The sequence below is a fragment of the Vanessa atalanta genome, chromosome 7 (assembly GCF_905147765.1).
Source record: "Vanessa atalanta chromosome 7, ilVanAtal1.2, whole genome shotgun sequence".
Lineage (NCBI taxonomy): Eukaryota > Metazoa > Arthropoda > Insecta > Lepidoptera > Nymphalidae > Vanessa > Vanessa atalanta.
Genome location: NC_061877.1, coordinates 328,636 through 400,724, shown reverse-complemented (window position 1 = coordinate 400,724; position 72,089 = coordinate 328,636). Strand labels below are relative to the sequence as shown.

Sequence of the window (72,089 nt, the reverse complement as noted above, 5' to 3'; positions counted from 1 at the left end):
TACTAAAGGTTCTTCCACCTTTATATTTAACATTTTTTTTTAAATCGTAACGAGTTGTTACTTTACCGTAAAAATATTCGAAGGCATATTTTTTCTTCAAGATGTAATGTGTGTAGGTAGTTCCGTCCCATTGTTAAGCCTTTTGCGTTACACGAGTTCCCCACTGACACAATTTCTTTGTAAGCCTACACTTTGAAGAAGTGGCGAGCCACAAATGTGAGATCCACTATTCATAGACGCATACAAAGAGAAACGCCATTATACTGATGCATCGGCTTCGTTATAGTAATGTGATTAATATACTCTATTATATTAAGCCATTGATTTAGCCCTGGGTCTGTTACTTGTGTGAGAACAAAAAAAAAGTATATAAATGTTTCAAATGGAATGTCCTCTTCGACTAAGAGTAAACTTGTAATAAAACAAGGTGGGCTAATAGCCCAAGGGATATGTAATTTTTCAAGTTTGTTACGAGAGGAGCGTCCATCAGTTGGTAACATGATTTTCACCAAAAATAAATGCCTAGAACTTCTGTTATCATTACAAAGTATAAAACAAAGTCGCTTACCGCTGTCTGTCCCTATGTATGCTTAGATCTTTAAAATTACACAACGGATTTTAATGGGGTTTTTTTAAATAAATAAATTGATTCCAGAGGAAGGTTTATATGTATAATACATGTTCAATATAGTAGAGAAACATTAATAATTTTAGAGGTTTCCAAAGTGATGTCGTAAATAAACCCATTTTTTTGCGCATACATTGCAAATGCTGGCAACCCTACGAGATAGATGAAAATAATGTACTACATTATTGTACACCTTAAAAAGGTCTTCAAAAAAGTCCGCGATTGTATATGTCTCTCTTAGGGATAACCCACAATAACTATTTTTTATCCTTTACTTTTTACGAGAAATAATGGCTTATTTACGAAGTGATTTTAAGCAATACAGCATTAATCCTTATCCAATTAAGTACCTTAAAAACATTGTGCATTTAATATAGATCAATATGGCTACAGTATGTAATTTATATAAATAATTTCGAAGATATTACAGATTTAAAACGCAGGGACATAGTATTTTTATCGGTTTGTATTTTCTAACGTTTGAAAAACTGTGAACGCTAATCGCTAGTTTTTAATAAATTAAATCTATATATTATAATCAAAATACCATTCATAATGAGATACTTCAAAACTATCTCTTCGATTGACATGAAATTTAGCATAGTTACTCATAGACGTAGTCACACTTAGAAAGTATGTGTTTGGAAATTTCAACTTTGTATGGATTTTACCCAAACGAAGACGGGTCAGATATGAACTCCGCATGCAATTTGACTAACACGCGATGCATTCTTATCATATTCTCATTGGTTTCATCAAAAGTTCTATTCAAACTTTTACCAAAGACCTCGGCTGGTATTTTATTTTCATTGTTAGGTAGCAAATTAAAATCTTTGAGAAGTCACGTTCTCTCGTTGAGGTGAAAACACACTAAACATATAGACAAAGCCTCAGGGATTTATAGCACAGGTAACAAAGCCAAGAAACAGCTATTTCACGTTCGGTTTCGATGAATATTTATTTTGTTATAAATTGGTTTATTTCCTTTTCGCTCAATAAATACTGAAAACAAGATTAAATTATGATAAGTACAATTTGATATATTATATACGAACTAGCTACCCCCGATACACCAGAGCAAACCTGGTAGGATAATGGCTTACATTATATAATATTGACTTGGTGGTAGGGCTTTGTATTAGTCTGTCTTGGTAGTTTGGTATCACCCACTCATCAGATATTCTACCGCTAAACAGCAGTTCCCAGTATTGTTGTGTTCAGGTTTGAAAGGTGAGTGAGCCAGTGTAACTACAGGCACAAGGTACATAACATCTTAGTTCCCAAGGTTGGTGGTACATTGGCGATGTAAGGAATGGTTAATATTTAATTACAGCGCCATTGATTATGGGCGTTGGTGACCACTTACCATCAGGTGACTCATTTGCTCGTCCGCCAACCTCCTAGAATAACCGCCTAGAAATCGAATCCTCGGAAGGTTTAGATAAAGGGCAAAGATAGAAATTAATTAATTCAGATTTAGTTATTAAGATACACTTGTCTAAGAACGTCCTAACCTTCGAGAAATCCCAACATTCCTTCGTAAATACACAACGCACACTTGCTAGTGTTTTTTTTTAATATAACTTAGCTGGGCGGACGGACACCTGATGATAACGACGGTCGGTCACCAACGCCATGAGTATTCTTAGAAAGCTAAGACGTTATGTCCCATGTGCCTGCAGTTATGACGGCCGGTAGAATATATATCAAGTAATTGTGAATGTGTGTGTGTTGTTGTAAGTAAGAACCTCATGAGTGTTGAAAACATATATAAAGTGACGTAGCTAGTTGATTGCTATCAGTTGTGCTAATAAGGTAGTCGTGTCACGTAAACCTTTGAGGAGATCTCTGGCAGTTGTTCAGTACCGTTGTTTGTATTTTGATGCAGTTTATTTAATATAATTATTAACACGAACTCGCTCTGCTGCAATGGGAACAGTATTTTATTCAAGTAAATTTTGTATTATAATATTACGTTTGCTAGCCAAATCGTTTTTGTGTCGTGTGAAATAAATATCCATTGAAACGTGTAAGGGATCTTCTGTTCCCGGATTCTCTCGAAGTATCAGGACTACAAAATATTCCTTATATCGCCAATGCGCTACTTTGGGAACTAAGATGTTACGTTCTATACGCGTGGAGTTATACTAGCTCACTCACAGTTCCAAACAGAACATAATTGTTCTCAGTATTGTTGATGGCAGTAGAAATTGTGATCGGTGAACTTCACCCAGGCGAGCTTACACGAAGCCCTACCATAAAAAATCTGTGTCATTTGAACTTTATTAACTTTCCCTAAAAATATATTGTTATCGCTTGATTTAAGACAGTCCTTTAGTGCTACGAATTTCGTAATGTTTTTTTTTTATTTAACTTCGAAGGTTCTTAAGAGCCCGTGATGAAGCAATTAATCTTTGTATCTTTGAAAGACATTCTAAGCTTCATTTATACGCTGTCCTCTCGGTTTATTTTGTGTAATGTGTCTCCGTGGAACTTTCTAGCGAAATTTATGACTTGTACTACATACAGCTTACTCTTGAGAACTCCTTAAGTACAAATATTAATATATTAAACATTCCCGAGCAATTATTTCTAGAAGAAAATGTTTATAAAGATATTGTATGAAATAAATTCTAATTTTAGAAATGATTTTATTAAAATTATTCACATCTTAACAATTAATTCGCTTTATTCTCTCAACTCTTTAAACAACGCCAATTATAGAGCTTTTTCTACTGGAACGGCATTGCGAACCAAACGGCCAAAACGTGCAAAATCAATACGGGGACGACTCGAATTTTACCTCATTCTACATTTACTACAGCTGCGTGGTTCAAAAACGTCATGCATCTGGTCCGGATCACGCATTTGTATGCAGTAATTATGTATGCCTTTCTAGGCATGGTTTTAAATTGTGAACATCGAATGTTTCTGGGTGTGACGCAATATTAAAAGATGTGACATAACTAAAGTCTGTGAATTATATGTTTAAAATTATAATAGTTAAAATTATATGTTCGAAGGTGGGCGCGGAAGTATCTACTGATTTTTTGCTGTTATGCAATGTTATTATTCGTTCTGCAATTTTTTTTTACCTTTATTAATATACTTTAGCAGGTAAATTAGTGTGGACTTTTCTCAGGGTAAGAAAGCCGTTTGCACAGAGCATATGGATTATGCACACTCTGTGCAATCCTAAACCGATGGGTCTGCAAATCTGACGCGACCGGAAAGAGTTCAGGTGCAGGACTAACGGCGTTAAGTGCTTTCCGCAGCATGTGAATGTAAACACTGCCTTCCAAACTCCGAGCTGCTGCCACTGAAAGATAAAAGCTCGGAGATTGAATTCTAGACCTAAAATAGGGAATCTTTTGTTGCAATATAATGCTCCCCATGTATCAAATAAATACAATGAAGAAGTTGAAAATAACATAAAACTAAGTCGAGCAGTAAAATGTATTTTAATAAAAATATATTGCGCGACAGAGTAGAATAGAATATATATACTCCGCGGTCGAGGGATATTGACGACTTGAAAACTCATAAATTATACTGGCCATTTTGTATACAACGAATCATATTACGGCCACAGTTAAGTCTCACGAATTTGGCCATAAATATGCAACGGACGTCCGTTCGTATTAACGGCGACCACGTATAAGGTGGACAGCTTAAAAATACGTTAATACGTCATCATTTACTTTTCCCGCTTACGTTTGTTTTTTTTTTGTTTTGTGTCGCTTTTAGAATAATAAACAATATGTATTGTTTGTGTGAAATCAAAAGAATGTTACAAATTGTAATAAAATATTTGGTAAGATATATACTTTTTGAGGAATACCTGTTCAATAATTTGCCAAATAGTTTGAAAGAAATGGAAAACATCATTATATTTAAAAATAAACCAAAACTATATATCAACGATCAAATGTGATACCCGTGATTGTGCTGACATTGACATTGGAGCTGTAAGAAGAAATAATCATTTCTTATACAGCCAATGCATCCCCAACCTTAGGAGCTAAGATGTTATGTCCCTTGAGCCTTTAGTTACACCGGTTCACCCTTCTAACCGGAACACGACAATACTATGCACTACTATGGACTTGCACAAAGCCCTGTCACCAAATACTAGGTGAGGTGATTAATTGTTCTCTTTAAAAAAAAATTGGCATTATATTTATACTCTTATAACATTTTTAATATCTTTTCGAGATTAACTTATACTTAGATGTTGATTTTTTGACCGTCTACCATGGCATTTATAAATGTTTCATGAAGAAAGTTTTAATACTATTCACTTTATTGTATCCTCGTATAAATGTTTACACCGATCACCACGAGAAATAGTATCATTTGAGCACAGAGAATATATATAGTAGTAGTAATATCAGCCTGGTGTTTCATTTTATACTTATACGACTAGTTCCGACCGTTAAAATAAAGTTGTTTTAATTTCAGTGAATTAATTAAAATGCGAACATTTGACTGCTTTCAATTGGCATGGCCTGCGCGTGAAAGATAAGCCAAGGCGCGGAGCCGCGAGCGGCGGGTGTCGGTGGATGGCGGCGAGTCGGCGTTGTCGGCCAATACTAATGAATCAAGTTAGCTCGCCTGGCGCGCGGCCGACAACTTCAACTTTTAATTGATCTGCCATTATTCGTTTGCGGTGTTGCCCGATTGCGAAGCCCTTCCAATTTCAATTCATCTTTGAAATAAGTGATCAAATTAAAATTGCTTAAGTTTAATTATCTAAGTTCCGCGTCCCGCGCTTCCCGCTAACAACGTTTTATTGTATTAATCTATTGCTTAATGAAATATTTTTCACAGCGCCGTACTTAACGCGTGCACATTTAACGATGTTCTGTATGTTTATATTCATTCCGTTTCAAGTCTCTTTTTTTATTGTTAAGTTTAAAGGAGAATAAGACTGTCTAGCTTACGAGCTGCGAGAGCGAGAGATCCAGAGGTTCTTTTTTGGACAATAAAATGCCTCTAGTTTAGTGCCGAGTACGTCTTAGGGCTCATTCCGGTGCCATAGGGAATACAAGAATATAGGACAATAAGAATAAAAAAAGCAATAAAACTGCATAAGCGAATACTACGACTAATGGGGTGCTGGGTCTGGGCCCCGAGTAAATGTAGAAAGACGGTACGGACTTAGTTATCGTAACGATAAATTCTCAGTGCCAGTCCGGCATTGTACGTTATGTAGTGTTAACATACTCATGTCTCCTAGAGAACATAAGGCCGTTAGTCCAGATCATGTCTGTCTTCAATCTTGTTGTACCGTCCCAACGCTTTTCGGTGCTGAGATAAAAGAGCAACCTTTTATGCTTGCGCTCACATTATTCTGTGCACTAAAATAGTTGGATTGGATTCGCAGCCATAGCCTAAATCTACCAAGTAGACTTAATCATCAAAAAATTTTAGTTTTACTAATAGATTTACTAATAGTAGAATTCTAGGTAACATTGCGCGATAAACGATAATTCTTTAAATTTATAAAGTGTTTGCTAAAGTAAGAAAACGTTAAGATCGACAGTTCCCTTTCTTACCGTTCGACTTAAATATGCAACCTCAGCGACACATGAAAGAGGGCGGAAATGGTAAAGTTACTGGGAGCGCTTTTCTCAAAACTTGCGAATGAAAACTTAGCTCTTAACTTTAAAAGCGGTCCTCTTAGCCTCAGTCGTATGATAAAGATAACTTACGTTAACCTATTAATTATAGCTAACATACTATATATCAAACTTATTGGGTATTCAATTAATTTATTAATATTAAGTATTTTTCTAGGAAAAAATATATTTTATTATTTACAGCTGTAATTATATTCAATTTTATTTTTAAATATTTTATTTTATTCGTGATAATTTTAGTTGTATAGAAATTTACCAAATAATAATAATTATTAGATATGAATTTATTTGATTACGGAAATATTTTTCTCGGGTTTATTAAAAAGTGTTACATTGTTTAATAAAATCCGGATAACGTACATGGTACACACATGAGAAACAAATTAAACGCGAGCTACAGACCTCACAAAATGACATTAAATTGGTAACCCTCGCTGCGGCCTGAACAGTCGATTAAAGAGATCCCTTATGAAGATAATTATCCTTTAAAATACAATCGCTGATCTAAACGCAAAAGATCGTATGTAAAAATTGTAGCACAAGCAAAAATTGCCCTAATTTGTATGAGAATATTTTTTATAATAAAATTTGAAAAATCTGATAAAAAGATAAGGAAATCATATATATTTATTATTAATAATCTTCATAACTTTACTTATTTACGGTTACATCAAAGTACCTAATATTTATAAATCTGCATCAGCTACTCGTAATTATTTCCGTGACAGTCGTTGATATAAGCATTGTCATCTTACAAAAATATCACCTATGAAAGTGAATTGCACGATTTTCACTTATGACTTTTTGCACCCGCATGATTTTACTTTTGTATCCTCGTCACTCTCTGTACGATCGTATCACCAATACGATGTAACTGTGTAATACTTTTTTTTATTATTTAATAAAAAGTATTTTAACATATACAAATAGTCTAAGCATGTAATGAAATGTACTAAGCATAATGAAATGGCTAATTGTCCTGGAAGAAATTGCGAGTTTAAACCCGGTCAACCATGTTGTGTTTATATTGCATCTTGTATTCGGCGGTGAAAGAAAACGTGTCGAAACGTGCCGAAACGTATGTGTCGGATATAGTTCTGTCCTATGTTTATACACCACATACCATATACCATAACGGTGCTCCAATTCAGGTTGGATTGGAGCTGCGTTGTAGTATAAGTTCCAAGCGCCATCGTCGTGAGGTGACAAAGCCTTTGTACATTAGGGTGGCATTCACAGGCTAAGCTAGGTATACGGCTATTTTCCATTTTTCTTTACAAATAAAAAAATATTTTATATTTTGCGATTCCATAAATTAATTAAGCCAAGCTGATTTCCCTTTCTTCTATCCCGTTGTCTGTTTTTAATTTAAATAACCACATTTAATTAAAAATATATTTCTAAAGAATTTGTTTGAAAAATTAAAGGATACAAAATATCTAAAAATCTAAATATTTAACTTGGTAACGACGGATTGCTTTTTATTTACGGAAGTGTTACAAATGAATTTTAATTTCAATGTTTATTCTTTAAATATTTCAAGACATGAAGTGTAACAAGAATTACTTAAATATTTTATTCTTCGCTAGTATAATGGATCACTGTGGTACCCACCCAGAATGCAAAACCCTGACATCGGTAAGAGGGGTAATCTTTTAACAATAATTATATTAGACCCAAATTTCGAATTTTCATACTACATTCGAAAACTAATTACAAACCAATTAAGACATCCAAGCTATTATTTGCAGAGACTAATACATAACTTGACGGTTCTATATTAGTAAAATACAACATAATAATTGGAATTGATTCTTTTATCCTAAATAATAATTCGGCAACAAATTAAAATATCACGGCTCCATCTCTTTGCGATTTATTAAGTGTAATGTGTCGCCGGGGAGCTGTTGTGTCGAGTTTTATGGCTTCTATTATAGCAAAAGGTATTTTAGAACGCTAATCAGGATATATTCCATCAATCTCTTTCCAATTCATTGATAACATACGGTTACAAATATGGATTTATTTATGAACAAAATCTACATATACTAAATAATCTTCCGCTTATAGAATAGGGACTCTCATGTTGATAAAAATATTTATAATTATATTATATTTATAGGAACATAATTGTTCGGGTAAATGCTAAATATTTAAGATATACAGATTTTTAACAATTTTAAAAAGAGGAGATGGGTCTAGAACATGTTACCCTATTCTATGAACGGAAGACGTTTTTGCTGAGTGTCATTCAGGCTGCTGATTGAACGGCACCGTTTATTAAATGGCTAGCCAATTAATTGGATGGCTAATTTAACCAATTGGCTGCGACATATTCATCAGCTGATATTGTAGCAGTAGAATAAGCTTGAAGCATTCTGACCGAGAGTTGATGACGGCTTACCCAGCAGTGGGACTTTACAGGTCCTTTGTTTACTACTTGTAACTATATCCCATTAGTACTGAATCATCTAAATCAAATATAACAGGTATATTTTAACTGTACCAAAAATATTTTTTCAAATATCAAAGCTATAACAATGCCCGAAGTAAGTAATCTTACTCACACAATTGATTATAACGAAGTCAAAGCGCTAAAGAGGCGGTTTTCGAGAGTGATAGCTAAGCACTATTGTTATGAAAGGGTATTTCAGTGTTTTAGGTACAGGGACAGGGAGGTTCGATATCGAGGGAGCAATTTCGAAGTTCCCAATTTACCACTACATTGGATCGCAGCAGGTTCTCATAAATACGAGATGAGGTCTCCGACAGAGTACATTGGCGTTTTGCCTAATATTATTCACATAAGAAAACAAATTTTTGACTACAAATGGAATATTAGCTAAATTTTTCGTGTACTTTCTTGCCATTGATATTTGTGCGACATATCAGCAAATGGTCGCGTGTAAAACGAGAGAAGTAAAGTTCACAGAACATATTTCTTCAGTTCCTTATTTAGGTATAAATAATGTACTTTAAGTGCCTAATAAATACTGTTAACGCAGCTCTCTACCAATAGATGATATTGAATGATTAATACGTGTATTCTTTTTTTAAAGATGGTAAGTGGTCATTGCCAGTCATAGATTAAATAGATATAAATGTTAAGTGGCCCTCACACCGACAAAGTGCCAACATTGGAAACGAATGTGTCATGTACATTGTGGCTGTAATTAAATGGGTTCTCTTTGGGAGAATAAGTGAGTGGTACCTATTGCACAAAGGCCTTTCTGAACCGCGATAGTAAAATATTTGCTGGGTGGGTTGAGATAATTTTGTATTGTTTGATTAAATTTACAGTAGTGTTAAATGACTTCCTTTGTTTCAATTATTTAATGATTCACCTTAGGTTACTTTAACACATATTTTTATACACTTTTATTGAACTTCACTTGTCAGTATAAAGGTATATCAGAGCCCTAGAACCCTGATTTTGATTGAACTGAAATAATTTATTTTCTTCAAAATTGCTACCGATTAAAAGCTTATTTATGAAAAGTTTTTTTTGAAACTCAAATTAAAACATGAAATATTTCACAGCCAGATGTTTCTTGCATTTTTAAATCAATACCATATGTTTACACTTACGATCTTTTACACGGTATATATAATTTTGACGTCATTTTTACAACAATATGAATTAATATAAATCAAACATGACATTCAACATACTAGGTTTATTCCATTAATCAATAATTCCGCTTGAAATTTCAACGAATTACATTATCAGAGCGACACATGACTGGGTTTCATAATTTGAATCTATTGCGCTGGAAAATATAAATGATAGAGAATTCTAGGTTCGTAGTTCAAATGAAGGTTTCATGTGTACTCTGTAACTTATTATCATATTAAAACAGCGTTTTTGTTGGTTACGTTGTGCAGGTACTTTTCAACGTATAATGACATAATTACACGACAAGCAACACAGAAGTTTAAGTTTAAGTAGAAGATATTTGATATACTTTAGTTTATATGAAAAATGAGTGCAGAAAATCAAAATCTATAATTACTCATAGTTTGTACCTGGAACTAGGGCTCCCGGACACCCAAGTATGGTGGCTAAGATGGCTGGCTGTCGTGAAGCAGGTCATGAGAGCCAATGGACTAAGACAGGACGACGCTAAAGACAAAAGTGGATTAGGCTTATATAAAATTTACAACAATAGTATGTATGTTCACAGTAACATTGATCTCTTTGATAAAATCAGTGACAATCATGGTATGAAGAAGTATGGTATATAGAAGTAACGATAAGCTTATAACGCCAAGTTTCCGACTTCGCAAAGTCAATAAAACCTTCTTGGGACAAGGTATCCGTTTCTATAAAAAAAATCCGCAGATATTTTTAACTTTGCCGTTTCATAAATTCAAATAATTTGTAAAAAATATATTGGTATAGAAGGCTTATTATTTGATACAAAATTATATAGATGATAAAAAAGCGCGGAGTTAATACTTGTTGATTTCCAGGAAAAATATATTAAATACATATATAATTGTTTTTAACTAACATGACTGTATTTTTAATTTTTAGAGGTTGAAAAAGAGTAACTATTGAGTTTCTTGCCGATCTTCTCGGTAGAATCGGTGAACCGGTGGTAGCTTCATAATCATATAGTTTGTTAAATGACGATTCAAAAGTGCTTGTAAAAGCCTACTTGAATAAAGTATATTTTAATTTTTTGTTTAGCCGGACGGCAGACCTTTGCAATTATAGTCGGAATTAGTAAACACCAGGCAGAAGAAGAAGTTACTCAAAGTTTATGTTCATAATGCCAGGTTAGCAGATAGTTAATCTTATAAGTTAGTATATATTTACTCTACGATTTGTATCTTTGAAACGTTGTATTGACTTATTGAGTAATACTACATGAAAGACAACATATTATTGATAGATACGATCAAATAGAATATCTCAACCCGACCGATCCTACGACAGCTAAAAACTATTCAAGGTCAAAGGTATCGGTTTTTTCTATTTTTCTCGTATAGTCAATCATCCGCAAATTCAACATTTACCTACCTACAGATATATTTGACATAGCAAACTCATAATATAATCATATTTTATTATATTATCTACTTAATACGTAATACGAATTATGAGTTAGAAAATACATTTTTTTTTGAAAATTATATTAAATACTCCTATCAAAAAACTATCTCCATTCCAAATTTTATTTAAATCTGGTTCAGCATTTAAAGCGTGAAGGTTATAATATAGTCTAGATTGATTAAATAACACTGAATATAAAAATTAAATAAAATTAAAAAAAAAAGTGGTCTTCCCGTTAAGCCACATAATCTTAAATTGACATTTGAAATTGGTAAACCATTCCCTCCGCTTTGAGTTGAGAAAGTTGCCACAAAACTGGTTTCCAGTGGCAGCGAGAGACGTCACAGGCGACTGTAAGATCAATCTATTATTCATGAATAAATCTATTTGAATGAATCTCTCGCGAGTAGTGTCACCACCCGGCCAGATCTTTTCAGACTCTGTCCGACTTTATCATTTAATTATTACAAATATTTTTGAAGAAAAGTATTATTATTGTATTTAATTACTGAAAGTATTCTATTAAATATTTAAGTTTTCGCAAACTGCATAACTAGGCGAAATAGTTGAAGTAGTCTTATATCAACATGACACTAATATTTTTTTTTTATTAACTAAATAAATACAAAATGAACTAATGTAAACTAATTTGTTGATTAGATTATTAATGTTATATTTTGCACTTGCCACTTCGCTCTCGGTAGTAATATAAATCACTTAAAAAAATTGTTGCTAAAATATCCGTCTTTTTTCGGGACTCTCCTATTTCGATATGGTAACTCTACTCACGAGGAATAAGCTAACCAATTTATAGTCTTAGTAATTTCCATATTACTTTTCCGTATATTGACAAATAAACAACTATTACATAGTATCAGGAATTTATATATATTAATATACATACCGGCAAGTAAGCACATTACACACGGAAAATATTTTATTTGTATTTATTTTCGAGAGGTGAATTTGGAAAATCGATACCTTTGCGTATGAAACAAGATGAAAGGGAATTTAGTGAAATATTTTCTGGAAGTAATTTATTTTGTATTTAGTAATTCTATATGTTGCACGATAAACTAACTACGCAAATAAATCTCCTCTTAAGACGAGGATGTGGGGTCTTTTACACTACGATATTTTAGATTAGATTATTGAATGTGAATTTCCTCACAATATTGCACCTTTCCTGCTGATGGTTATCTTGGCATACATATAACCATATATATATATATTGCACATATATACATACGCTTTTATTTGTTTATGGCGGTATACAATTTTCTTATTGACTAAATATTAGCAGATCTTCACTGGGGTTGGAGCTCGCTGTTCTTTTAGAATGACGTGGCCCACACTGACATCGTTTTTTTTCTAATTTTCAGTATGTTTTACTATGACGTCACTGTAATCCAGCGGACCCTGTTCCACGTTGGATTATAGACAGCACAGCTTCGGCTACCTTCATACATTTGTAAGCTGTGCACTAAGATATTCGTCGCTGTAACACCCTCCGCCAAGCTGATTAATTTGCGTTTTCGTCATCACCATCGCCGTGCAGTAGTTTTAATTGGTAGCAAAAGCTACCAATTAAAACCACAACTGTGACTGAAAATGTCTCCTTTTACTAAGTCTTTTCTTCTCCCTTTACGTGTCTCTTTCTTGTGTTTTTTGTGGTTTGAATTTTTGAGTAGGTCATATTTTAGGTGAATTATTATTAGTTGGTATAACACAACAATATAGCAGTGTATTTTGAATTAATTCTGAAACGACCTCGTTTAAATTTCTCAAAGCCAGTTGTCTGAATAAATGGACAAGTTGGAAATTAATTTGTAGTTCTAACTGGCCGATCAAAGGAAGTAACCGCTTTGTTCAGAGCCTATAACAAAGATATTTCACTGTGTTGGTTTGTTGACGTTTATTGTTGTTCCGCGCCAATGGTTCACGGCGCGACGACGTCCAATCGGTTAATACATTGTTAATATTGAGTTGGACGGTGTTTCATTATGTGAAGAAAATAAATGCCAGTTGTACCTATATTAAAATGTAATTTTATCTACTAAAGTCGTAATGCTTGTAAATGTTGGAATATTGCCTCCTAAACTTTTAAGAGAAGGAGCTAAGTATATAAGCGTGCTGATTCAATGCCAGTGGATACACATGTGAGATGTTGATACGTTCATTCGACGCTAAGAAAACGAACATTACAATCATTGAATTTAGTAAATTAGTAGTATTCTGTGCATTATGTGCCATTTATATCCATTTTTCTAATACGTTAAAATTGCTGAAAACTGAATATATATTTTTTTATATTTTGGTTTTTATTTATATGAATACTACCAAATAATACAGTATTCCGAACAATGAATACAAATGTTTATCTAATATTATTTATATCTGGAATATATAACAAAATGCGAGCCTTATGAAACTTTTGCGACCATCGAAGGATATGTGATCTTCCTCGCGTTATATTAAGTCGATGATAGTTGACGCGGCCTATGTAAATGTTATGACGGCCTATAAGTAAACTTTGCCCGGAATTACGTTCCACGATAGATATTCCATTTTGAGCGAACGGGTTGGATTATTCCTTAATGTATAATGTATTAAGTGCGAGTTTTATCAAATCACCACTTCAAGTTAATAAAGACTGATCCGACACGTTTTAGTTTTGATTTGTCTTGAGGCAGTTCATTTGGCTATAAGTGTAACGATATCGCTTTGTTTGCTCAAAAACTAGACTTCAAATACGTCATCTACACTTGGAGTGAAATCGCAAATAAGCAAACATTGTGTCAATGACACGTATGCAATAGCCCAATGCTACTAATGGTCTCTCTCTCTCTCTCTCTCTCTCTCCTGTGCATTTATTATTCCCCTCTGATGGTGAGGTCTGCTTTCCTAGTCTATTGCTTCCACTTCGGTCTATTTGACGTATCGTTTTCAGTAACATTGCAGGAACTAAGATATTTTCTGACCACGTCTGTCCATCTGGTTTTAGGGTGCCCTCTGGGTCCTGACCCTGTAACGTTAAGATTGGTCACAAATTTCCTATGTCCTCTGGAGATCTTCTTCTGATCTGCCCAAACCAGCGCAGCCTTCTTTCTTGGAGATTGTCGGCAATGTCACGTACTCCCAGACTTCCGCGAACGTACTCGTTGCGAATTTTACCATGTGTGTGTACCATGTCCAGTGCGGAGTGACTGGTCACTCCGCACTGGACATGGCGATGAGGCAAGGCCCACGTTTCGCTACCATAGGTGAAGACTGGTCTGATAATGGTTTTATATAAAAGTCCTTTAGGTTTAACTGGCAGTCTTTGGTCGCAGGTTACACCGGTTACTTCTCGCCACTTTAGCCAAGCTGCCGCAATTCGATGTTGAATATTTGAGTCCAATTTTCCGGTATTATGCAACATAATACCCCGATATTTATATTCGATGACAATAGAGCTATTTAGTGAATCTGGGTCGTTGCACACCATGTATTGGTTTTCGAGACACTCAACATTATACCGCCTCTTTGTAACTAATGGTCTTTATTTTTTGATATGTAATTAAAAACCGACAATAACTTATTACACAATTACTATAACCGACCGTTCACTTACCAGTTTTACAAAATAGCGAACAGTACAACAAAAAAAGGGAATACGCCTCCATATATTAATATTATTTCATTCATTATTATCATTCAGTAGTTCCATATATTGTCCACACGAAATTCAGTAGAATTAGCATTTAATATATGTACATATGCCGCAATTGAAAAATACCTGACGACATCTACTCGTCATGAATCGATAATATTTTACCTTGCGTTCCTTTCTACCGACTCACATATTATTTACCGACTAAAATCGTGATTTTCAGTATTTAGTTTTTATGTACGTATTATTTTAAACTTTCTTTCTTTTCATTTATTTTGATCTTCATGTTTTGCTAATATTGTTTTATGTTTATTCGATCGTTTAAAATTATTATTTTTATTCGTTGTTTATTTATCTTACATTATCGCAGCCCGATACAGCTACAAAGTGTAGGTACCATTAAAATCAGCGTTGGGTTTTGGAACCCAATTTAGAAGCTGATCATAATAGCAGTTATTGTTTATATTTTTTATTTTCATTTCAACCTTTTTTTATTCTTATAAAGTGACAAGATCAAGAGATTACTCCGAAGAATTACGACACATAAATTTTTAAGGTATGATTTATTTCAGACAACCTATTGTATCCGGTAACCAACACGCACTGTAGCAGCGTGGTGCACGCCATGTGTTAATCCTCAAACATTTTTCATTAAGAGGAGAGGAAACCTGTAACATGTTACATTTGGTTCTAATTTTACGTTGCGGAATTCGTAGTAGATTACAGATGAGTTTTATTGCATCGTTTGCGTGGGAGAGATAGTTCAATATCAGCGACCGCGGATCGGTTATGTCGAGTTATATCGGCACTAATGAATCAAGTTCGCTCGCCTGGCGTGCCGACAACTTCAACTTTTAATTGGTCTGCTATTATTACGTTTGCGGTGTTGATAGTAGCCCTTTTAATTAAATCTCATTCCAATGTTGTTTTGAATAAAAAAAATATTATTTTGAATATTTGTTTCCTTTTCACAGCGTTACTGAAAAAAAAAAATGCTAACTGAGGATAGCCGATACGTTTTAAATTCTATCTTTTCTATATTTTAGTGAAGTTGCAGTTCAGTTAACATTAAACTATTTTTGTGTCCTTTACTCTCTTAGGATTCCGTTCTCTTTATGTGGTTTCTGTCTGTCCTTAATGAACGACAGCAGCGTATTATTCTGAGCAGACTAACCTCTTTGCTGGTGTGCCACAAGAGAGTTTAGGAGAAGAGTGGTATCAAAACTTTTTTGTAGTAATCTTGAGTGTAGCGAGTGCAATATTTAATAGAAAACGAGTATATATACAAAATATGAAATACGAATCAACCAATAAGAATACAATAAAATAAACATCCAGTTAAATCATGTACATTACAAAAGCTCAGTTGATAGGCGCCTGAAATGAGGTAGGTTGTCTCGGTCTCGCGCCTTTCTCCCTCGCTCGATTATCCGCTACATTTTGTAATTAGAGTAATTATAGCTCGCCGTCTCGTTCATTACGTCCAAGCGCCGCGCGGAGACAAGAAGTGTGTAATAGTATGTCCTAAGTGTTGTGATTCTTTGGAAGTGAAGATATATTGTGAAGAACAGAATCCCTCGAAGATAAACAGTTCTTTTCACAGCTTTAATCATGTTTCAAATGACAGCGGTTGCTGCTTCTTGTTTCAAATAACACATTTTTTATTAGAACTATTCTATTTTGTGTTTTATGTTTCAAATTACGTCATATATTGCGGCATGTGCTTATTGTTGCTAACGGAGTTACGACTTAGTGCTACAGGAACAATGCTTTACTTCTTCTCCTAAGTATCTTCACCAAAGGAAGGTGAAGTTAACAAAAACCGTTAGTTTTTGTTAACCTCACCAGGTTACAATAATGCAAGTCTGCAGTAAAAAATACCGAACATCAAGAGGTTTCTGCGATATAGAGAATTGATTCCTGGAGAACAATCTACGGAAACTAAGAATGATCTTTCAGCAAAACAAGATGGGGCAGGAAATTTGATAAGAAGGCTTTCATGCCAGGAAATTTGATAAGGTGGTTTAATGCGTGTTATCATCAAGCAAATATTCGTTATAAAATCATGTCACTTATTCAAGCACAAGCAGTGTGTTTGAAAAAATAAATGCCTTAGTTAATGAAGCGTTGTCTTTTTTTAGTATTTAGAATAATCTAAATGTTCATAAAAACCGTTGTCAAATTCATATCCCCTTTCTCCTTACTTGATATTTATTGCATGCTTGATAAAATAATGTTTTTAATTAATAATGTAATTCATAATGCAGTAATTCGCTATTTCGTTTGCCTAAAAGTACTTCGACTGATTGAGATGGCAAGAACTTTTAACTAAGTAATAATATTTCATACTTTATCATAAATGCAGTAACTCTGACGTTTTACAGCCAAACTACTGAAGCGATTTTGCTAAAATTTGGTATAAAGCAAGCTAGATATCCAAGGAAGGATATTTTGCCTTCCTATCTTTACCCGACGATCGCCCCTAAAACGCGAGGGAAGCCGCAGGTAACACCTAGTATTTTATTTATTACAGAATTGAATAATGAAACTACTTTCGATTGATTTAATTGATTGATATTTGAACTTTAAATCTATTTCCCTAAAGTACAATTTGGCGTTTTTATTTCCACACTTAATATATTACCGTTTTAAATAAGACTCGGTATACTTTTAATTTGACAAACGAATGTACCGTTCGTAATGTGAAGATTGCAAAGTTGTCAGAGAGTTCGTAAATTACACTTCAAACTTGCAAATGAAAAGTTAAGCCCTGACACACGTTGAACTTCTGATCCTTTTCAAATAAATTGTTACTCAAATATCAATATTAATATGCGAAATTAGGAATTTATATTTCTTTCGCATGAAACCTGGTTTGAAATGGTCTTATGTAAGAGAAAGATGAAGACAAATTCCGTTCAGAGTATAATTTAGATCATATTTTCAAACGTCCCAGAGTGCAGGAGATGGATTTTTCTCTTAATCACCATTTAAAAATTGAATTAAAAGCTAATTTTTAAGTACGTAAAATGCCAGTGGTGCCTCATGCCTTTTGAATCGGTATTTTTGAAATTTAACTTACTTGTTCTGTCCACAGAGTAATCACAGTAAAAATATTTTTTGTAAAAAGCATATTGAGCTAGACTGTATTTAGCAACATTCGGTAATCCACCTTTGTGGGGCTTAAAGCGGCCGTAGCGCGACTGGCAAAAATATTCAGCGTAGCATCGACGCCGGTGGTTAATTACTCCTGAATATTTATTACTCTTTTGAATAAATCGCTTACGGCGGATAAGCCCCTAATTTGTATTTCATACTTTTCTCTATTTTCAGCATATCGATGGATACGCCGTAGATATTTCTATAATAAATTTCGTTTGGTATTTTGTTATAAATTCAGGGATTGAAAAGGATAGTCCAATTAAAACAGACATTTTCTTTTTCCATTTTCTGTAATTAAAAATTCTCATCGTTCCCGTACGATAGACGTTTTATATTCAGGACAATAGTGTAGAATGATAAATGAAATAGCGTTTAAATACCGAGAAATTTCAGCAGTGAATGCGTCTGAATTAGCTCTGCCTGCGCGTGGGAGATAAGATATGTCTCGTCACATTGTCGAAAAACAATGTCCTTCTGCAATTGCTATGAACTGCCGACTTCCTGTTTTAATTTGCCAAGTAAATTTGTCTTGTATTTATTTATTTATTTAAAATCGAACATACCATTCTTACTAATGTCATTGTCGGCTTGTTCTTCTGTCACGCTGTAATTGAGAAAAGAAGTGACGTAATTAAGATCTAATTACTCGGAAATATACGCGGTTCCTTCGAAAATGTATAGTTCCAGAAGAATTTATAATCCTGAATGTATTTTAATCACACTTTGAAGCATCAATAGTGCAATAGTCCGTGTAGAGAGGTTAAAGTAGCAGGATCGATCCTGAATTCGTGGTATATTATCGTCCCCACTCCTTACACAACGCTTTAAACTTAAATGGAGGAACAAATATCAGTAATTGCTACTATTCTCTATAAAAAAACTCCTTGTTGGATTTTTGCGTAGTAATATTAAGAAGGTAATAATAATAAGCTCTATTAGGCTCTTCAGGCTTATACAGTAACCGGATTTTGATGAAACAAAGTGTAGTAGGTACAGAAATAATTACAGTGTACAAAGATTTATATGATAACATTCAAAACTTCTGTAAAAAGGCAGAGGAATTTTTGGACATTAATTTCCCATTTTGAGGCGAGGCCTATAAACAGCATTAAAATATATAATGGCACACGCTGTTCCATTACAGATTGGCGGTTATAGATACGGCGTTTTCCGACACATGTTTTCTGACGAAGTGTTCCTTTACGAGTATGCTTTTTTATTGTTGGAGCCGTATCTACTAATTTTATAATGTTACATATAATTTGCCCCGCTAACTACTTATTATAAGGAACTAGTCAATCTAATATCACTAAGAGATAAAACAAAAATCAGAATTACCTATCACGATTTAGGCTGCAAAGCCAGCGATATTCGCTATCAAAACAATTAAAACTTTGACATTCAGTTTTTTAACTTTCACTTTTTCTATTTACATTTCTATTAAACTTTGTTTTCCGTTTGGAGGGGATGGACCAGTCTAAAGATTTATATCAACGCGATACCGTTTTATTTGTGTGAGGGAAAATTCAATTTCGTTTATACCTGTAAGTGCCTTACGCCATCCCTCGCGATTTCCTTTTAAACCATTTGAGGATTTTATTACTTTTAACGAATATATAACATGATAGTTATCTAGTCCCAAAAATAATTCGTTTTACTTACATTCATTCAAAGTACTAAGTAAGGTAGTAAGCCTGTAAATCTCCAACTGATGGACCGAGGTCTTCTTTCCTTTTAAGGTAAAGGTTTGGAGATTATTCCACCACACTGATTAAGTGCGGTTGGATACACATGTGGGAAAATTTCATCTAACACATTCCGGTTTTTTCACTACGTTTTCCTTCACGAACATGACATGAATTAAGAACACTGATTAAGCCCATGAAAAATTAGCAATGTTTGCTCGGTATAACAATCTGTAGTTAGTAAAATATTTAATAAGAATTTTAAAAATAGCAAGCTTTAAAATATGATCTTAGAAGCACTTATACATCTTCATATTACAATAACGTAAAGCCCTCATCGGTTCAGAACATCGATTTTACCGAGAAGAACCAACAACAAAGTTAGTTACTCCCGTTGTGTACTGAATACTGAAGATACTGTATTTATTATTAACAACATTATTGACCTCAAGAAGGTGACCCAACTAGATTTTGGCGTACTTTAGGACATACTACGTCCAGCTGTGCACTGGGAATGGCTGACGATGTTGAATTTTTTTATTTCCTTCTTTAAAATCAATGAATAATATATATCGAGTAATAATGATAAAATAAATACTAATAAAAAAAGTTTTGTACTTTGTGTATTATGTACATTTCGTATAAGTATAAAAACAAGAGAACAGCCATACAGTTTATGGGCTTGGGCAAACGGTGTGGTGGAATGCGCTCAGCAGTGGGACGGTCAAAATTTTAAAAACAAAAGAAGATTGTTATTTTACGCAGTCTGTACTAACATAACGACATACATTTGTTTAAGTATTTTGCTCAGTAAGTGTAATTAAACGTCTCTGCATTAGGTATTCACTTTAATGTAATGTTCATAGTCATAATTTAAGCCGTCCGGTGTTGAACACGACAGATGTTTTAATTAAAATACGGTCGTATGTATATTAAAACATTTTCTCGGAGAATAATTATACAGCTAGACATCGCTATCACGGCCAGAAAATTGAGCAAAAACGAGTAAAAAGAATTTTCACAAATCCAGTTAGCGCGAGATTTTTCAAACTTTTAAAGCGAAATTCCTTGAAAGTTCGATATTTACGGTTGCATAATAATCGTAGACCGGTTGTCGCAAGAAGTCATTATAACTTTAACGTCATGAGAACCTCCTCGGATATAACGGATGAAGTAGGAAACGAATTAAAAAGAAACAAGCAATTTTTCATTTTTACTCTAAGATATATTTTATACATAGTTACTTAATTTTTAAACATAAAATATAAGCGAAATACAACTGACTATCTCAACACGAGATCTACGAAACTAACGGTTTGATTGACTTGAAATTAAGGATAGTTAATCTTATTCCTGTCGCAACTTAAATGCTCACTAAGAAAGGTTTTTGGGAAATTTGTGGGAGGGGTAACTTTATATGTAATTTACCCGTACAAAGTCGTGGTGGACAACTAAAAGTACACTATATAGAATTAGTGGGGATATTAATATATGATTTTTAAATTTATAAATTCGTTATCCATTTTATCCGGATGTTTAAATGGTAGGTACGCTACAAATAAAAACTTTACAATTTCCAATGAAATTGAAACGGGATCACCTTGAAGCGATACTGAATCCGACCAAAATGAACCAACAAAATACGTTCAAAAGCAAAAAAATATATTCTAGAACATAAAAATAAACAAGAATTGAAAATATATTCTTTCAAAAAACGCTATTAACGCTTTAACATAACAGTATTTGTATAAAAATAAATATTTTTTAGAAGCTTCATTTTTTTTAACTTTTAGGGAATTACAATTTTACCCGTACCTACGAAATAAAAAAAAACCGTATACAACAATGTCACTAAGCACAAACCCGTTTCAGCCGAATATACAGATCTATAAATGTATTTAAAGGCCGGCAACGAAACTGTAACTTCCCCGGTGTTTCAGATGTCCATGGGCGGTGGTAATCACTTTCCATCAGGTGAGCCTCCTGCTCGTTTGCCACCTATAACATAAAAAAAAAATATATTGCCGTTATCATTATAATAAATGTAGGTGGATGATAAATTTAGGTACTATATTTGTTTTTTTTTTTTTGTTTTAATTTAAATTGAAATATATGTATACCAATTTATATAAATGTACGAATGTGTGTTTCGGTCAATAATATAACATAAAATGAATGTTTAATGAAGGATTAAAACGGAATTGGCGATGGAAATTAGGTACTTAATATAATCATTACCATTCGAAGAGCCGAAGTTACCCAGTGGTTAGAATCTTGAATCTTCACCGAAGATTGCTGGTGCACATCCAAGTTAATTTCATATGCTTCATATTATTTATTAAAAGTTATATCTTACTACCTCCTAGCGAAACAAGACTGGAGTCAAATAAGTCTACTAAGCTGCATTGAAGCCGTGTTGGCCTTAGCCCAGCAGTGGGACATTTACAAGATACTTTTTTAATTGTCATTAAAGTCCTTCCGAAAAAGCTATAATCATTGAATTTCTTGTTACTCAGTAAGCTATAAGAGACTCTTTGTGCAATCCGAAGACGGCTAACGATGAGTTTTCGAGCGCTTATATTAATCACTTAGTCGGACAAGTTAACGTCCCACTGAGATATCGTTAATTTAACACTTAAAACGTTTTTATTCGAGTGGATAATTGCGAGAGGGCGGCTGTAATGGGCCACGTTCGAGCTCAGTAGAGATTGATGACGCGCTGTGTTGAAACATTAAAATAGCTGACTGAACATTTGAATAAGAGAATCTTCGTTGCGGGATTACGAGATAAAAACCATCGTTTGTATATTTCGGCCGCGACTTGTGAATACATTAGGGGGTCTGTTTATATTCTACTTTGAATAGTCGTCAGATTATTCCAATTTTATAATAATAGCACGTTTATTTCATGCTAAGCCCATTCATCAGTGTTACCATCAATAAAATAAGTTTAATCACTAATGTTACATTTTCATTATTAGTGTATCCAATGTCGCAGCTCTGGAGTCCCGCCTAACCAGAAATACTCGGAATACGGAATACAAACAATAATATTTAAGTTATTTTATACTCAATGTGTATTTTACGGCTCAACTTTGTTTAGTCTATGCTAGTGGTAGTGATATGGCGGGGGCGTCCTGAAAATTATTTTAAGCAACTTGTTGATAATTATTCAAAGACAATATTTCATATTTTATCATTTTCCAGCAACACAAAGTACGTTTGTTGCCTTAGGGACCAATAGAAGATAGAAATAATAAAAGCATCGCTTTAAACTTTGGTTTTCAAAATCAACCCCTAAAGGAAACAAAAAATTAAAATATGAAAATATTATTGTTCTTTCCGCTGTTATGAAAAAGGGTTAGACGGTAAAAACTACGGTTAGGTACTTAAGAAAATAATTAAATATTGCTATTACAATACAAGGTTTATTTTATGTTTTTATTGCCAAAAGTATATTCAGAGCAACACTGGTTGTTGTTGCGACCCCTCGCGTTTGTTTATAAAGCCAGGAAACAAAAAAAAACCTTAAGTGTTTAGAAGGGGAAGGTTAGGAGGGCGCTAATCTGATTCCGAGTGAAAGATTTAGTGCACCCCTCAAATTAATCTTAGCGATGAGGATGAGCTTTTATGCATTCGTTTCTTACATTAGGGATGAAGAGCTGACATACACTTCACTTTAAACATACATTTGCATATAGCATTGTCAGCATCTTGTTAATATTGCATATAATCGCCACATAAGGTGTAATGTATATACTATAAGAAAATCTGAGGTTTAATACAAATTTAACGCGTCGTTCGGGTTTTAATTCTGTTTTCCATTTGCGTTCCGTCCACACGTTAATTTCTGTGGTGTTAATGTACGCCGGAAAGGCGGCAAACAAGAGTTCGATGTTGAATTTATACGCCTTTTGAAGATTGGACAAACGTCACGTTGACGGCGCTTATTTTTATATTCTGCAAGCGAATTCTTAATTTGCAATTTATTAATTGGCAAATATAAAAAATTATTCGTGGATTTTTATTAGAAACTTTGTTTCAGTTAAAAAATATATGTATACGAAAATTTATAAATTAATCAAACTATATTGACAAGTAATAAAACTTTAGTAATTTGAATCGTGTTGCGAATGAATTATCTTTTCGTAAAACGTACTTTCATTAGAATATTAGAAGAAAAAGTTCGGATACTTTTTTTATTATTTCAAAAATATCTTAACAAACGATTCGCAAACAATTCGTGGCAGATAACATATCTCAGGACGCACAATAATAATAAACCGTACAAACATCGGTACACTCAAACAATACGCGCACTGAATTGAGAACTTCTTTTTAGTCGGTTAAAAAAGGTATTTGTATTCTGTCTCCAGTCGCGTCGGGGATAGTGCACAATATTTGCAATATCGGATGCACGAACATACGCCCCTCGCAATGAAAGGAAAATACCGGGAAATGCACCATAAGAGTATATTGCCAGCGCCTGGATGAATATTGAAATTCCTACTTACAGGCGTAATATGCAACGGCTCGTGTATATTGTTTGAATAATCTATAATAATGTTTGGGTCACTGCGCGACGGCAGGCGAGTGTAGCGAGTGTAGCGAGTGTAGCGAGTGTAGTACCTAAGTGTGCTGGTGCCTTTTTGAGCAGTCTTCGAAAGCTTTGGGTTTATAAATACGCACTGGTCTGATAAAGTGTTTAACTTACCTCGTAAGCAGATTCGGCTTAAAATAAGTTTTGGTAATGTCTAGTGGTTGGGATTGTTTTATGATTAAAATACATGACTATAATTTTCTGGTCATCTTCATTTATACTTCATAGATATTACGATATTAGGTTGACGTGAGAATTAAGATAAAAGTAATAACAGTTTTAATACTTATTCCTCATGTTTTATCGTAATCCCTTTTTTTTAAAGTCACAAGGTAAAAATGTTCTGATATGTCGCACATAACTTGTAAGCCCCGAGGCCGAGGCGCGCCTAGACTGGAAAATGATTAAAAACTCACGGTACTCTCGCTTTGTTGGCGATATTTCACTGCAATCGAGTGTAAGAGTAAACAAAAACCGTACATTTTAAACGTATGGGCTCGAATAGAAGGCATAATAAATATTTTATCAGAACAATTTCTTTATACAATTATAATTCACACAAACACACACACACACACACACACACACACAGACAGAGTAATGACGGGAGGGGAACAAATAACGGGCTCGTGCCAACCTACCACCAAGGCACCTGTACTCTGAAAAGGAAATAGGTCGCGCCGTGTGACTGCCGCCGTGAAGTGAGCTGGGGGGGGGACTTCTTGTGGTAATACAGACTAGAGACAGCTCCCTTTCGGAAATGTCAATAGTAATAGTAAGTATTCATTTTTTTATTTCATTTTTATTTATTCCTTTCTTCTAGAGACTTAGGGAGTACTAGTAAAAGTTTTATGAGAGGATCTTCATTGTCCAATTTTTATATTAATTTTAATAATTATGTAATTGACTTTGGTATGAGTATTAGTTTTTAATTTCATTAGTCGAATTAAATATATAAGAATAATTTCGTGCTCAATCAATTTTTTGTACAGAGTTAATTCATCAAAAATATTTTCGATATCGTTAACTGTGTACTCGGAGGCTACCACTAGGATAAGTATTAAATTATAGCGACACTAGCACGAGTGACATTTAACATTTCGCGTGAACAATTGGACGTAGACTGCCAGTCCTCACTCGAACGTACCTCGCGACCTTCTCGCCCGAACCGCCGAATCGTCATAAAAAAACAACCTCATTTTTGAGATTTCGGAAATTCGGCGTAAATAGCCGACCCTGCCTCACCACCGCTGTCCACCAATATAATATAACAAGCAAATTTAATTTCTCTCTCGTCGGTCGTCTGTACCGACAGCAGTGGCGTAGCTAGGTGGGTAAGGGCCCCGGTGCATAGAAAAAGAATCGGGCCCTCGCCCCCTCTTTAACGTATATTGGCATTCAAAACTATAGATAGGAATAAGAATAGGATACAGGATACAGTGAGTTGAACATATCGTTAGTAAATTAAATCCATACTTCATCTCTATTCAAAGCTCTTTTCATAGCTTAGGTTAGAGGGCCCTCAGAGCTCAGGGGCCCTGGTGCACTGCACCACCTGGCCCCACGATAGCTACGCCACCGACCGACAGACGAATGAGTACCGGCGCCCGCGTCGCGTCCGCCTGGAAGCCGTCGGGCCGGGTGAGAAATGAAACGACCTCGGGCGCGTCGAGCATTTATTTCGAGTCAGTTCGTGAGATGATAACTCCGAGCGAGGCCGCGCCGCCCGGAATAAGTTTCACTCGGAGTCGTCGCTAAAGACGCGCCGCCCGCGCCGCCGCGCCGCGCCGCCCGCTGCGGGCGAGATGTTTCTTTTTAATTAAAACGAAACAAATTGGTTTTAAGTTTGAGCCAATTCTACTTGCTGAACAAATATGACTACAGATACCCGGCAGAGCTCCTCGGTCGATTTTGATAAAATTTCGGTGTGGCAGTGATTTTTAAATCAAAGTTAAAAGTGGCAACGCTTTGCATGAAACCATCGTGAGAAAACCTTAATGTTTAACGAAATTCGAGCACATCTGTGTGGTGGCTCGTCCCGCCGACCCGCATCGGGGCGACGTGGTGAAACGAGCTCCAAAGCTTCTTTCCGAAGGAGAAGTGAGCTGAGATGAGCGGTTAGTGTCCGATTTAAAGGCAGCTGACGTTACCGCCGTCCGATTCGCGTGCCGGCAGGTCGGCCGGCCGGTCGGCCAGCGGCTCCTCGGTGTCCGGCAAGTCGTCGCGCTGCAGCGTCTTCTTTGCGAACGATAGAATATCCTCTTCGCTGTCGTCTTCGTCGATTTTCTGCATTTTCCGATTATTTTCATCGTCGGAACTTAAGCTGCGATTACGTTTACGATTATTTGAAATATTGCTTTTCGGGTGGCTGCTTTTTTGAGAGCTCACATCACGCATCTTCCGGAGAGTATCGAATAAGTCATCATCGTCACTAGATTCATCTTTGGCATTATTCTCTTGTGTCGCTCTAGCGTTATTCTCAGTGCTGTTGGTATCGTTCGTACTATCTACAAGGAGTTCTTTGTTGACGGCCTTCATGACTATCTCTCGCCTTTTCCGTATAGTTTCATAGTGTATCCTGCTCGGGATCCTCCAATATGATTCCTGAAATACACATTGTGACTAAAGTTTGATTACCCGAAACGGATACCTTTACCTCTAATAGGTGGACTCGCGAGGTACAGGTGTTAAATCGATTTATATTAAAGTTCCTCTTAACATATTTATACAAACATGTATGACTTAAGGCCCTGTCAGTTTAAGTCCCGTGTAAGATATCTCTTAATACTTCTCTGCTTCAGAAAGCAGGTGTCAGATTGTCGTCCCACCGGAATATGTAAGGGAATAGAGAAACCACCCGTGTTTGCGGACACACACTGAGCAATCTTCTGTGCAGTTAGATCTGAGATATAAATGCGTTATTAATATATGTCAGGGGGATCACCATCATCGCCAGCTGAAAAATCAACTCCCTGAATACAAGCACGTTACCTGTTCGTCACTGGGCGGTGCAACCCCAATGCTCTTCAATACTTTCACGAACAGCGCATTGTCCATCGCTTCGACGGATTCGCTTGAAATAGGCACGAGCGGAGTTCCCTCTGACTCGGGGTCGAAGCCTTCCGCTTCCTGATCGAGAGCTACTTCTTCTAAATTCTCTGCTAGCCATTTGAGTGCTTCTGACAAACCTGACATGCGAGATTTTAAATATTACTTATTATAAAACTTGAAACGATGATCCATTTATATTTGTGGTACGACATTGTTTGTTACCGGTATTTCCTTGTAGGAAATTATTAATCAGATATTCTACAAATGTAATAATGTCTTCTGACCAGCGTTCATTTCTTTTATACGAAAGTGTTTTGTTATACATGTGGCTCAGTGCCCCTTTGGGCTCATAGTACTGACGAACATCAATGCTGTATATTGCTGTGTTCCTGTTGTGTATTGTGTGTTTAAAAGGGAATGTGAACTAGTGTAATTACATGTCCAAGAAACTGAATATTTTTACAAGTTGACGGTCAGTAAACATTTACGGTGTTAATAGCTCGCAGAGCTTGTCTATGGATGGTGATCGCTTACTTAGGTGACCTATTTGACCTCATTCTCATTTAAAAGTGATAACATTTATTAAATAAAAAAGCTTCGTAAACAAGTGACATCATTTTAAAAATATTAATATGAAGAAAATAACAGTCATTTCTAAGGACCGGTGTAACTGGGACGAGTTCAGTAGACTCAGCCATTTATAGAGTACAGCTGGATCTTTCCTCTATAGAAATTATTATTATAGCCAAGGAAGTAAATTCTGAAAGCTCGGACACCGGGGATTATGAGATGTTTTTAAACGAAGCTAATTTGATGGACTCTAAAAAATATCAAGATAATTGAATATTTGAATGAGAAATAAATAATTATTAATCATTTATATCTCGAGAAATGTTTGTGACGTCACATGCACTAGAGAACTATCGGCGTGCCATTGACTTGAATGGAATGAAGTTACAGATTTCCTATAAAACTTACAGGATATATCTTTCGACTAATAACTTTACTTGGTGGTAGGGCTTTGTGCAAGCCCGTCTGGGTAGGTACCACCCACTCATCAGATATTCTACCGCCAAATAACAGAACACTGTATTGTTGTGTTCCGGTTAGAAGGGCGTGTGAGCCAGTGTAATCACAGGCACAAGGGACATAACATCTTAGTTCCCAAGGTTGGTGGCGCATAGGTGATGTTAGGAATGGTTAATATTTCTTACAGCGCCTTTGTCTATGGGCGGTGGTGACCACTTACCATCAGGTGGCCCATATGCTCGTCCGCCAACCAATGCCATAAAAAAAAAACCTAATTCCAAATAATAAGTATATGAACTTTATCTGAAGCCAGTTTTCAATTAACAATAGTTTTCCCATTGTTAGTTACCATTTAGCATTTCAATACTCACCACTCTCGACAGCCTGGATCAACAGTTTTGCAATTTCACTTGCACTTAATTCGAGCCTCTCGGCCTTCTTGGCTTTGCTGTTTTCTTTCTTCTTCGAAGGTTTCTTACGCTTAACGTTAATAGTACGCAATGGTGGTCGCGCTTCATTTTCGTCATCAGAACTTGAATGTTCAGATTCGGATGAACTATCTAAAAATGTGTTAAGTCTGTTTTAATTTAATTGATATGAGGCTAACATTTGTCTAATTAGATATTTTATATTAGTTTATCTGTAGCTCGTTTGGGATCAGTTTTTCCCTCGTTGTATATCTTACTGGGCGTTGATATGGGTCATGTCTAAGAATCAGTCTGTAGTCCAGTCCAAGAAGCATTTAAATAGAATTTTGGTTAATTCCTCTAAAATACTAATGCTTAATTATATAATTAAATTTAAGCTGGGGTTGAATTGATGAATATAGTAAACAACAAAATGAAAGGTATAGTATCTAACCAACATGGAGACTGAAGTCGAAGCACCAATTTCATTTTTCGATTTTTTCTAATACGGGAATTAATAACTATTCACAAACATATATTGACACACATCTTAAAGGCGATGACAACACACACAAAGGAAAAATAAACAAGTAATTGGAAAGTTATACAAGATAATAAATAGACAAATTGAAAACAAGTCCTCGTAGCGCAAGTTTATAAATGAAAATATGTTGGACATAAAAGGAAAGTACAACAATACAAAAGTCGGACAGCGGATAAAGTTCAATTGCTTAGGAACTCACCGTTCGATTTATCGCCATCGTCTCCCGAACTCTTAGTTTTCCTTTGGCGCCTCTTACGGCACTGGTTCTTGTCTTGTATAATACCCAATTCTAGCATTCTCTCCACAAAGCTACGCTTCGATCGCTTGCGGGGCATTCGGGCGGTTATTAGCCCCATTGGATCTACGGAACCGAGACAACTGTCCATTATCTATATCAAAATTTATTCTAAATGGAAGTACATCAGACATTATAATTTTTAACCAAATCAGTTTCAGCACGAGCATATGTTTTGTTCCCCAGATAACGTATTTGTAAATTTCACGTTGACCGGTCGAGTTACGACCAACGAACTCTCTTTCGCAAAAATAATTAATTAAGGATCTATGATTATTAATGTAAGTAGGTACATATTTAAATTTTGAACTAGATTGTATCGTGTTTTAAGTTAAATTTAAGCAAAATTGAATATATAAATTATAAATTAATTTGAAGTCTGCCTCATCTTTGATTACGTAGAAACATTATAAAATATATTTCTAAAAGCCTTCAAAGCTCACTATTTAATATAAAGAAAGAATAAAATTCAACGTTAAGTGGAAATGAGAGAATTAAAGGCAGAAAAATAGATGAAAATAAAATATTAAATGAAAGTATTGTCCCAGAATCGTAGGTGGTCAGGGCTATCACATCCGTCATTACACTACAAATAATATTTATCTAATAAAATAGTATATTATGGATAACATATACTAATTACACACAAATATGTCATAAAGGAATTAAATCAATTCTTCAAATATATTTAGAGAAACAAAATTAATTAGTTTAGAGATAAATATTTAACATCAAACGAGATACTAATTTAAAATAAATTCTAAAATAAAAGTTGGACAAATTTACATATAATTAAATGTGGCATCCCTGTCAGAAAAATATTTTATCTCGTAGATTCATTTAAAGTTCTTTTAGACCTTTTTCTATATGAAAACGTTCAGCTTGTCCGAGGAATTTATGTAGGATTCGTTTTTTGATGAATGGTCTAATCCAATTCCTTCTAAAGTCGATTCGTTTTAGTGCTGTTATGACGATCGAGGTCACCCCGTCGTTTACTTAAACGTTTAATGTATACAAAGATGTAAGTCTGTTTTCGTTTGATGTGCTTCTTGTAATATTAAACTAACCAGTGGTAGAACTTTGTGGACGTCAGGGGTAAGGGGCAAGGGGTAAGTGTTCAACAGTCTTTCGCAAAACAGTTATACTTTGCGTTCTGCTCTAAATAACGAAATAAATACTACGAATGATTTTAAACTTGTGTGAAGACTAAGCTATTAATACTATTGAAGTAATTTAGGTTTTTTATCAACGTATTCTATCTAATACTTCTGTTGTTTTTAGTTGATGTACTTCTAAGCATTTGTAGACATTAAAAATATCTGCTTAGCGTAAAGGTTAATTGGCAGAGAGTGATGGCCTTAAGTTCACCCTTTTTACCATTCAATAATTTACACAATAAAGTTAAATAAATATAAACAATTTTTGAAAAAGTTTAAGATAATTCGATCCGGTTGTTACGTACCTGGTGAATCTTGGTATTGTTTCCAAAGCTCGGCCAGAAGGTTATCCTCTTCTTCACTGAACTCCTTGGAGACTTTCTCCTGTCTCTCTCTGTTACTCTTTTTAGTAGGTGCCTTGAATATGAGACCTAGTTCTTTTAGCTTCTTGATGACACTTCTTCTGGTACGAGTTTGGTCGATTAAATTGTCCAAAATCCAGTCGATTACATCTGTGTTATGAATATTATATTTGGAGATCACTAAGAATATAATTGGAAAACACATAATTAAATGAAGGTATTTTAGGGTTCCGTAAAACGGAATACAGTGTAATATGTTAAACGGAAAAGTGATCCCATACTCTGTCCCACCTGTAACAACCTGTTTTCTCAGTATGTACTAGATTCGGTTTACAGAGTGAGGTGACCTAATCTCGAGCCCTTTACATTTTACTTTAGTAATTGAGTGAAACAGATAATTGAAAAAACACACGTGTAAAGAAAAATACCACATGACGTACCTAATTAATGCTATATTTTATGAAGTTTTATAGTTAAAAGTATTAAAAAATACGACAATTGACATTTATTTTAATAAACGTTTGAAGCGTCAATAACGCAATAGTTTATGGGCCGCCTAGCGATGTAAAAAGTCACATGATCGATCCTGACCCCTTGGGCTATTGTCGTCCCCACTCCTAACACAAGTGATAAGCTTAAAGAGGAGGGGTAAATAGGAATATTAGTAATTCCTTAATTAACACGGGGATTAGCTAGCATTCTATTTAAAAAAAAAAACTTACTTAAATTTTGTTAGAAACACATAATATATCATTATGTGTATACATTTACAATTTAACACTTTAATAATTTAACGAAAGTCTAATAAAAGGAGCTTAAAGCCTACTTTAAGCTCCTACGGGAAACGGAATAGTTAGCGACCCTCTTCACGCGAGTCCGGCTCGCACTTGTTTAGACTGAACATGAGTGAAAATTGTTCACGTGGAAACATTTTCATATATTTCTATATAATATTTCTCTAACTTAGAAATAATATTTAACTTGGTGGTAGGGCTTTGTACGAGCTCGTCTGGCTAGATGCCACTCACTCATCAGATATTCTACTGCCAAACAATAAAAAAATGGTAAGTGGTCACCACCGCCCATAGACAAAGCCGCTGTAAGAAATATTAACCATTCCTAACATCACCTATGCGCCACCAACCTTGGGAACTAAGATGTTATGTCCCTTGTGCCTGTGATTAAACTGGCTCACTCACCCTTCTAACCGGAACACACTAATACAGTGTACTGTTATTTGGCGGTAGAATATCTGATGAGTGGGTGGTACCTACCCAGACGGGCTTGCACAAAGCCCTACCACCAAGTATGAATTATGAATCATTTATTGTAATATTTTAAATAACTTTTAAGTGAATGCACAGTGAGCCAGTTTAATTAGAAAAAGAAATAAAAATGCAGTCAACTTAATCAAAATAATACTTGGATCTCATTTAAACGAAATGTCTTAGGGCAAATAAAAGTTGATTAGTAATCTTATATTCAAATAATAATATCATAATTCTTATCTATCAGACGTCCGAGTCATTTGCTTATATTGAAGCTTGTATTTTCGTACGGACATTATTTTAAAATAAACGAGAGAGTCCCTTATTTTTAATAGTCTCATAGACATACGTTCAATAGTTTTCACGTTATTGACGAACTAAGTAAAAGAAAGGTTCTAGAAGCAACAAAATTGGGATATATTTGTTCTACAATTGATTATATGCCAGTTTAAGCAGGCAATTATAGGGCGAACATAACCGCACACCAGAATATCAATGTTATATATAAATTACACGCCTAAATAAATCGAAGTCAGCATATATTGAATACACACAGCAAACTATTAAGAGGAATGACCGATCAGAATAATTTGAACACCTAATAACATATGTATACCTGTACCATATTTAACTAAATGATTTTGACAAATATTTATTAGCTGTTGATATAAAGATATTTATATACTTTAACCATATAACAAAATAGCGACTGATTTTGATAATTTTGTCAGTTGTTAGTATGTTATCCACTGGGGGAGGTATTTTATCTCTAATTTTAAATGAGACTTAACGGAAAATATAAAAAAATCCAATTCGGTTCATACATGATGAATTTCGGATGTAACAAACGGAAAAAAATATATAACCGAATTGAGAACTATTCCTATTGCATGCATTTACAAAACATATCATTTTAATAAGATTTGAGTCTGCGATGAAAATATAAACTATAAAAATCTAGACTAAAAGATAAACTTTTTCTATAGTGATACGAAGATTATTTATAAAGTTAACAAATTGCTTACTGTAATTTAAACTTTATATCACTGATATAAGAGCCAATTCGTCTCAACAAAGACGCCATCATTCCGCGAAGAAGAAACTAAGTGCTACAATATTTTATAATTTTAATTAAAGATATTTACTAAGAGTTATTTCTGTATTTCTTTAGATTTTTCACAACAGCACTTCGAAAGATAAGGGGAACGTCGCCTTATAAACTTTAAGCGAAAACATCTCGAGACAGAAGCATTCAAATGAGTTACTTTTCAACGTTTTGTTCTATTTAAAAAAGTCTTACTTAAAGATACTGAAGGACGGCGAACTAGGTAAGTTTTTATTACGTTCTATAGAAACCCTACTATACGGCTGGATTGAGAGGAATATAGCTGTGTTTTTAGATGCTCCCAGTACTCGGACTTACGTATTCGACGCAGTGTAACCACTTCCATTTAGTTTTTATTTTGGTTCCCAGCCGATTGAGGAGTTAGGTGTTCGATTGGCATTGTGGTACTGCAAAATATCTTAGTCGACTGCGACTTAGTTCATTGGACAACCACGGGTGGAAATGGGGACGCCTTATTCTACCCCGACGGAACCACGGCAAATTATGAATAATAAGGACAATGAACGGCTAGTAGATGTTCTACTGCTGGGAAAGGGCTACTTTCCGTTTTGAAGAAAAGTTTGGAGCTTATTACACGCCGTTCCATTGTAGGTCGGTGACACAATTTCACATAACTTAATCTGCCCTGTGCAGGTTCCCTCGCAATGTTTTCCTTCACCGCACGAGACGAATTATATCCTATATAGGTCTGAAACTACTTCAATTAAGATCCATGTTTTAAATCCACATTTTGTGCAATACATTATATAGATACGTAAATACAGTAATCACAATTAATGAATCCGCACACTCACCCTGATCACTTTCCGGTCTCGTCACATTCTCCATGTACAGACTCCGAAGTTCCTCTTCCTGCTCCTCCGTCCAGACCGCCCGGCCCGGCTTATCTCTGTCGACGGACAATTAATCATGGTTCAACCTTTCGCCCGAGTTAAAACTTTGACGTTTCCACAGAGTTAGTACCTGCTTAGAGGATACGTTCCATTTATATTCATGGAAGTTGCGAATTCTCATTACACGAGCATCGTTTGTAAATATTTTAATTATTTTTCAGTTTACTGTTCGTATGACTCGTTGCTTAGTGGATATACTATAAGTCTGTAGATGTCAGGGTTCCGGGAACGAATTACGTGTTGCACTAATGAAAGAAAATAATGTTTGAAGAAACTCGTAAAATAAAGCCGTTGGTTCTGTGCTTAACCTCTAGGGGCCATGTCGGGTTGTCATCCCATCGTATTATAATCATCGTTTCGCAGAACTAGACGCTAAGAATTTCTCAACGGTAAACCTTAATGTTTTGCCCGACTCGGGATTTGAAGCCAGAACCGCAGGATCAACGACTTGATAAGCTAGCCCCTAGAACCACGAGGCCGATATATATCACGGTACTGTAGCAGGTGAATTACGTTCACAATCGAGGTTGACACTAATTGAGAATTTAGCCAGTAAAACTTCACAAATGAGGTTTTTATTTTCTTTGTCCTGTCCTGATTAAATTCGTTCCTGGTCCCGGGAGGCCGCGGGGAGTATTTGAATTCCACTGTTCGGTTTATGTTTAGTATTTAACTGTCAATCATTGGAAAATAATTCTGCCTCAAAACAATTGTTCGTTAACAAATAACTTCCTTTATATCAGTAATTGAGTTTGTTTTTCGAATTAGAAAATTGCTCATTTTATTTATTAGACATTTAAATCGGGTTTATTTTTGTTCTTACTTTGTTTAATATTGTGATGAAAAATTATAAAGTATCATTAGCGTCTTAAATAAATCTTTTTTTTATTGTTACTTTTTGTATCTCCACAGACACGTACTTGCCTTTTTCCGTGCCTGCATATTTTCATAACATCAGAAGCATTAGAATTTAAATTTTAAGGGGTTTTATTTGTCTTCTTCGGATTTTCGGATTTTGGATTCCTTATAAGTAACAGAAAGTAAATACGACATGACTTACAGTTAAGAATATTTGGAACCTCCACACTCCACACACAAAGTGTCGAATGATGGATTCATAATATGTAGAAGAATATCACCCGTCATTATCATCACCATTGATACGTTTTAAATTACAATCAATTCCCTAATTAAACATAATAAAATAAAATATCCATAAATCTTCTGTTAATATCTAAGTGTTCTTTCTGTCTCCAGATTTTTGCGTATGATTATTTTTATCATTATATTTTTAATGGCTCTGCTAAATTCTTATTAATGAAATTAATTATAGAAGCAACTAATTATATAGAATAATTCTTTGATTTTGATGGTAGGCTGGGTCCTATACTAAGATCACTAGAACCAAACTCTTCTTCTATGTATTCTACATGTTAAGGTCGAGAAACAGTTTTTCGATTCTCAATTTTGGTATTCAACTTACCTCTGGTCGTGGTAGAGATCGTAGCCGTGTTCGATTTCGACGGAGTCTTTAGAGTTCTTCCAAAATAACAGCTCGATAAAAACTTTATTGCTCTTCGATGCTATTTCGGTGAATTTTCTTAAAATAAATATGGCGAACTTCTCCAATTCCTGTTAAAGTTTTTTATTACAATTATTATGAGTAAAACTAAATATGACGTCACAAACAACCTCAAAAATACAGTAAGATCCTCCACAACACTAAAACAGCAATGATATAAAATATGAAGTAGCGTTTGAATCAAAACTATCAAGAGAAGAAGTTGTTTAAATAGAAGCTATTACTTTTAAACAACTTCAAAAAAGGAGGTGATCTATAAGATTGTATATTTTTAAGTGTATTACCTCAGGACGCCGTAATGTATGAAACAATTTGGATAATTAATTTCTTCGTTTGGAAGGGTGAGTATACTTTCCGTTCGGGTCTCACTTAAAATTGAAGATAATTATACTACTAGTAACGAATATAGTTAAATAAAAGCTTGTAAAAGAGAAATTAGCGTGTGGTCATATATATAAATCGAGTGTGTTTATGTTTTTGATTTATAAACAGATCACAAAATTTAAGAAAATATCTCAAAAACCTTGATTATTGTAGTAGAGGCTAATATTACATTGTAAAGAAAGTAAAAATGAATTTATTCTCCCACCGAAAAATTAAGCCTAAAAAACTGACGTAAGCTTTATCTAGAATTAGTTTAACAGAATTCCTGCAAGCGAAACAAGCGGCAGTAATAAGTGCAGCGTAAAAGTGCGTGTGTACGCAGTTCGCGCATTAAGTGTCTCCGCGCCGATGCAATAGTTCCAACGGAGACATCCCTGCGGCGGCACCGCGGCCGCGAGCAGTGCCTACCCACCTTAACAACCTTTCATCTGCAACTCGGATATTATTCCCCGAGCGTTTTATATCGAATAAATTTTCAAATACACGCCGCTGCGACCGCAGAGGACCTTATCTTGTGCAGAATAAGATTGCGAATCAATTTTGCCCGGCTCGAGCCGCTAATTCGTTTTCCACCGCAGACTCGGTTCAGATTTGTTCTATTTCCGTCAACATTTGGTAATTGGCTAGACTGTTGCCTGCAATTTCCTCCCCTCTGCATATTTTCTCTGCTTATTTAGATAAAGCGGTTAGGGGCGGGCTTTACGTAATAAATGTTGCAGTAAACGTAACCACATAAGTGAGCTGTAGGATATTGTATAAAACGAAGTGAACGATCTGGATTGAGTATGTTTTGGTAGTGAGGACTAATTAATTTACTTTTTATACCTTATATTTTCGAGGGACTTTTCAATTTTGGACAAACAATTAAGTTTATTAAAAATAAGTAATTAAAAAATATTAACGAAGTAAGCTTACGTAACATTTTTTTCATGGGAACTATTAAATTAGATGGTGGGATTAGTCTCGTATAGACCCCACGTTTTTTTTAATAAGACTAAATGTTTATTTGACCTTTGCATACATATATGAACTAGCAGCACTCGGAGCCCTTTGGTCTTACAAGCAGATAGGTCTATTTTCTAAAAACAATTTAAGTATTTTTTTTCGATTAATCGATTCAACTTAAGAAAAAATATAGCTATGTTTTGTTAAAAATGAACCCTAACTCGAAACGTACCTTGCGATGCGGGACGGGCTTGTCGAGTATCCTCTGGAACACGAGGAACAGCGAGGCCTGGAACAGCATGGCGGGCCGCGCGCAGTCCCACGCGACGCGGTGCAGCAGCTTGAGCGCGCAGTGCGCCGCGCGCGCGCCGCCCGCCTCGCGCGCCAGCACGCCCGCGCACGCGCTCACCACGCGCGGGTGGCAGAACCTGCGCCGCGCTACCGTTACGGGGTGCGTTGCGAGAGGAGACGGACGCTGCGCTCGCTTTTTATGTTATAGGGAGCAGACGGGCAGGAGGCTCACCTGATGGAAAGTGATTACCACCGCCCGTGGACATCTGCAACACCGGGGGGCTTTCAGGTGCGTTGCTGGCCTTTCAGGAAGGAGTACGCTCTTTTCTTGAAGATTCCCAAGTTGTATCGGTTCGGAAAGACTGCCGGCGAGAGCTGGTTCTACAGAGTGGTTGTGCGAGGCAGAAAATGTCTTAAGAATCTCGCTGTTGCGGATTTTCGGACATCTAGGTGGTGCGGGTGATATTTGGAATTTTGACGAGATGTCCGAAAGGTGAAAATCAGCAGCCGAACAATTCCTCGGAACATTCCCCTTAAAAATTCTTTAGAAGAGGCAGAGCGATCTAACATCTCCATCGAGCCAAAGGATCGAACACATCGGAAAAGGCTTGATCGTCGATAATTTGAACCGCTCTGCGTTGGATACGATCAAATAGAAGGAGCTGGTACCGGGGGTCACCCGCTCAGAGGTGAGAGCAGTACTCCATGTGAGGCCGAATTTGCGCCTAGTATAGGCATAGGCGATGGGCTGACGTGAAATACTGTCTGGCCTTGCTGAGCATACCAAGCTTTTTTTGATGCCAGTTTGGCTTTGCCTTCCGATTGATCGCGGAACTGAACGAGGCTCAAAACATCAACGCTAAGTATTCCGATACTAGCTGTGGCGGCTATTCGAATGTTTTCAAAACAAGGAGAAACTTCCGTCTTTTTGGGGTTAAAGTGGACTAGTTTAGCCTGCCCCAGTTCGAGACTTTGTATAATAAAGACTCGATTTCAGACACAAGTTTGTTAGGAACCGCAAGAGCTGGCAGTTTATAATGGACTCGATTACCTGGGAGAACATAGAGGTGATGGCTATAGGCCTATAGTTGGACGGGTCTGAGCGGTTGCTCTTTTTAGGGATCGGATGCACCAAAGCAGTCTTCCAGGAGTTTGGGACGACGCCGATTGCATAGGATTACCGGAAAAGACGCGTTAAGATCGGCGCCAACTTGGGAGCACAAGTCCGTAGCACGATTGGAGGGATGCCATCGGATCTACTCGACTTATGAATATATAAGGAAGGAGTGCTTTACAGTGCAGTTCGCACTTTGCCGGAATTTAACCTCCGGCATCGTGGTATCACACGCGGTATTGTTGGTGGTGACTTTCCTCGGTCACCCAGAGTCGAGTTCGCCGCGAAGAGAGAGCCTTAAAGATCAGCTTTCTCCTTCGCTGTATGGGCCAATGACTCACCGTCCTTGTGCAGAAATAGTAAGGAAGGCTGACAGAAATTCCCTAAGGCAGCCTTGGCGAGAGACCAGAACGCACGTGTTTCTGAAGGGAGGCGCACCAGTCTCTCGCCAATTCTGCCAATGTACTCTGTCTTCGCCTTAGCAATCACGTTTTTAAGGACCTAGAGGCAGAGTTATATTCCTTTCTGAATGCGCTGGTATTTACATCACGAGACGCTGATGCGCCAGCCCAGTCTTGGTAGCGTTCCCATCCTCTCTCCTCGGCGTGAAGCCATTTTGCAGAAACGACCAAACCAGGACTGGGACTTGCCACCGATGGGTACCGTAGAATACGGAATGAATAGTTCCATACCCTGCAGTTCCACATCGGCGCCAGAGTCAGCAACAACGCGCGGATCATCCGGCGAGAATCAAACCTGCCTTCATGGGTAGGATGCAAAGAAGGACCGCATCTCATCCCAATCTGCTGACTTGTAGTGCCACACTCGGCGGCAGCCCACGAAACGATGTCGTGAGTACCGTGAACTAGCACTGTACTCCGGACGAGACAGTGGTCTGACGAGCCCAGAGGGGGATCGACTACAACCTGGTAGCCATCCGGATGGGAAGTCAGCAAAAGGTCCAACAGGGAAGGTGTATGATCCTCCACGTCCGGTATTCGCGTTGGCGGGGTGACCAGTTGTGTCTAATCATATGCTAAGGCGAAGTCGAGAACAGATCTACCCAGCTCGTGGTACAAAGGAATGTTCTTATTTGTACCCTGGGTAGGAGAGAAAAGTGGTATGGGCAGGGGAGGATATCTGGGTCTCGGTAAGAAAGAGTAAGACCGGCTTCGTCGTCTTTAGGTGAAAGTGAAAGTTCAAGTTGGAGTTGAGTCTCCTTATGTTGCAGACGTCTACAGCGAGGGTGGTAGGGGTTGCCTTATGATGCCTCCCCGAACCCCGAAATTGCTCCCAGAATTCGAAGGACAGCCTGGGCATCCCTGCTCAGGTGGTTTTTGTCCTGAGCATGGATGCCCTGAGATGGATTCTCCACCGCAATCGCTGATGATACCCTCCTGGGTTAATATAACCGAATTCTGCACAGACATAATATTTTGGGGGAGGGCGATCGGCCCTCCGGGGCTCTCACATAACGGACGAAACGCAGTGGCATAGCTACCACTTTACGCCAATTTTAAGTGAGAGAGTGGTACTTCCCCAGGCGTGCCGGACTATTGGGCTGCAACCTGAAGGTATGCAGCGTGGCACTACCACTTACAAGACGGTCGGTCGACGGACCCGCCGCGCGCGCACGCCCGCACGCGCTCACCACGCGCGGGTGGCAGAACCTGCGCGTGGTGAGTGCGCTACCGTTACGGGGTGCGTCGCGAGTGGAGACGGACACTGCGCTCGCTTCCTATTGTACCGTACTACTATTCGGTTGACGGACACAAGATCATCCTATGAATACTTTGTCATTATTACATAATGTAACGTGTATTTCCAGGTAAGCTGTTTAAGGATTAAAAAACAATTTATTGGAAGGAGAGACTCTTCCACCACATAGTGTTATTTGTTATTTTAAACTTTGTATAAATGTAAATGAGATTACCTTAGAACGAAATCTTGGAAATCGAAATCTGTTTCCACGACGGACGTTGTTCGATCTTCTTCTTCTCCTTCTTCGTCTATTCATAACAAAAACGAAAACGTGAAGAATCGTTCGTAATTAAATGTTTATTAAAATTATTTATGTTGGGATTTAGAGTCACATGATACAGAACATGCATTTCCCAAATAATTATTTTCATAACATTAAATGTTTGATCTTTTTTTAAATAATGTGAGAAATTTCGTGCGAAAACCCGCACCTTGCGAATGAAATTCGGTAGTAGATCCACCAACTGCACTGATAGAATAATCTAGAATAATCTAGAACCGTTACTCTTTGCCCAATAGTTGGACATTCTATTTCCGAGACTACACACAAGGGATCTTTTCTCCCGTGCGTGAGCTACTTCTCTCCATCGTGCATTTATTCAAACATCTGGTGATATCTCCAAAAGTTCTGGTCCAAATCCCACCGTGTAAACGGTTATTTGTTTATAGAAAATTATTAAAACTAATAATTATGCAAAGCACAAGCTAAATTAAATTAAAGTCATGTTTTTTTTTCATTATATTCAATTTATCTATAAAAATGTATCCACGCTATCACAGATTCTCCTATAGACATTTTGGAGAACTACAAGTCTAATATAATATATATTATTATTGACAAAATTACCCATCCAATATATAAATATACTAGATAGCCAGTATTACTCCTAAAACCATGAAATTTAATTTTTAATCTCCATATTAATCCGATCATTGATTTCTGCACCAATACCAATGATGCTAAGGATTTACAGGCAACATATGTGTCATCATTTTTAGTTGAACAAATATTTGGGTATTCTTGACAGTAATGAAGAAATTGACGGCTAAGTGTCTTGTCATAAAATCTTATTAATGTCATAACAAATTCTGTTGTAAAATATTACTTACAAATATATCAAATCCGCTAAGACATTTGACGATTTCCTTTTATAATAAGATTCCGCAAATATTTAAACGCAGCCTATTTATCAATATAGCTCTCATGAAACTTTACAAGATGAAACTTATTACAAAATACAATACAAGAATAATATATATTTTTTTTATGGCATCGGTTGACGGACTAGCATATGGGCCACCTGATGGTAAGTGCACCGTCCACCGCCCATAGACATGGCGCTGTAAGAAATATTAACCATTCCTTACATCGCCAATGCACCACCAATTCTGGGAACTAAGATGTTTCGCCCTTATGCCTGTAGTTAGCTGATATTCTACAATTTCCATAAAAGATTTAATCAATACTAATATTATTAATGCAAAAGTAACTCTGGCTGTCTGTTGTTCTTTCATGGCCAAACCACAAAAGCAATTTTTTATTAAAGTTGGTATGAAACTAGCTTTAGTCTATGGAAGGTCATAGGCTACTTTTTATGCCTACCAGCTGATGACCAACACTTAAAACGAAGCGAGCGAAGCCGAAAGGGACGACTAGTACATGATAAAAAGTGTGGAGATAATTTTCGTTGAATTTTACCCACGATGACTATATACATAACTATATACATTATTTACATAACTATATACATGTACATTATTTAACGTTAATTAATTCAAAATAGTTACTTATGAGTTTATCATTAGTAATGCTTCTTATGATATATGAAGGTGGTCAAAAAGGATTTTATTTTCATTTAACCTTGTGTAAATTATTGACTACAAAAATATTGTTATTGGAGATGCCAGGGATCGAACCCGGGGCCTTTCACATGCAAAGCGAAAGCTCTACCACTGAGCTTCTACATCCCCGTTCAATGAATGAATGAAAATTTAATATCAACATCATAATAATAATTACATATCGTATACATAATAATATATAATGTAATCACTGAAAGGCATGGGGGACCGGCTGCTCGGGTTTTACTTAGCTTTTTTAAGCCGAAACACAAGAATACTAAATATGACGACATGTTACATTTTCGACGGTGGGTTTCTGTTCGAAAGAATGAGTACCAAATTAGCTTCTTGCCGATTCTAACCGAACCAGTTAGCTTTACATTCAATGTAAATTCTTAACGCGTATAAGATTTTTGTTATGGTCAAAGCTTTGGTGGTCAAATAGAGAGTCGTAATTAGCGTGTACATTTGTAAACGTCAAATCCGTATTTATATTTAAGTAATTTTATATAAGTAGTGAAATTTAATCTAGTGCGAGTCTCGTCTAACGAGCGCAGCGGGACTGCGATGCTTTAATGCGGAATTATCCGGATAGTATGAATTTCTAGGATTCCCGGCTTAATTTCTTTTTATTCTAATTATAAACTCATAATTTAATCGTTTTTTGAATTTCTGTATTGCCATTCGTACGAGTCTTTTCTTTTTAAGCACCAGTTCAAAGCTCGATGAAAAATTTATTTTATGGTCGATTTTCTGTGCAACGCATGTTTAATATTAAACGTAAATTGTTTTACTTTGAACGCTTTATTTTTTCAATATGTTGGAATTAATTGATCTTTAAGTTTCTATAGAGTGATGATCTACTAATAGAAGCAGTGGAGATTGGACAAAACTGGCACGAAATAGAGAAAAATGTAGCTAATGGATCTTGTAGATACTCTGAGGAGAAAAATCGGTGGTAGAGCTTTGTATGAGCCCGTTTGGGCAGATACCATCAACAAAATTGGTATTGGCACGAATAGTGAATCTCGTACGGCGCCAACGTCATAGACGCTGGTGTCTGGATCGGTTATTTCATTAAGACTTCGGACTAAATCTGGGATTTTTTTTTCTAAATCGGTGGTATATTTTTGACTAGACTTTGACTTTGCAAAATTAGCTATATGTACTCACCATCGTCATCGTACTCCGAATTTTCTTGCACCTCTTCCTCATTAATGGATGCATCTGAAATATTCACTATATGAAATAGTTACACGTAAATATTCAACTTAAAATAAAATATTGAATTGTTGGAACTATGTATGATTATTATTACATAATTTTAAAATTTTCGTTCGTTACAGTTTGGAAAGAGCCTTATGTATATGCAAAAGGAACTACGGTATATTCCAAGTTCGTTTCATATTCAACATCTTTTCATTTTATTGATTATTAATCAGACATATTTAATATTTCACTTAAGTTCTGAGCTGAACAATGCAACGAGTCTGATCACTATTGACTTATTAATAATGCCCCCAGTGTGCCGTGCCGCTTATAATTTTCTTATCCTCCAATTAGGTAAAATACGTTTCTTTGCATATATGTATCAAAATACATATACTTATATTTATTGATTCAATAATGAGGAATTCTCACAGAAATACCTATACATGTCCAAAATTATGGGTTGAGTGTATGGTGTATAAATGTACCCCCAATTACTGGACACCCAACAGGTTTAAGTCTGATATGGCGTTTTTATATATATTTTTAGTTTAATATTGAATTATCTAATAATAATATTTCGAACAGTAATGTAAGGTTGAAGGTATTTACGTGCAATAAAGAATAAATTATCGCGAAACATCAAAATAATAATACCAAGCACCGGGTACGATCTGATCGACATTGAGTCAGTGCCGCGGAGGTGCAGCCGAAACGACGTGAGCACGCTCGGAATTTCTAGCGCCGTTTAATGCTAGTGGGGAGAGCTCAAAATTATTATTAATAGGAAAATTCGGATTGCAATTCAACGCGAACAAGCTGCAATATATTTATACATACCAAACACGCCACCATCGCAATATTATGAATGCCTATGGGGTGGTGACTACTTACCATCAGTTTACCAAAATTATAAACTAAAAATAAGAAAAAAGTCAATTTCGTAGTAAATTTATTATAGTTACGTCAAAACAAGGTACAGTATAAAATTTAAAATATACTAACCTACTTCGACTCCTAAGTCGGTATTATAAATGGTCTCCAGCATGTCGAGCTCTTCGTCCGCCGTTACACCGGCAACGCCGAATATTCCTTCCTCGGGCCACACTTCCCTGAATAATTAGGTACTAGATTACGATAATAATAACCTTGAACCCAATTTACATTTATTTAAATCTAATATAGTAACAGTACCAGCCTTTGAATGTATCGCTGAAATTTCACGTTTTAGCCTACATTATACACATATCAGAATTGTATACAACGCATATCGGTTTCCTCGCGATGTTATCGTCGCGCTAGGAACGTGATAAAGTTTGAACATTTCCAGCCCATAAGTTGTAGTTTAGATGCCCATTGTAGATGACGATGACTTATTTTATGATGACACAGAGTTTTCTGGCACAATTCTCAAAACGAACGTAAATAAAATACACAGTGATTATAATTTATAATAACATACTTTATATGATATATTCATTTACCTGGCGGCTCGTAGCGTACCGACAGCACCTTCATACTTGTGTTCGCGCATCAATTTTTGGATCTTCTTCATGCAATCCTCCCTAAGAAAAAAAATTTTGAAAGTGTATCTTTTTTGTATTAGATTTTATTTAGCTTCAATGGTTAGTGTTTTGGGTTTTTGATTTTGAATTGAATTATGGATACGTTATTGATACTGGTGATAGCACAAATTATTAATATACTATTTAATTCGAACATTGAAATAGAATTTTAAAACCTCGAATTGAAAAGGGATGTTTGTTAATAATTGGATTATTTATTTGTTTCACATCACATAAATGTGTATTTGTTGTATAAAAGATTTCTAATACTAAAAGCATTTTTGCCAATCTTACGTAAAATAACATTAGCTTAAAAACCTATTTTTTTCGCAAGTGCACAAAATAATAACTTAAAATAGAATGCTACTCACAATACATAATACGTTCAATTCAAAATAAAATTAACTCAAGTAAGAGCCTGAGAACTTTGAAATCTTCATTTTACAAAACGATACTAAACGTTAAGCTGCCACTATTCGGAAAGTAGATTTTACTGAAAAAAAAAAACAGAAGAACCGACAAGAATAGGAAACATCGGTCAAGTTTTATAAATTTACAAAGCTTTTACGCTTCAATCCCATAGTCGAAATTCAACGTCTAGACTAGACAGGCAAAGAGCTAAGAGCCGCTTTTAAGCGTAATAAATTTAAGCACGTTTTATACAAAATCTCTTAAGCATCCAGGCTATTTACTTTGATGCCAGAACTTTGATGAATTCAAAAAGCCTCAATGATAAGACGGAAAGAGTTAAACGGTTCAAATATATGAAATTAATATTACAGATTCGTTTAAAATGCATTTCAAGCGGCTGTTAAAAATGTATGTTCGATGTATATTAATTCACATCCCGTTTTTTAATCGCTAACATATTTTTTTATTATTGTCCTCACGTCATGGTTGCGCGTGTACTCTTCATATTGCGAGCGACATTTCTAGACGTCCTGTGCATAGTTGAGCTATATATGGGTTTCGGTCTATTTGGTGATTGCCTAGATAATACGGCTGCGGATTACGAGATCCGTGGTTCAAATAGTAGGTGGGGCCAATGTTATGTTATTGTTATCAATGTTATTAGGTTTACTGTTTTATAGAGTTGGCACGTTAGCAATGTTATGAGACCCATTCATCGTATAGCCTGTAAAGTCGTGTCTCCTGCACCCGAGTTCCGGTTGGGTCGTGATTATGTTTGTGTTTGGGCGCCCCGTGTTGAAGATGTCCATGCGCAGTAGTCGCTTTCCATGAGACAGCGGTAGGTGGTAGGCAATATAATACTTCTAATGGTTACCATAGTCGATATTATTTTATTTATTATTAAATCTATATAACTTTAAAAACTAAAATTAAACGAAAAATTAAGTTGCTAACATAGCATCGCTAAAAGTAAAATTTATTGAACAAAACTCTTTCAACTAACTGAGGTTGGCAGGCTCGGAGCCAAGAGATATTAATATCTCAAACAGCGTCTTAGCCACTAAAGGATAAATCAAGAGATGAATATATTCTTTATAAATGTAAGAATTAATATTTCTCAGTATTTCTTATTTTTCGTTTATATGAATTTTTCCAACAGCGTCTTATGTTTGTCGTTATTAACCTGCGGCGGTTTTTGACTTATTAAAAGAGACGATGAAAGTCTCACTATTGGGCAAATCTATTCGTATATGCTATGGAACGTCGTCATGAAAATCGTGTTACATGAATTTGACACAAGCAAACTGTATATTGTGCAGGAAATTCTACCACATGTGTGTTCTGACGACGTTTCCCATTGCCGAGCATCAGATGATATTTAAAAGACAAATAAGGATATGGAACCTCAGCAATGATTGTTCGGGTTTCAAGACGTAATCTTCGATTAAGAGTTATGTGTTCTGACCACTCAGCTCTTAAATAATAAGAAATATCGTTTTAATACTAGAAATTGTTTCATTTTAAACTTGCTTTTCTGTGTTAGATACCCTGTGTGACGAATGTAATAAAGTTTAGATTGAATAAAAACACGGTTTGCAAACCGTACAGGGGAACTGTTTACATTTGTGCAATATGTTTATAATTTAGAATTTTTCCGGCCCGCGACTTTTAACTGAATACAATTTAAACTTCACAAAAATATTTAAATGGTGTAGGAATTTACTCCACGTCAAAATAAATTCAATCACCTAATGGTACATCCATTGCATTTTCTTAATGAAATTGAATGTAGATTCGTCTTTCGTATTTTAAACTTCGGAGGGAATTCAACATAATTTTTATTTGCATAAGCGATACGTTGAACGGTAAAACTTTTCTCGATTTATTAGATTTTTAGTCAAATGGAGATTTTAATGGACGTGAAATAATATTACGACTCACATTGTCCGTGCAGTCACGAACGACAACAATCGACTGAAAAATGCATATCTAAAATGATCTAGATAGAAATAAACGAAATACATTTTTATAGAGGGTGGTGGGGCTTTGTCAATGTATGTTGTCAAGCTTACGTGTCTGCCACTGGATCTCACACATACATCTATAATTCTAAACGTCAGTACTGTATATTGCAGATCTATAGAGTGTTGTATCTTACATCCTACGTATGCTTTATTATAAAATAAGTATGATATACTTATCAGGGCCAGTATCTATGAGCTATGATAACTTACCTGAAATGGGACATTTCAAAAGAAATCTCCCTTAGCTGTCGAGGAGATAATATAATGCACAAATGTGTTCGCAAAGATAAGTTTAATGTTCTCATAATCCAATAGGACGGCAAATGCGATACCACTAGAGAGTTCTGTCGTAGGATCAACGGCTTTATAAGGTTTACGATGCAAGGGAGTGTAAACACTATTAACTCCCGAGCTCCAGGTTGCGCGTGACATTACTTGATAAAGATACTCAATAACTTTTATTTCCCGATTTTATTTGTATAAAGTGGGAAGGCAGGCGGACAAATGCGATGCGATGCGATGCGATGCGATGGGAAGTCGTTACCACCGCCCATAGGAATTGGCGCTGTAAGAAATATACACCACTCCTTACATCACCAATGCTACAACTTTGGGATCTAAGATGTAATGTCCCTTCGGCCTGTAGTTACACTGATGAATCGTAACACAATAATGGAATAGGTGGAATAATTAAATGGGTGGTACTTATTCATTCGAACTTGCGCCAAGTCTACAACCAAGAAGATCCGGTATTTGAAAGGACATCGGGATCGGTTAAAAATAGCAAGGGATAAACGAGTTAAGTCGATACTTGGCTATTTTATATTTATGTATATTTGCAGACAGGCCAGCGGCACTGAGGTTGCTGTTAATTGCTGAAGTGCCTTCGACCGTGGGACAGGGGTCGTTATTTGTGCATGTTATTATACTGGTTCACTTATTCTTGTATCCGAAACGGAATAATGTCAGCTCTGTTGCTTCCCTATACAATAATATGATGAGTACGTACTTATGTTATGTTAGGTCAGTGTTAAGTCAGTGTGCCTTTAAATAATATATTATTGATAACATCTATTGTTATCCAAGTAGTGTTTACTGTCAGATGCTTAGATAGCGTTAAGTCCGCTTTTTGAACTATGTAATTGTTTAGGGACAATAAACTTTATATAAATTATGGAGTGACTATTGTAGAATTTGAACAAATAATTCACTATGAAGATCATTTTTTGCAGTTGCATTAAAAGCAAGAAACTTGAAAAAACTTCATTAAACATAGCCTATAAAGTTAAGTGTCCGTTTTTAGAAAAATACTAGCGAATTGTTTATTACATATTAGAATATAATATTTTATACAGGTGTGTGTTCAAATCAATGCCCAAAACATAGTTCGTTTAAATGGTTAACATAAAAATAATTAAATTAATTTCATGTGCTTGACATGAAATTAAAAATATCAAATTGAATATTTAACTAGTTTTATTGGACAGTATAATGCAGAATTGTTCCCACCCACAGAAATTCAAATAAGTTTTCTAAATATTTAAAAGTGAAAGCCATGATTCCAGTTAAATTTTAGTGTGATTTTTGCAGTCATCCTGTTACCTAATATATATTATATTATTTAAGAGACATTTCATAACATTTTTTTTATTACAGAACAATAGTTTTCTCTTTTAAGTTTTATTAACTTCAATTTGTGTTTCTGTGTTCATACAAATACAATAAGAGTAAAAGCTTACTTTTGTTGATCTATGGGTGTGTCGGAAGCTGCGTCGAATGGCGGTGGATACTCTTCCACCCCCGCCCTGAGAACTGCGGCGACTTGGGGGCGAACTTCCTCCCATTGCGCTGTCTCCACTCGTTTGGGTTTGGGAGCACGAGGTTTTTGTTCTGTAAACAATATCATGTTAACACTGTGTGGTTCCAGCAGAGTAGAATAGATCAATCCCGAACTCAACCCGTTGGAGTTGTAAGCATTCTCACTACAGGCACAAAAAATGGTTATTTAGACACCATGAGGATGGATGAGCCGTTAAAAATATATTGTCTTATGAAAACTTTGTGATTTACTTGATGGTAAGGCTTCCTGAAGTCCACCTGGGTAGGTACCAGCTACTCATCATATATTCTACCGCCAAGCAATATTTAGTATTGGGATTGGCGGTATATTACAAGGGTGCGTTAACCGCTCTAACTACAAGCACAGGTGACATAACATCTTAGTTCTCAACGTTGAGGCGTACTCGTGATTTTTTTATGAAAAATTTGGAGGACGAGTAAATGAGCCACCTGATAATGTAAGTTGATACCATAGCCCATAGACAATGGCGGTGTAAGAAATATTAACCATTTCTTTCTTCGCCAATGCGCCACCAACCCTGGGAACTAAGATATTATATCCCTTGTGCCCGTGGTTACACTGACCCACTTACCCTTCAAACCAGAACACAACAATACTGATTACTACTGTTTGGCGGTAAAATATCTGATGAGTGGGATACCTACCCAGCCCTACCACCAAGAGAAAAAAAAAGTAAAATCGTGATGTAAGGAATGGTTAATATTTCTTACAACTCCAACGTCTATGGACGGTGGTGACTAATCAGGAGCTGGCTCATTTGTCCGTGCGCCTTGTACCAATCTTATATATACATAAAATATGAGGTAGCTTTGTCCCGCAGTTTCATAGTTAAATCAATATTATATACCTGCTAAATAAAATTATGAAATACATTACCATCAAAATCAAAGTACTTTATCCAAGTTAGCTTTCACAGGCATGTTGATTCATAATTTTACAAGATTATCCTCGATTTTCTGAAACGCTGATCAAAGCTAGATTAACTAATTTGTGTTCAATATGAATGGACATGGGCAATGGCGGTTGATGACGCAATATGCGGCCAATGAGCGTTCAGTATTTAAGTAACTTTGATGAACGTTTCAGAACCTGATCATAGGTAAATATTAAAATTGTTAAGTTACCATAACTACTTAAATACTAATGGAATTTAATTTCGCTCCATTTGGAATAAATGATAATAAAATAATAAATGCATTGTCTTTTTTAAATTATACATCCAACCTCGTCTATAATTTGCTAGCATGCAAACTTAAGCTAAAAATTTAAAAAATATATTTTTTCGAATTGTTAAAAAAAAAGTAAATAAAGGCCTCCTCTCGTATTGAGATTTGTGGTGTACACTTATGGCCGATCTTATCAGGCATACGAGTGAACCTTTCTTTTTCGTCACCCGTTAGACGAGATACATTATTTTAAACACAAAATAAGCATATAAAAATCAGTTTAACCATTGACGTGTTTCGACTTTTAACGAATCAATACAAAAAATCTATCAAATTGCAAATATCCGTACTAAATATACTAAAGTAATAAAAATTATTTCTATTTCAGCTGAACATGTTTCTACTTAATTCGTAATTACATGAAGCGGAAAATGTTCAACTCATTAAGAAACTTAAGAGGTAAGAAAATTAGCAATTTAATATAAAAGTTCGTTAAGAGTAATGTAAAGTCGCACTCTTAACGAGTCCTCTTCAAGCATTCCGACTGCCGTGCCGCTTGCGTGTGTGGAAACTTCATATTTGAAGTGTTGAACTACACATGTTTGAAATTTCAAAAACGTAAATATTGTCAAATAAAGAACTATAAGCACGTTTCAGTATCGCGTTAAGCGTTTGCTGTTATAAGAATATTATTTACGAAAATTACCTCGATGGTCACACTAGACCATAGAGTCACTGTCTAGTAGGTAATAGAGTACTTTCAGCAGTAAAAAATAATAAATTATGAATATTGATAAAAATTAAAACGTATATAGAAATATACTTAAATATTCTGGTTTTGAATATTAAAAGCATAGTATTGTTTTATTGTATTAAAATTAAAAGTCGCAGTTTTTAATATGGATACCACGTGACCTAAAACACGAGCCACCACTACTTTATTTATACATAAGCAGGAAAAAGGGCAAAGTATTATTAGATTTTTATAAGGTGATTTTACTTATATCGAAGTGATCCTCACATATAGAATCGACTTTTAGTTGATATGGATCGCGTTTTCGTGTTCCAACCAAACATTCCTCATTCCAATATCATCTGGCAATTTGATAAACAACTTTTCTAGAGTTTTAATGCTTGTATTTGTACAACTAGATACTACAAACCAATGAAAGTGATTGAAATTCATTATTTTCCCAAAAACACCAAATATTTATAACTGTTAACGTTGAATGAGTACCGGTGGTAAATACAGGACTGTTGTTTTTAACAATCTGACGTCATGAAAATGACTGACAGCGTTTTTTCGGTAATAAAAAAGGTTTAAAATTTAGTTTAATTTTACGGCAAGAAAGAGTATTTTTTTTTTATTTTGCTGAAGTATATTTTTTGGTAGCTTTTTATTAGGAAAATCAACATTTTCAACCTAAAATTAAAGTGAATATAAGTAGATATACGTAGAATAGTGTTAATAAAGAATTGATTGGTTATAATAAATATAGCAGAGCTAATAAGGAACTCGCATGGAATATGTAAATCTAATCTCTATTTTAAATGGACTCGTTGTAAGTAAGCCGAGATGGCCCAGCGGTTAGAACGGGTACATCTTAACGGATAATTGCGGGTTCAAACCCAGGTAAGCACCACTGAATTTTCATGTGCTTAATTTGTGTTTATTATCAGCTCGTAAAACGTCGTAAGGAAACCTGCATGTGTCTGAATTTAACGAAATTCTGCCACATGTGAATCTAGCAACATTCACCGCATTGGAGCGGCGTGGTGAAATAGGATCCTAACCTTTTCCTCAAAGGGAGAGGAGGCTTTAGCCCAGCAGTGGGAAATTTACAGGCTGTACATGTTGTTCGATTATAATTGGCGACACACGGCACACACACACGCGCCGTAACAATAAATCCAAAGCACATGACTAGTAGGACTAGTAGGACATTGCTGAAAACCGAGAACTAAAATTCTTATTTTCCCGTGAAGTGGCCTAGTAATTTGTAATACCGGCGTTCTTGTGCTTAACTCAGATACCATCTCTTCACACACTCTAGACTTTGATATGAATATACAATCTCGTTAGATATATATATATATATTTGTGTAAGGTCTGATTATGTGAAGAGAAATAAATGTTTTTATTTAAGACTAGTTGACGCCATGTGTTAGGCAAAAAAGTAGCCTACGTCCTTTCTTGGAATTCAAGTTTGCTTTATACTATATTTCAGCCAATTCTGTTCTATGATTTGTTAGTGAAAAAGCGACAAACAGACAGCCAGGCAGAGTTGCTTTCACATTTATAATATTAGTATACATTATTTGACTACAAAAGTTTTATATAAACTAAGTTGAATATTTCTCTAAAATGTATTCCCTCGCTAACGCATAGCGTTTAAACAAATATCCAATAGTTCATATTTATAGCTGAATGTGGATTCGCTTTGATAATATCAATTAACAATTTACTCCGGTGCAGCAAACGTATTTATTGTCGCATGAGAATCGTTTGACGCTTTGAGCAACGTGCACGTTCGGCGCTTTGACGCGCGACATTTTATTAATTTTATATTTACACGAGACATGCCAAATTAAACCTTATAAACTGTGAATAAGGTCACTATTGCAAGAGCACGTGAGCGTTAGTTCCATGGAGTTTTTGATCTAGGCGCGAAAGTAACATGAACGTCAAGGGCGTATTGATGTGACTTGGAACATGTTTAATTACACATTCAATAGCTCGTTTCGGAGAGTTGGGTCTATATTTTTAACGTTATGTAATTATCGCTTCAATGATATCGTGTCTCGCTTAAACATGACCCACACATACTAACAGGTACAGTTTAATAACAGCTTGTAACAAGATATGTACTATATGTGGAATGGGACAAGTATAATTATCGATTCTATAAACAATGTATATCTTTTTACAAAGCGCCGCCGTTCAGTCAGGGGCCTAACAAAAAAACAATACCCAATTTATTTACATTGCAAAACTTGCTTAAATTTTTTTTATAAATTTAAACAACTAATTATTATTTATTTGGTTATATACATATTTTTACTCTCAGGTGAGTCTAAAGGAAATTATTGTATTCTATAAACGGCTAAGATATATTAGCTGACTATCATATAAGCCGCTGATTGAACGGCGCCGTTTAGTAATATGGCTAGGCTATTGACAGAAAGGCTAGCTAAACTTGCGATAACTAACTATTTGTTTAGATTTAATGTTTAATTGAATCTAAACACAAGGCCTTAACAGCAAGTAAACGTAAACTTAAATTAATAGATTTGGCAGAATACGTTGAAAATCGTTATTTTTTGTAATGAGAAAAAAAAAAATTTATCATTATTTACTTGAAAAGAGCGCGTCGTTAGTAAGAAGAAATTGATTGCATTATTTTAATTGCAGTTACCGGCAGCAGTTAAAACAATTTAAACTCTATATGTAACGTATGTAGGTCAATTTTATAATCTGTTAAATATAAAGATTATTTTATTGTCTACGTGTTTCAGTACCAACCTGCCCAAACCGTTTAATAGAGCCAAGACGTTAAGAATCGTGACGATCTCTGTATTATTATCACTATTAAGTCTTTATTCTTGTTTATTTGTATTAATTATTATAGAATAATCCTATTTATGCATAGTCTTCTAGACTTGTTTCAAATATTATAAACACTACTTAAACACATAAAGATTTTTCCACAGACAATTTTATACTTTTTACTGGTTTGACATATTCCTTATACCAATGATTGCTTTTGGAATCAGCAGCACTGTATCAAATGTTGGTACATCATTTTAGAGGCGCTTGAATATCTTTCTAATATTCGTGAGATTGTTGTTTTCACAATCCAACGGGCGGCAACAAAGGCTCGCAGACAATTCTGGCTAACTCGTTTTATTGGTCCAAATGAGGGTTTGAATTCCGGATCGTTAAATCTGAGGCCTTTTAAGCTAGCCACTCGTTTAACGAGGCTAACACGGCAGAAGTTTACCTTAATAATTTAATAAATTTTTTGAATCTGTCTTTACGCATTTTCGTAACATGTTATTTGAAATCTTAACGATTCTAAAGTAGTTTGCAATACAACCGAATTGATTGATTAATCTTTATCTCAAATCGGTGAAAAGTAGTCACACGAGAACATCCTCTAATCGTACACACTACACGAAGTCGACTCTCGGAGCGCGGTCGGCGCCGCGCCCGTCACGCTCGGAAGGGAAAAGTGCTCGAAGAATTATTAGGAAAACGAAATGAATCGGCTGGTTACACATATTTTTATGTAATACTGGGTATGCGGGCTGGTAACCGCGCCACCTGGTGAGTGGGCACCACCGCTCGTCCAGGGCTGCGAATTTAAATCAACGTTGAAATTTGTCGAATAATACTTACTTTTAGATTTTCCCTTCTTCCTCACTTTCTTCTGCACCACGAGTCCGGTATTCTTGCAAAACTCTTCCAGCAATTTCAGAAACAAATGTTCCGTCTCGACCAAATCTGCTAAATATGAGCTGTGGGAAAATATTACATTTAGGATGACGGCTCGGATCGGGTTTTGAGTCGGACCGATAGCATGATAGAGACTTTTATTTGGCCAGTAAAAGCAAACAAAACTATTCAAACGTTATTTTGACAAAATAATATATTTTCATAAGTTTTCATAAATTATTTATTTTTAGGTCGTATAAAAGAATCCCCATTAATTCCTGGTCCGAAACTAAATCAAGGATTACCAGGAAATGAGTAGATATTTGTTCAGCCCGATAATGTAAATGTTTGCAATATAATTAGTCCTAATATATATCGTACAGTTCTGCTGAACATTTGTTCAATACAATCGGTTCGCATCAAAATAATATTTATTAATAATCTTTAGGTTTGTTAGGTACGGTTTCCATTGATAATTAATAATTAGATAAATCGATTACCCGCTGTTTGCTTGATAAAATTAAATTTTCTTTGAATTCAATTTTACGGCTGCCCAATATTACATTAGTTGCTGATCAATTAAATTATTTTGCCACTTACTGGAAGCAGCTCATTGTACTTTGTTTACTTACATAGTACATTTTGGAGCTGACCAAAACCTTTTGTTTTAATACGAATTCATTTACAACATTATTATCTACTCGCTGTGCCTAGTCTATTGGACTTTAATATAAACTTTCAACCCCCGTTTCACAATCTTAGGGGTGGAGCTTCGTAAAATCCGTTCTTAGCTAATGTCTACACCATATAAGGAACCTACCTGCTAAATTCAAGTTTGTAGGTGTTTTACTTTTTGAGATTTCGTGATTAATCAGGGAGTGGTATTTCGCTTATATATATATATATATGTATATAGAAGATTATTTTACGCGTAAGATTATCGAAGCGAAACTAGTGCTTTTTTTAAACAATAATATGAATTTGATGTCCCTCAAATTCCCATCTGTAAAGAATCTGAATTAGCCGCTTTACCTTCAGATCCAGGGAGGCTAGATAGAGAAACATTGTAGATTAATATTATTTTTAAATCCAGTCCAAACAACTGAAATAACATAAATTAACAATTAAAACGGACAAACGGCGCAAGAGCGGACGCCAGAGGCGTGCTCGACCTCCGCCGATAGATAGACAGCCCCGAGGCCGGCGGTACCTCGGCATCTTGTTCTCGTCGTAGGCGAGGAACAGCGCGAGCACGAACTCGCGGTAGTCGGGCGCGTAGAAGAGGTTGGTCTGCAGCACGCGCGCCGCGTCGCGCACGGCGGGCTCGGCTCCGCGCGCGGCGCGCAGCGACTGCAGCAGCTCGCGGTACGCGCGCAGCGCCACGTGCAGGCGCCGCACCCACACCGGGAACTTCTTCCTCTCCACCTTGATCATGTCGCTGTACTTCTCCATCTGCTGCTGCACGAAGTGGAACGTCGGCAGCGACAGCGTCTCGCTGGGGATGGTCGTTTGTGCTGTAGCGAGTTCGTTTCGGACCGCTTTTAGAGTGGGCGGTGTGTCAAACTCCAACTCAAATTCCTTTATTCGATACCGAAGCATTACACTTATTGATAGTCAAATTGAACACTACCACCGGTTCGGAGAAGGAAACACCCTGACCTGAGAAGAACCGGCGAAAGAAACTCAGCGGGTCGTCTTTTTTTTGTCAATCAAATTAAATACTTATATTAAATATGAATAGAAGTAGCCAGGAGGCGATCGTTTCATTCCCAAGGTGTGCTATCAATCATAAACTCACTAATTGTATACCCTATTATAAACTTTTGCATACAAACGTTCCTTAACAGTTTTTTTTTAATTTGGCAACATAAGCATTTTGAATGCTTTCTGGGAACCTGTTGTAGAACCGTATACATTGCCTTCAAAAGAGTTACTGATTCTATGCAGTCGAGTAACAGGATTAACAAGTTTGTGTTTGTTCCTTGTACCAATGCCATTAGAATCACATTTTCTCATAAAATCATTAATATTTTTCCGTACATAAAAAACATTACAGAATATATATTGAGAAGCAACAGTTAATATCTTGATATCTTTAAATTTATACCTTAATGATTCTTTGGCTCCTAGGTTATAGATTGCGCGAATAGCCCTTTTCTGCAGCACAAAAATAGTATGGATAGCGACCATTACCCCAAAGCATAATACCGTAAGACATTATACTGTGAAAGTAACTGAATTATACTAAGCGAGCCGTATCAACATCGGTAAATAATCTAGTTTTTTTACCGCAAATGCCGCAGAACTTAGTCTACTCGCCAATCCGTCAATATAGTGGAAATCATTGCAACTTGGCATCAACAGTAAGGCCAAGAAAATCAATTGAGTCAACTGGATCCATCCCCATTGATAAGTACACCCGCTTTTATTTATATTTTTGTGTACGTCCTGAGCATGGATGCCAAGAGAGGGATTCTCCACCGCAGTCACTAATCGTACCGACCCTCCTGGGGTAATGTAACCGAATTCTGCACAACCATCATGTTTTGTCGGTTCTCCGGGACTTTACATACCAGACGGAACGCGGTAACATAGCTACTACTTTACGCCGATTTTAAGTGAGAGAATGGTACTTCCCCATGGAATGGAATTTTGCACATTTGGCACTAAATTATGACGATTTTTGTTTTTGTATTATTCAGCCTAAGATTATTAACGCTAAGCCAATGTACTATATCAGAGATAGCATTGTTTACTCTTACACTGTACCTGTTTTCTATAAATGTTAAAAACCAAAGAGGTATCATCAGCAAACAATACTATATCATATTACTATTCCAGAGAAAGCATTATTCACGTCGTCATGTATTGAAAGACGATTTTTTTATTTCAAAAATAAAAGAAGTATCATCAGCAAACACTACTACTATCTTGTGTTTATTACCTTAAATACGTGGCAGGTCATTTATATAAACGAGGAAGAGAAATGGACCAAGAATTGATTCTTGAAGGACCCCTACATTAACTGGAGCCCTGGGCGATCTCTTTCCATTTACGTCATCCTCTGAATCCGATTGCTCAGATACGAAATCAGAAGACTGAGTGCAGTGTTTCTAATGCCATAATGACGTAGCTTCCTGACCAAAGTTTGGTATTACATAAAATCAAAGGCCTTATCAAAGAATAAATTACTATTAGGTAAATTAATATTTGAACCAGAATATACCCTTTTTTCTTAAAATTTCATTTTAATTTAATTCTGTTGTTAATTTTATATTGCACTGCACAATAGAAACAATGGTCTATCAACCAAACAATTGGTTGGTTTTGTAAGAATATATTTTTTGTAGAAATTTGTTGGGTTTTATTTTACCTTTTATTTTTCAAAATATATTATGATTTGAAATTCAATCACTTACCTGACTAATCCAATTTGGAAGTCGTGTCCTCTGTTGAACTCCATGAAGAACTTCATGGCCCACAAGTAGTACGACTCATCATTCTGTTGAGCCTTCGCCCTCACCAACACATCCTTTACGTAATGCATCATAGGGTTGTACGAACTGTTTAAGAATTCTATACAAAACTCCTTGAGAAATAATCTGAAATGTTTCACTTTTTTACATCAAGTATAGATTTCTAGGTTTACTATAATAATTTAGTATCTTTTTATACAATATTTTTGGTACACACTCGTTTTTAACACGTCTGATCAATTTTAAACTTAATTTTATTACAAGAAATTGAATAACAAGGTATGTTTGCAACATTGTTATAGTACATACTAAGATTATAAATGCGAAAGTAACTCTGTTTGTTGCCCTTTCACGGCCAAACCAATGTACTGAATTTGATGGAATTTGGGTACTAAGCAAGCTTAAGGAAGCATATAGGCTACGTTATAATGCATAACACCTGACGGCCAACCCCTAAAACACGAGCGAAGCCGCGGACGACAACTAGTTATATTAAAATATGGAATTACCTGATAGCGAATGCAGATCTTCGTTCCAACATGCCGCTCTCGGTAGGCCTTCTGTTCTTGGGTTTGACTAGTTTAGATTTTTTGCTGCCGTTAAAATCTAAGTTTGATATTTTATTTAAGGGTTTAAGGGAAATGAGTTCGTTCTCTGATATAGACTTCATGTTTTGTATGACGTAAGTACCGCCGAAACGAGAATGCCTATAACAAACAGTATTTGCAATAAGTTTGAAGACAAACGGTCAAGGGATAGGGTGCGGTAAACAACGGGCAACTGCTACAACATTTAAAGGCACCTGTGATACCATATTTCCGAGAATTATACTTAGATACATAGTGATGGATTGGGAAGAATAAGAAGATAGGGCTGTTTTGAATTATTATTATTTGAACTTATTCTGAAAAGTGTATTTTATGTGTAGTGTAAGTGTATTTATGAACTTATTGTGGCTAATAAATTGTACTTACCATGATTTTATTAAATATATATAATTTTTAATTAAATTAATAAAAAAATGATATTTGAAAAAACCAATTTAATAATTTTTTATGTTATATAAATTATATAATAGTTGTTTTCATTGTTTAGTACTACACTCAATGTGTTTATAACACTCCATGCAACATCACTCGATTTAACGACAAACTCCCTAAAGCGTCGTAATCACTCGACTTTGGTTCGTTCAACTTGTCTTCCACACAAAACACTCTATATAGCGTTACTTAATCTACTACTCTCAATTACGACACATAATTGAGAAAGTATTAAAAAAAAAAATTTAAGTAATTAAAAGTTATTTTTTATTTGCCAAAATTAGTAAAAACCTAGATTATTATCCTAGCTAATTAACTGTCGGCATCATACATATTGTCTGTGAAATCCGTCCTTTAGTTTACAAATTGTGATTGCTTGCATGCATAAAGAATCCCTGGACGCAGCAAATTTATAAAAAAAAGTACTTTTTATCACCAATATGCCTCAATATCGCAACGTTATGTATATATAAAAAAATACCACAAAATTTCTGGTGCCGCTGAAACGACGTCAGTCAATAGCGTTCAAATAAGAATTGTTTTATTTAACTACTAACATTAGTCTGAATTAAACTTTTTCTTTTTCTAATACAGATTTTTCTTCTCTCCATTTAACGACAACTCTCTATAACGTCCAAACACACACAGTCCCTTGAGTATTGTTATATCGAGTTTACACTGAACTCTTCGTTTTGCAATAAAAAATATATAATAATCGAAGCAAAAATGTGTTCAATTCACACGGTAGAAGTTTAAGTATGCAATCATTAAATAAAATAAAGGATATTTTTTGTTTTATCGAATTTCAAATCATAATGATTGTATAGAAATTTAACTTCAATAACTAAATGTAGGCATCAAAAAAACATAAGATTTAAAAATAATCAAAATTTATGAAGTAATAATTACAAACATCTATATTTATGGTTCTCAAATACCTTTTTTAGGAGCCTAATAACTTTATATAATGGAATATGATATGATATTCATGCTCCTTACTAGCCTAATATTTTTTCAAATAATAATTATTATTTATTTCTCTCATTACTACATTGGGTATTTGTGTCGTTCAATGTAAATCTTACTATTACTTATCCAGATTGTAACTGATTTAATAATATTGAGAACACTAATCAATTTGATTCATATCTTCCCTTATAATCTGTGCTATTCCGCCACAAACAAAAGCCACAGATACATATAAAAAACATCTCATCTCTTAAATGACATTGGTGAAATAATATGGGCACTGTTATCACTATTTAAAGCAAAGAATAAAGTTGAACATATACTAATAAGGTAATCAATACTAAAAACAAACTAACCTCGTAGATGAATACATTTTTACTTTATTCATTCTCTCCTTCGTCTCCGCCATTCTCATAGTTAATAATTCCTGGTCATCTCGGAGTTTCTCATCAACACTTCGCTGTAAAGCTGCATCTGCTAAGCTAGTGGGGTTCTGTTCTCTCAATAAATGAGATATTATTTCTATGATATGCATAAAGTACTGTTTCTCATTCTCTGAAGACATGTACAGGATTATGTCCAAAATTCCTGCTTGATTTAATGCCCAAAGAACCTAAAAGAATGAATTCATATTAAAATAATGTTCACACTTATTATGAAGGAATCAAATCAAAGTAGAATAACAATATTATGTTGTGGCAAAATAAATTTAATCTAGTTAGTCATAAAATGTGGTATACATTAGTAAATACTTACTTATTTGTTTCATTTATTATACTTTATCATTATAAAATTAAGTAATTTGAATTTTTTTTATGTACATTATATAAATATGTTTAATACAAATTATATACTTGATTCATTAATTGAGACAAATAAGTAACTATAATTCTATAATTTTACAGTTTGTTTGGATTATTCCAAACAAACTGTAAAATTATAGAATTATAGAATAACATATATTTTGTTGCTACCCTAAACAAGTAGAATTTTAAGAAATAAATCTCACACTTATTATATATTGAAACAAGGTGAACTCGAAAACATTAAAAAATAAATCGAATAAAATAATATGCTATTTATCATTAAATAAATATCTATAAAGGTTATACTTAAAGTATAGATTGTGGACTCAATTCTGTGTGCTTACACATAATGATTATGTTTGTTTATAACTTATTTCCAAGTTATTGACAAAGTATCAAATTTATTACAAGAACAGAATTTAATCAAATATAATGTTAATAAGGGACCCATCTTGTTACTATAATTACAGAATACAATTAATTATACCTGATCATGAACACTAGCGTCATTCTCTGGTCTTCTCTCCTTGTCTAAGTCAGCAGGAACATGCAGAACATTCCTAATTAAGATCAATATTCTTTCTATTATTAATCCCGTGTCTTCGTCTCTTTCAGACCAATCCTATTTGTAATAAGGCATTACATTTATAAATAAAGTGAACTATTAATTACACCTACCCTTACAAAATAAGCTTTGCCTCTTTCTTTCAAATATAAACAATATTTTTCAAATATATAAAATGTTGTTTTAATATCATAGTAAGAAAATTATATGAACTTAGTGGTAAATAGAAATAATAAGCTATATTCAAATGTACTGAATTAAATTTTAATTTGTAATAAATAGTAAAAGTAATATAGACAATAAATCTATTTAATTGAGTTTAAGCAGTTAAATGAATTGTTATTAATTTTTTAATTTATTACTCACAATTTCAAGTATCTTTGCTAATTTCTTTGCAAAAACTTGCCAAGTTTCAACTTTTGTAAAAGCTTCCTCTTTATAAGACTGTAAATGTGTCAATATTTGTAAATAATTGTGTCGAGCAGTCCTCTCAACTGGTACCTCTTCTCTATACAATAGGAGAGCTGGGTTGGTCAAATTTACTAAAAGCCTGTGAAATATTATTGTGTTTATAATCTTACGGTCTATCGCGAATATATTTAATAAACTTATTTATGCTAACCGAAGAGTAACGTCAAAAAGTTCTTCTTTCTCCCAGTGATCGACAAGCATGGGTAGTAGGTCGGTTTGTAACACTTTAGTTTGTCCAAAATGTCTTCGTATCTCATGATCTTCTCCATCACGTCTCAGATATCTTATTAGATCTTTAACCGTATTCAAAGTAAAGTCATCTATCAAATACTTTCCTGTTTTCTTGTTCAATGTCCCCAATGCATTGCAAGTTGCTGAAAGTTCTGCAGATAGTAGAGAACTCATAATTAAACAGTTACACTCAATGTTTCATACACAAACTTCCGACATCAAATTATAGTTGTAATAAGAACTTTTCCATTTAAATTGTAACTTTTATATTCCGTTGTTATTAAAAGTGAACTGACAAGCAGAAGAAAGTATTTTGACATTGAATAACCCGCGCAAATGTGACGTTTGTAAATTCTAAGAAATAAAACGTTCCGTAACACGTTACTACTAATTTTTAAGTTTTGATTGTCCATAATTATTATCTCAAGTTTAATTACTAAAGTAACAAATTGTCCTTAATTATTTTTGTCATGGAGTAGTTTCTAGTTGAAAAAATAATTAGTAACATATAATTGACTTTGTTTTTAAATGTTCAAGATTAAATTAATAACGAAAAAATAATATTTTGTACAAACAAAAAAACCTAAAAGATAATAAAGTCACAAGATAGTCCGCTATAAGATGCATTTATCTTTTGTAGACAAATTACAGTAATCAGAAAGGAATATAACTCTGCATCTAGGTCCTTCAATTAGTCCTTATTGCGAAAGAAAAGACAAAGTTCATTGACACGATTGGCGAGATATTTGTGTGTTTTCCTTCAGGAACACGTGATGATGAATGTCCTATGTCCCCTAGATGGGGCAGAGGGCGTCCACAGATGTCCTCCATCGCGATCGGTCTTGGGCTTCAGCCTTCACCTCGCTCCACGTCATTCCGATGCTCGCCGCCTCTGCCAAAACGGAGCGTCGCCAGGTTTGACGGGGACGGCCACGCTTTCTTTTCCCTTGGGGATTCCAGTCCAAAGCTTGTTTGGGAATATGGTCGGGGTCCCTTCGGAGCGTGTGTCCAATCCATCTCCACTTACGACGCTTGATCTGACTGTTGATCGGGCTCTCATGGCATTTCTCCAACAGCTCTAAGTTTGAGATGGTCTCGGGCCAGTAAATACCGAGAATGCGACGAAGACAGCGGTTGACGAAAACTTGGATTTGGCGTGAGATGTTCTTTGTAACCTTCCACGTTTCGCACCCGTAAAGCAACACGGATTTCACGTTGGACCCGAATATCTTAAGTTTAATCCTTCGGGTCAGTTTCCGTGATTGCCAAACAGGTCTCAGCTGCGCGAAGGTAGTTTGGGCTTTGGCTATCCGTGAAGCGATGTCCTCTTCACTTCCACCAGTCTCTGACACGACGCTCCCGAGGTATGTAAATTTGTGGACGCATTCCACTGCCTCTGTGCCAATCAGCAACGGTGAGCGATTCTTCAGACCAGTTCTCATCTCCTTGGTCTTCCGGATGTTGATTTTAAGCCCTGCTTTTGCCGCTTCCTGACTTAGATCGTTTAGCTTAGCTTGCATATCGGCGTGGGTATGACTCAGCAGGCATATGTCATCAGCGTAATCAAAGTCTTCCAAGACGTTGGATAATCCCCACTCTATGCCGCGGCGCCTGTGTTCTAAGATGCGAAGCAAAATTCCGTCTAGAACGACTAAGAAGAGTAGCGGCGATAGGACGCAGCCTTGGCGAACACCCGCGTGCACTGCAACGTCATCCGATATGAGGCCGTCGTGAGTTACTTTGCAAGAATACTTGTTGTAGATGCTTTGTAGCAAACGGACTATTTTCGGCGGCACTCCAATTTCCAAGAGGCGGGACCAGATGCTAGACCACTTCAACGTATCAAAGGCTTTTTCGAAGTCGACAAAGGTTAGATAAACCTCCCTCTGCCATTCTGATGCCTGCTCCAGTATGATTCGTAGAGTGTTGATCTGGTCCGTACATGAGCGGTTCCTCCGGAAACCAGCCTGCTCCTTGCATAGAAAAGGCTCCACGGCCTTCGACAGTCTATCCAGGATGATCTTGCAGAAAACCTTAGAGGGAATCGATAGCAGAGTGATACCTCTCCAGTTATCGCATAGGCTTAGGTCCCCTTTATTAGGAACAGTTATAAGGAGACCTTTGTTCCAATCATCAGGGAGCTCTTCAGCGGTCCAGATCCTTTCCATAAGAGGCGTCAGAACGTCGACGGCGGAGGATAAGTCAGCTTGTAGCATTTCCGCAGTTATCAGGTCGAGTCCTGGTGCTTTGCCTGTTTTCAAAGAGCGGACTGCCTCCGCAACTTCAGAGGCTGTCGGTGGTTTCGTGTTGATGTCGAGAAGTCGGGATGGTAGGGAACTTACTTGCGGTGCGTCAGGTGTCGAAGTCGAAGCAGCTGACAAACGGAAGATCTCTTCAAAGTGTTGACGCCAGCGTAGTAGCTGCCCTTCTGACGTTACAACGAACTGACCATCTTTATCCTTCAGTGGCTTCTTCTTTGACTTGCCGTTGCCTGCCAAGATTTTAGTGGCTTTGTACATGTCCTTCAAGTTACCGGTGTTTGCAGCTTGTTGAGCACGATCAGCAATACCGTCAGCCCACTGCCTCCTATCTTTGCGGGTACTTCGATAAATTTCCTTGCGTTTCTGGCGGTATTGAGTGTTAAGGTCGGCTCGCATGGCGTACATTCTGGTTTCTCGCTAAGGTTACCTTAGAACTTAGTTAAAATTTCTGTCTGCCTTCTTTTTCATCACTGTACAGGAATGGTGAGCCATTGCTTGGCTCATACCGCGAAGAAGAAATCTGAACTTCTACGTTCTCTCTTTGCGTCAGGATAGTCATCACCACCAATTCCGCTGTGTTATACCACAATGTCGGAGGTTAAATTCCGGCAAAGTGTAGTTCGTAAAGTATTTCTTTTTTGGATATTTATAATTCGAGTGTTTCTGATTAGTCCCGATGGAGTTGGTACCAGTTTTAATGCGTCGTCAGACCCGTCCAATTATAAGCTTATAGCCAACACTTCCTTGTTCTCCAAGATAATGGAGTCCATTATAAACTGCCAGCTCCTGCGGTACTTAGAGGAGTACCAGCTGATTATTGACCGTCAGCACAGTTTCCTCAGTGGCTCAGCCGGTGATCTTCAAGTTTTCCTGACATAGATGGAAGCAGTTGATTCCAAGGGGGAGGCATTAGCAGCCAGAGCCTTCGATCACGTATGGCACAAAGTGCTTCTTTCGAAATTTCCTTACGATGGTTTTCCCGGCAAATTATGGATCTGGATCGCCAGCTTTTTGGCAGATCATCGGAGCATCAAAAGGCTGCGTACTATCACCTACTTTGTTTCTTCTGCATATTAATGACTTGTCGCACATCAGCAATATTTACTGCTTTGCAGACATCCATAGATAGTGCCGTTGACTCCATATTCATATGCACTTTAGCTGTGCTAATATTTCTCGGGAATACGTCGACGAAAACCGGAATAAACTTGTGTCTTTGTTAAATAGTTTCGGACTGGTGCGGCTAAACCTTTTTTAAATTTAATCCCAAAAAGATCCCGTTCAGATCCGTGGTCAATTGGAAGGTAAAACCAAATTAGAATATAAAAAACTTATTAGTAGGGCAAAACGGTACTTCAAGTCGGCCCATTGTTTCAAACTATACAAGGTGCAAATTCGGCCTCACTCTAGAGTAACTAATAGAGTACTGTTCTCATTCTGCTCTTCAATGGCCGGAAGTCGAATTATTATTGACGATCAAGCTAGATGTTTGATCACTCTGCACCTTTATTTTTACGGGAAACGTTTCGAGGAATTGTTTGGATTAATTCGACCGCAGAATTTCATCAACAACGCCTAAATGTTTGAAAATGAACAACAGCGCGACTTTTAAGGCATTTTCTGGCTTTGCGGTTTTTCCGAACCGATAAGACTTGGGAACTTTCAAGAATAGATCCAAACATACCTTAAAGGCCAACAACGCTCCTGCTAGCCCCTTGGTGTTGTAGATGTTCATGAGCGGTGTCAGTAACTGTCTGGTGGGCCACATCCTGGTTTGCCACCTATTCCACTGCTAATTGCAGTGTAATTTATTGAAAAATATTTTTTATTAAAATAAATGGGATACTTACTTACTTTTATTTGTTATTTTGTATACGGAACCATAATACATCGTTTATAGGTGATATTTTATATTTACAAACAACATTAATGAATATTATACTCAGTAATACTTACTTGTAATGTCTTTTAAGTATTTAAAAAACAAGGTCATGGTACGGTAAAAAATATTCGCTAGACTGAATTTTGAGATTTTATTTTATAAATCTGTTAATATTTCATTATTTAAGAACATCACGAGGCTAAATACAATTCTACCCGTGCGAAGTCGGAATCGGTTACTAGCTTCTTTTATATTTTACACCTACATATTTAAATTACCTATATTATTGGAAATAAAACCTTTACAACGTATTAAAATAAACTGCCACAACAAATTTTGGTGGCGTCGCTTTTCCAACGAATGAATGTGAATTCATTCGTAATAGTAACAGACTGCTAATGTCCCACTCAATCAATCAAAATAAAAATTCGTTAAAAAAATATTTTATTAAAAATAGGATTACAAGCACGTTTGAATCAACATTTTATGGGATTATATTGAATGTAAAGCTCTAGCTGGTTTGGAACGTCAGTTCTACCTATAAGATACGACTAGAAAGTCAGTAGGAACCTAATTAATCTTTATTCTAATGAAATCACGACGTAGGTATGAAGTCAAGTAAATACTATAATATTTATAAACTCTGAATGGAAATCAATGAATATTTACTTAATTGATAGAGTATTAAATATATATTTTAATTAATTTGCTTATCTATTAATATCAGAATGGTAAAATAAATAAAATATTTCTAACGGTATTTTATTTTACAAGCGCATACCTTCACTCAGGAAACATGCATGAAAAGTAGAAAACTACAAGTTTCAAGTTTAAATATCTTCTCTTCTTATGCTTATATATATGTGAAATATAAGTTTTAAAACATCTCGCAGGGAGTCTTCGGTCAAAATGTTATAAAAAAGCAGACAGAAAATTTTCATAATAAGAAAAGTTTCAATATCTATATCGTTATCCCAAAGTAGTATGCCGTAAGATGTGAAACATTGAGAATAACCAGAATGTACTAATGGAGTACTATCAACATCAGTTGGTTGTCTAACTTTGATAACCGCGTCTGCAGTGTCGCTGAATATTCCTGTTAGGGACAATAAATGAGGATTCCACTAAAGTATCGCATCTTAGATTATTTAAAAAAAAAACAGTATACCTGTCTCCTGTAGTATCAGTAACACCAAGATTACTATTATTTTTTTACATTAAGTAAAACAAACAGTACGCATTTTATATTTTTGATGATGATGAAAATGAACTTTGTGGTAATGCATTGTTTACATCGTCATAATTAGCTTATATGCTATCAACTCTTACAAGTCATTACTTGTTAAATAAAGGATCATAAGGTATCATCAGCAAACGATACATTATCACAAATACCTTTGACTATTCCTCTCGACAAAGATTCTCCAGGTAGGGTTGTCGATTTTATTTTATTCCAGCACGTTGCCAAATTGCGGGAATTATCTGATATATGTAAATTTATCCACGACGATGTTTTAAATCACACGAGGTTAATAATTATGAACGCAAATTGAACACATAAAAAATCACTATTGCTTCAATTTAACACGTGGCCTTTAAAAATCTACTTTCTTTATCTACCCTGAGCTCATACTAATTGATGACGCTCTTACAAATATTTTTATGACAAACGCAAAACTTATATACTAGTTTATTTCATTATTTTAACTCGACGAAAGTCTAATTATGTAAAAAAAATAACACAATATCATAATACAAATTTAATTTATATAGTTACAAGGACTTGGAATAATTTTGTTTGAAGAAGTTGGCATTACGGCTTTTGTTTCTCAAGTTTGTTTAGTATCTACTCGTTTCTTACTTCCTTTATTCTGTTAGAGAATATATTTCGTACGAATAATAATACTATAGACATTATAAATAAAGTATTATGTAAATATAAATATTCTTATTATTGTTTTGTAATACGCTACTATAGTTTTTTTGGGTTCCGTACCCATACAGTAAAGACTCCACTGTCGCTTCATCTACCTGTCCGTCTGTTATTAGGCTGTATCTCATAAACCGTGATAGACAGTTGAAATTTTTAAAGATTTTTTTCAGTTTTTCTGTAAGAAATAAAAAAATAATCAAAAAATATTATTTTCAGTCGAATGTTACAAGATTAGAATGAATGAATGGAATGAAATTTATTCAGATAATATGTGTCTTGGTATTATTATCAAGATTTTTTCTTTAGATTTGGATACTTTTGTAAGATTAGATAAAACGAAAAAAATCAAAACAGATTTATTTAAACGAAATCACTAATTATCATGTAGTACAGCAACGTTTTATTATAAAGTTTAAAGAAATTAAATACATTTGATGATAAAAGTGTCATGATTCGGTTCAAAATGGCTTTATTTTTTACATCTAAAATGTTGCACTTAATTTCGACCTTGTTTATATTCACTTTTTCACTCGTAAAACAGTCTCTCTACACACAACTCTTCTATTTAGTAAGCTTGTGTGTTCCAATAAGCGCACTTAGAAATACGCCTCTCGAACTATCCGCCGATTTTAATTGCTAGTGGATTATTACAGCACTTTTTGTGTTTTTTTCCTCTGCCTTTGCATACTTCTCTTTAGTGGACGTTTATATTGAGTTCCGAGCTCCGTAAAGTTAAGAGAAATGAAGTTAAATTAAATTCAACGTTAAATTTACAAAGTGCATTTTATTTTGTTATAACCAGTTACGTAGCGTAGAAGTATTCAAATTATTTTGTTTTAACTGTTTTAATGTAAACAATAATTAACAAAAATAGTTTATTTTTCAGTTTTACATACTTAGATAATGGTGTAAAATAAATGCTACAGGCAATGCTGACTTCCTCTGAAGGGCATGGTTTGGAGCTTTTTCTACCAAGCTGCTTCAATGCTTATCGATACATATACCATTACCTCGCCGTATTTTCCATCAAGTGAAATTGAGCAGTGAAAACTCAGTAGTGCTTGCTCGGGCTTCGAGCTCAGATTCACTCGCTTTCGGCATGGGCGATCTAGATTTTTTTCCTTTAATCAAAATAACGTTTGAGCATAAAACGTAACATTATGTTAGTGTAAAAGAAAAGTATTAAAAGTATTAATTAGCTACAATTTATAATACATAGAAAAATCATAAATTACTGTGTTTTTAAGGATAAATTGAAAACTGTATTAGTTAGGTTCTGCATAAGTTATCATTGGAATATATGTAAGACAATCAAGTTTAAATATTATGCTCTGCGATCTTTTTGACTAAGAGTAACGTAAATAATATTTGCTTTACTTATTTTTATCAGTAACATTGATCACTTTGATAAAATCACTGACAATCATTGTATGTGCACAAGAAGTAAGGATAAGAAGGCATATTATTCGATACAAGATTATGTAGATGATAAAAAAGCTTGGAGTTAATGCTTGTTGACTTGCAGGCAGGATATATTACATAAATATATAATTGTATTTAACTAACATGACTTTATTTTCAAATGTTAAAAAAGAGTAACTACTGAGTTTCTTGCCGGTTCTTCTCGGTAGAATCTACATTCCGAGCCGGTGGTAGCTTCACTTAATATAGTTTGTTAAATGACGATTCAAAAGTGCTTGTACTCGTAAAAGCCTACATGAGTAAAGTATATTTTGTTTTTAATTTTATCGACTAAAGCCTTCCAATCGACGACAATCATAGTTGATGGTAAGTACTAATGCAGTTTAATATAGAACACGTTTGTCTAGAATATGGTTTGTCATTCTTGGAGCTACACGAATTTGCCATTACAGCGTCAATGTGCCACAAACTTTGGGAAATAAGATGTTATGTCCCGTGTACCTGTTGGTACACTGGCTTACATATCCTTCGAAAACAGAAACATTAAAAAGTAATGCTACGGGCTAACATATATAAATTAAATATAACAAAACGGGCTTGCAGAAAGCCCTATCGTCAAGTATATAATGCATATGTACATATATAAATAGGTAAAATATACACCTTTATTCGATAAAGATAATAAAATAAGCGGAGAATATAAAACTTTGGCAACTTTTTGTTTGATAAAATCAATGGGTATCAACATCTAGCGAAACACAAGCTTAGAGCAACGTTTTCCCATTGATCTCTGTCGGCGAACGCAATCGTAGCCTATTTTCTGGCCTGTAGCCAGCTCGCAGTGCCCAGGATACGTTGGCAACATACCAATAACAGGATTATCGCGCTCTAATAGCGACTGTACGCGTACTGTCCACAAAAAAAGAAAACGATCAAGTTGACAAACTAATTATTATGTTGGATCTCACGATTGGTGGGTTCGTTTTGTGGAGACATGTTTTTATGTTTGGTAATATTACAAGTTGTGTATGAGACTAATAAGATACAAGTTGAAAATAAGGGTATTATTAATAGTAATATTTGTTGAAACATAAATTAATAATTAAGTGATACCATATGATTATTATGAAGATTAAATAAATAAAATCTACGAGGTCGGACGCGAAGCGAGAGATTTCGTGAGTAACGAATACATTTTTAAGCGCTATAATGCAAAAACTCAGCTACGTAGGACCTTAATTGACTGGACAAAATCGATCGAAAGGTTTCCACTCCATAAACAGATGAATTTAATTTTAATAGAACTCGCACATTCCGCATGTCTTAGGCTTAATTTATAGTCTATTTAGTTGTTATTTTAACAATATCATACTTTTCCAGACTGGTGGAACACTATAATTAATCATCTCAGATGTTTGTTCACTTAGACGATTAAAGTTATTATCCCTTGTTAAGCCTAAATAAATAGCAAGACCCTTTTAGGTCTAATCTAGACGTTGATATTTCAATTATCCTAAGTTAAGTATCTCATATAGGAATTCTAATCTAAAGTGTCGGTCCTGCTGAAAATGCCAGAGCCTTATTGTATTAGGCATTGATATTTAAAATATTTTGGACTTAAATATTACAAATACTTCCCTAGGACAAAGGACATAGGCTAGTCTTTCATTTTACCACTCCAGGAGGTACGGGTAAAGCCGCGTATTCAGCTAGTAAATTATAAGTGAATACAGCTAAAACTTACGTTTTTCTGGCACGCAGCTATAAAGCAACGGACGTGATTTTCTACAGGGGGATTGTTTGTAGACGGGCGAGTGCTATAGCGATATTTCTATACCAGAAAAATACACGGCTTTGTCGGACTTCAAAATATTTCTGTATAC

General features: G+C 35.4%; 1 protein-coding gene and 1 non-coding gene across 2 annotated transcripts; both read right to left on the bottom strand.

The window, feature by feature from the left end:
• Positions 1–26,121: 26,121 nt before the first annotated feature.
• Positions 26,122–62,998, bottom strand: LOC125065389 (protein timeless homolog). The gene is made up of 22 exons (XM_047672959.1): positions 62,629–62,998; positions 62,373–62,556; positions 61,929–62,063; positions 60,992–61,248; positions 59,136–59,333; positions 58,570–58,752; positions 56,361–56,645; positions 55,115–55,233; positions 49,428–49,578; positions 45,173–45,253; positions 44,694–44,800; positions 43,653–43,706; positions 40,810–40,885; positions 37,704–37,899; positions 36,044–36,192; positions 34,462–34,556; positions 31,217–31,423; positions 29,659–29,820; positions 28,880–29,068; positions 27,420–27,616; positions 26,579–27,032; positions 26,122–26,222 (listed from the first exon to the last, which is right to left on the bottom strand). The coding sequence occupies exons 1-22, from the start codon at positions 62,880–62,882 to the stop codon at positions 26,167–26,169; spliced, it is 3,789 nt and encodes a 1,262-aa protein (XP_047528915.1). The 5' UTR covers positions 62,883–62,998; the 3' UTR covers positions 26,122–26,166.
• Trnaa-ugc lies at positions 42,534–42,608 on the bottom strand. The gene has a single exon. It is a non-coding gene; the product is annotated as a tRNA-Ala (tRNA).
• Positions 62,999–72,089: the final 9,091 nt, after the last annotated feature.

Excerpts from the sequence above, each read along its gene's own strand:
- LOC125065389 (XM_047672959.1), bottom strand. The coding sequence starts at position 62,882 with ATGAGTTCTCTACTATCTGCAGAACTTTCAGCAACTTGCAATGCATTG. Across the intron at positions 40,886-43,652 it reads TTCGGAGTACGATGACGATG|ACGAAGAAGGAGAAGAAGAA; the intron begins GTGAGTACATAT and ends TGTTATGAATAG. Across the intron at positions 27,033-27,419 it reads CACCGCCCAGTGACGAACAG|GAATCATATTGGAGGATCCC; the intron begins GTAACGTGCTTG and ends TGTGTATTTCAG.